Raw genomic sequence first — 59,700 nt, 5'->3', positions numbered from 1 at the left:
TTTTTTTTTCATCACAATGGATGACTTAGTGCGGGCATTGATACAGCTACGGCGACCCAGCAGGAGGCTACCTGTGTCCAACAGGAGACAGTGTGGCTGCAGCAAGAGACTAATCGCCTGCTGATGGACCAGGCTTCTCAAGACCGAGCTATGTTGCGGGAACTGGTAAACCAGGTAAAGACCCTTACAGAGCTGAACCACGGCCATGATGAGACACAGATCATATGGGCCAGCCATTGGCTGCACAAAATGACGCGGGAGGATGATGTAGAGGCATACCTTCTGACCTTTGAGAGGACAGCCCTACGGGAGGCCTGGCCTCAAGATCAGTGGTCTGGCATCCTTGCCCCATTCCTGTGTGGGGAGGCCCAGAAGGCCTACTATGATCTGCCTGAAGAGGCTGCAGACGGGTAGTGAGATTTTTCTTGGCAAGGTGTGGCTTGTGTGTCTGGAAGGTGCCATCTGGAGTTCCCATGAAAAGCCACCCAAATATGGCCAAGTTGTGAACATCAGCAAGATCTGAGTCACATGCTCAGCAGAAATTGGTTAGAGTTTGGGAGCTGAAGTCTCTGAAGGTTCCATCTGCACTGAGCGTGCTCCAGCCCCTCATAGCTCCTACATATGACCAGGCTGCGCAGGTGCTATCCCCACAGAGCGACTGAGTACGCTCTAGCCCAGGCTTGCATGGGCTGAGCAGGACTTTCTCTGCAATTGCTGCTGTGAGCCGCGGTGGTGCTAGGCACCAGAATTGAGAGCAGGGAGACTCTCTCCTGGGAGCAGTGCTCCCCCTTCTGCTGCCCAAGCAGCGAGGACGGGGAAGGTGCAGTCTCATGCAGAATGCAGCGGGATGAGGAATGAGGGGAATGACCTGGGGAGAGGGGGTTGCAGAAGCCAGAGGGGGCTGGGGGGCACTGGCTGGAAGCCTGGGGGAGAACAGCGGAAAGCTGGAGCTGGTGGGGTGGGAGAGGGGCAGGAGACAGGGGATTGGATAGGAGTCAAGAGAGGAGTCAGTGTCTGGGGACTACATAGGCAGATAGGGGGAGTACAGGAGCAGAGGGATGGAGAAGAACAACATTGAGGGAGGATAGCAGGGCAGAGGGCGAGGTCTGGGAAAGGATAGGGGCAGGGGAGTCTAACGGCTAGAGCACACTCCCCTCTAGAACCTGGGAACCCCAGGTCTCTACATTACTTTGCAAACATCTGAGAAACCCCTGGCAAAGTGTGTTTCATCCCCCTATACTGCCTGATGCCTAGAGAGGATAACAGTCTAACACTGCTGCTGATTACTACATTAGATCAAGTGGTAGAAATCTGTGCTATGGATCCAAAGGGCCGAACCCTTCTGATGACTTAAGCTGGGGGGTCAGTCTAGTTTGACATATTGGAATTTTCAGGCTTTTAAAATTAGGAGACTACATTAAAAACTATTAAGGGTTGCATAGCACAAGCACTCAAAAGTCAGGGAATGCTGGTATTAGGGTTGCTCGTGTGATCTTAATTTGACCTCTTGTACATATGCATATTGATACAGTCTGTAATTACAGGATCACATACTTTCTTTTTCCAGAGAACCCTGCCTTATTCAGTGCTCTGTGGATGAATCAGGGCTGTGTCGTGAAGGGGGCTATTGTCAGCAGCACTCCTGCCTCATTTGTTGCAGAATTTGGCAGGGGTGTCATGCACAAGGCAGGGGGTTGCAGGTTGTCTCATGGGTAAAGTACTCCAATTCTGCCCTGGAGAACTGGATTCTATCCCTGCCTCTGCCACAGAGTTCCTGTGTGATGCTGGCCAAATCACTTACCCCACTGTACAACATTTTGGTTTAATATCACCCCCACCCTTCACAGGGCTGTGGTGAGAATAGTTCCAGTGCTGTCTCTGCAGCACTCAGATGCTGTGGGGGGTAGCACCATGAAGGAAATGAATAATTCTGTGTCTGAGCAAGATTTGGATGGTATTTGGCAAATAAAGCCTGAGGAGAGAATAAAGAAATACTGAATAACTGCCCCTCCACTGACTGTGAGGAAGACAGTATGCAGTCATGTCATTAAAGTCTGTGTCATAATGTATGTGCACAAAGGGGCTGAATTAAGGTTGCACAAGTATCCATAGGTGTGGCATTTCCTAACTTTTGCATGCTTGGCTTTGCAAACATAATAATGTGGTTCTTCAGCTGTGATAGGTGTATGTGAATGCATTACAGACACCAACCCGAGGTAGGAAACATGCCGGTGGCAAAGCCGTGCCCTCAGAAGTTTGGAAAGGCCAGCGCTGAGGCTGCTTCTTGTAAACATCCACCCAGGGGACGGTGAGACAACGAAAGAAGACCTTTGGCCTGAACTCTGCTGTCAACAGAACCCCTGGCAGTAAAACAACCCCTCCCCTCCCAGAGCCGGTCAGCACTGCCATGGAGGTGTGCAGGCTTCCCTCACAGACTGGCCTGTGGGGCACCATTGCCCCATGCTGCGTGTGCCCCCAGCCCCCTCCTTACCAGCCGCCTAACCAGGGAGTGAAGTTGAGTGGCCAATGTCTCAGGAGCTCCCAAGCATAGAAGTAGCAGGAAGACAAGCTGCCGTGATGGGAAGGGTCATCACCTGGTCACAAGAGCTGAGAGAGCAGCTAGTGTGGCTATGGATTAATGCACGGTGTGAGCGAGAATTACAACCATGATGGGGGAGTGCAGCTACACCCTGGCTCTCACTGCAGTGAAGAGGGGAGCTTAGTCCTGTGCCCTGAGGCCCCAGCACCCATTAGGCAATGGAAAGGCTCGCCTGGACTTCAGTGGGCTCTAGATTAGGCCATACCTGGGCCAAAGTCTTGGAAATGCCCCAGGCAGAGATCTGGAAGGGTGCAGGGGAGGGAAGGGAGGAAGCATGTTAATCAGGATAATTGAAACAGGCTGAGATTCTAAAAGCAACTCCCCTCCCCTCATCCCAGCATAGACAGGGGTGGTTTAACAATATCACACCCAGCCTGACATAAGCTGCGGTCACTCCATGTTTACTGTGATTGCCAGTGCTCAGATAGGTCTCTTTGCTGGCCCATCTGTAGCCCTCTCCCTCCGGCTGATCTCTACAGGGCCAGCTGCCCCCACCTGCACATCACCCCAGCTACCACTTCACACTTAGCTCCTTGGGTTGTCCAGCCTCCCTGGCTGGCCACCCGCCCGAGGGGTCTAGGGGAAAACCCTGGAGCAAGCAACTCCTCATCTCTTACACCTCCTTGCCTCCCACCCATCTTAGTCAGTCCCAGGACAGGGAGTCCCTGAGCAACTGGAGGGCGTGAGGGTGCTGGAGTGGGAGGGCACAGAACACCAGCCTGGTATGGTGGACCAGGAGGCTCGTAACCAGCAATTCCAAAGAGGTAGGAATGATGCAGCCATCTTGGTGGCTGCACAAGTTACACTCCATGCAGGGCCCTGGATAGGACTGGTTCAGTCGGGTTGGGGACACAGGCCCAGATCCAGGTTCCTAACTCCCATTGGAATCAGTGGCAATTAGGATCCTGAATCCTTCTGTGGGTCTAGGCCATAGGTAGAGTGCCATGTACAGTATAAAGGGGAGCCAAGCTGCGACCGTGACTGAGCTGTCAGGGGGTCTGGAGACCTTAGGCTGTTTCCATGCTAAGACCCACAGTGTTTCAGACACAACCAATAGACACAGGTGCTGCCTCCTTGCGTCGCAGGCCCCTGCTTAGCTGCAGGCTGGGGAGACTCGACAAGCTAGTTCTCAGAGCCAGGATGGACAAATTGGACAGTTTTTTTCCTTCTGGAAAAGTGTCTAGCTTTGTCTTTCTCCAGTGACAATTCCCCAGCTGCTGCCCCTGGATCTCTCCACGTGCCAGAGAACACGCTGGGGAAAGAGCCCCTCTGACAAACTTCAGCTGGATGAGTTCGAGTTGGGCACCATGAAGCATGCAGCTTTCACTGGTGTGTCCCACCCCCTGAGGTACCTGACCCTCTGCCAGGTGCTGGGGGAGCTTTTTTTTGGGGGGTGGTGGAAGGGTAACAGCTGCAGACTGGAACCTTCAATGCCCCCCACCCCCGAACGTGGGGTGGGCAGGGGTGGTGAGGAGGGAGTTATGGCGAGGGCAGGCCCCATGGGGCCTGAGGCAAGCCCTGCAGGGAGATGCAGCACAAGGGACAGAGGTGAGTAGGGGAGCAGGGCCCTGCGGGAGGGAGTGGTGAGGGAGGCCCCAGGGGCTGTGGGGAAAGGGTGCTCCTGTTTTGTCGTGTTGGCCAGTGTGTCGTGACCTTTGGTTAAGCAATGAGTGAAGCACGCACAGTTCGCTCCCCTGATGAGTGTAGGGAGGGACTTTGCCTGTCCCTGCTGCGGGGAATCAATATAAGTGCTGGTGGGGCTGGGGAAGAGATCTCGCTGCTGCTACTTGCCCATCAGCCTGGAGAAAATGTTCCGCCTCTTCAGTCAAACCAGGTGCTGTTTGCAAGTGAAGCGAGCGCTGCAGAGACAGGAGTGGCTCCTTCGGCCAGCACACCTCACAGCTGCCACACAGCAGGCCAGGTGAGGGGCAGATTGGGAAGCTAGGCCTGAGGGTCGGGACATGGGGCACTCTCCTTCGCCTCTGCTGGGATCATGCTCTGGGAATCCTGGCAGATCAGTTGGGAATGTGTGTGAACAGCTTTCTTCTGGGGAGTGACCTGACCTGCTGTGCTCTGCACTCCAGTGTGAAGGAGGCTTTGGCACTGCCCGGGAATGGGGATCTGACACAACAGCTATTGGGAGCCACACTGAGGTGGCTTTGTGATCTGGGAGAAGGGGGTGCACTGCACAGCTGGTACTGCATTAGGAGGGGATGTGAACAGGGTGAGGACAGAGCAGTAATACAAAGGGCCCGGGGTTTGACAATAACGGAGTGGAGGAACATAATCCCAAAGGCAGGTATGCAGGGGGATGGAGAGCGCTGGGACCCAGTAAGGGTGGAAGACCTGGGCAGGAGGGTGGCAGATAACTAGACCCAAGTTTGCAATCTGATTAGGCTGCACATGCAAAGCCACCTGTCCCACATCAGAGAGGGGAGAGTGCCTCTCTCTGCAGCTGTGGTGCAGCTACATCTGGATGCCCCTCTGCACCGGAAAGAGAAGGATGACAATTTTTGGAAGTATTTCAGAGAAGGGCAGCAACAGGCTGGAGTTGAGGGAAAGCTGCCAAGAACAGATTGTGTACAGCTTGGCTCCAGGGTGATGTGATTTGAATAGTAACATGGAGCACTTGCTGTACAGAGCACTTTGGGCCTGATGCCAAGCCACTGAAGACAATGGGAGCTTCTCCATTGCCCATGGCCTATGAATTGATCCTTTTTATACATGAACTAATTACGGTGTAAACAACAGAGCAGGAGAGGACTAGAGAGCTAGGAGTAGTGGTAGGGAATGTAGCAAAGGCAATGTAATGGGATATCAGGAGAGCCGTTAGGCCGTGGAATAACACCCCAAGGAGTAGAAGCGAGTCCCCTGAGTTTGGCCATTTAACACACGATTGGCAAGGGAACTGAAGGGAACAATCCCTCAGCAGCTCAGGGAACGAACTACTCAGAGCTGCAGAAAGGCTCTTTCTTCTCCAAGTAGAGCAGGGGTGGCCAACCTGTGGCTCCGGAGCCACATGCAGCTCTTCAGAAGTTAATATGCGGCTCCTTGTACAGATACCAACTCCGGGGCTGGAGCTACAGGCGCCAACTTTCCAATGTGCCGGGGGTTGCTCACTGCTCACCCCCTGGCTCTGCCACAGGCTCTGCCCCCACTCTACCCCTCTCCGCCCCCTCCCCTGAGCCTGCCAGGCTATCACTCCTCCTCCACCCCCCCGAGCCTCCTGCATGCCACAAAACAACTGATTGGGAGGTGTGGGGAGGGAGGGGGAGATGCTGATTGGCAGCTGGTGGGTGGGAGGTGCTGGGAGCGGGGTGCAGGAGCTGATGGGGGGCTGCTGACATGTTACTGTGGCTCTTTGGCAATGTACATTGGTAAATTCTGGCTCCTTCTCAGGCTCAGGTTGGCCACCTCTGAAGTAGAGTAACAAACAGAGCTGTTAGTAATAGGGTTGCCAATTTTGGTGGGCTGTATTCCCAGAGATTTCATCACATGACATAATCTTTAATTCCTGGAAACTCCAGGCCAATCCGGGAGGGTTGGCAACCCTAGTTAGCTGTGACTGAAAACAAGGGGTGGTTTAGAATAAAACAAACACTGCCTTGGGGGCCGGGGGGACAGGTTCTATAGTATGCAGATTCCCTTCTGGAGCATGAATCAAAGCAGCTCTGTGCATGTGTGGAGAGGGGCCCCTGCTGCTGCTTTGCAGACATCTGCAAATGGGGACATCTCTGAGACGGGCTATGTAGTTAACAGAGTGCTGCCCATGAGGAGGCTGCTGTGCCCTGTCTTGGCTCTCCAGCCTATGTTGGGTGAGAATGTGCAGCCAGATATCCCCGCTCGCGAGGGTTCTGCTGTCTCCTTTGCGGTCTGTGTTGGGGTAGCGTGTGTTATATGCTATCACAGTCTCAGGTGTCTGATATGGCCTCTGCAGCCCACACTAGGTCTGTGCGTGCACTCATGCAGCTGACTGTGCCCCTGAGGGGTCTGTGATCTCATCCCACCACATGTCAGAGGACGCTCAGCATTCTCCTTGTCTTTCAGTTTCTCCACCGTCTCTGTGGAGCACTTGTCTCGGTCGGATTCATGGCCAAAGGACGTGGGCATTCTTGCGCTTGAAGTTTACTTCCCTTCGCAGTACGTAGAACAAGTGGAGCTGGAGAAGTATGATGGCGTGGAAGCTGGGAAGTACACCCTGGGCCTGGGCCAGAAGCAGATGGGCTTCTGCTCAGCCCACGAGGACATTAACTCCCTATGCCTGACCGTGGTGCAGCGTCTTGTGGAACGCAGCCGTCTCTCCTGGGACTCCATTGGCCGGCTGGAGGTTGGCACAGAGACCATCATTGACAAGTCCAAGGCCGTCAAGACAGTTCTAATGCAGCTCTTCCAGGACTCGGGGAACACGGACGTTGAAGGCATTGACACCACCAACGCATGCTATGGAGGCACAGCCTCCCTCTTCAACTCTGTTGACTGGGTGGAGTCCAGCTCCTGGGATGGTAAGTGACATTCAGCTAGCATGGGTGTAGGTGCCACTGCTCTACCACCCAGGGCCCAGCCAGGGCTGCCAGTGAGAGATGGCCAGTGGCAGTAGGCCGGGGTAATGGCTGTCCCGGCTTCACAGTGGTTGATACCCCAAACTGGTGGCCTTCTAGGCTCTGAACTGAGTCCTCAAGGGCAACAGTGTTAAGAAGATAATGGGGGTTTGGTTTAGGGTTGCCAGGCGTCTGATTTCCGACCGAATGTTGAAAGTCCGGTTGGCGGTGCAGCGGGGCTAAGGCAGGCTCCTTGTGGCTCCCGGAAGTGGTGGCATGTCTGGCCCTTAGGCACGGGGTGATGAGGGAGGCTCTGTGCGCTGCTCCCATCCCAAGCACCGGCTACACAGCTGCTGGACATGCTGCTGCTTCTGGGAGCTGCCTGAGGTAAGCGCTGCCCGGCTGTAGCCCATAGCCAACACCCCCTCCTGCACCCCAAACCCCTCATCCCTGGCCCCACTGCAAAACTCATATCCTGAGCCAAAGCATTCACCCCCCCACACCCCGACCCCCACCTCGGCCTGAAACCTCCTCCCGAACCCTGAACCCCTCATTTCTGGCTCCACTCCAAAGCCAGTCTCCCCAGCCAGATCCTCCCTCCCTCCCACACCCCAACCTTCTCCCCAGCCCTGAGCCCCCTCCTGAACCCCAAATCCCTTGTCCCTGGCCCCACCCAGAGCCCACACTCCCAGCCAGAGCCCTCACCCTCTCCCACACCCCAGTGCCCTGCCCCAGCCCAGTGAAAATGAGCACGTGAACAAGGGTGGAGGAGAGCGAGCAATGGAGGGAGGGGTGATGGAGTGAGTGGGGGCGGGGCCTTAGAGAAGGGGCGGAGCAGGCCCTCAGGGAAGGGGCGGGGCAAAGGTTTTCTGTTTTCTGCCATCAGAAAGTTGGCAACCCTAGTTTGGTTACAAATTGGCAGTGTGCTCTCTGGGCCGGGCCCTCTATGCTGGAACTGAAGTGTTTAAATCAGGCTTGATGCTGTGCCTGGCCTCCCTGTCTGCCTCCCCATGGCTTCCCCTACAGCAGCCTTGCTGGGAGCCCCCTGAGTGGCTGCAGGGCCTTATCTGGTGCAGCTGCCTCAACAGCTCCCCCGCTGGCTATGTGCAGCATCACAGGAAGGAGGAAAGCTGCTCTGACTACTCCATTGCTGCATTGGAGTCACAGGGAGAGCAGGCTGGGAGCTTGGCGGCACCAGGAGCTCTGAGGAGGGAGGCACAGGAGCTAGCTACACTCACTGGGGAATCCTCCTCATGGTCGGGGAATCCCCAGCAGGGTGCTTGCCAGGGGTTTCTGCTCCCTGGATGTGGAGCAGCTACTATTATGTAAGGACTTGGGGACTGTCTGCAGAGATCAAAGGTCCAACTCCATCTTGTAGAGGGGATGCTGGCCTGGGCTGCAGCCTCAGAGGGTGAACATAGCATAAAAACGTAAGAACGGCCGTACTGGGTCAGACCAAAGGTCCATCCAGCCCAGTAGCCTGTCTACCGATAGTGACCAATGCCAGGTGTTCCAGAGGGAGTGAACCTAACAGGTCATGATCAAGTGATCTCTCTCCTGCCATCCATCTCCATCCTCTGACAAATAGAGGCTAGGGACACCATTCCTTACCCATCCTGGCTAATAGCCATAAATGGACTTAACTTCCATGAATTTATCTAGTTCGCTTTTAAACCCTGTTATAGTCCTAGCCTTCACAATCTCCTCAGGCAAGGAGTTCCACGGGTTGACTGTGCAATGTGTGAAGAAGAACTTCCTTTTATTTATTTTAAACCTGATGCCCATTAATTTCATTTGGTGGCCCCTAGTTCTTTTATTTTGGGAACAAGTAAATAACTTCTCCTTATTCATTTTCTACACACCACTCATAATTTTATATATGTCTATCATATCCTCCCCTTAGTCTCCTCTTTTCCAAGCTGAAAAGTCCTAGCCTCTTTAATCTCGCCTCATATGGGACCTGTTCCAAACCCCTAATCATTTTAGTTGCCCTTTTCTGAACTTTTTCTAGTGCCAGTATATCTTTTCTGAGATGAGGAGACCACATCTATATGCAGTATTCAGGATCAGGGTTTACCATGGATTTATATAAGGGCAATAAGATATTCTCCGTCTTATTCTCTGTCCCCTTTTTAATGATTCCTAACATCCTGTTTGCTTTTTTGACTGCTGCTGCACACTCCGTGGATGTCTTAAGAAAACTATCCACCATAACTCCAAGATCTTTTTCCTGATTAGTTGTAGCTAAATTAGCCCCCATCATATTGTATGTATAGTTGGGGTTAATTTTTGCAATGTGCATTACTTTACATTTATCCACATTAAATTTCATTTGCCATTTGGTTGCCCAATCACTTTTGTGAGATCTTTTTGAAATTCGTCACAGTCTGCTTTGGTCTTAACTATCTTGATTTGTTTAATATCATCTGCAAACTTTGCCACCTCACCTTTTACCCCTTTCTCCAGATCATTTATAAGTTGAATGGGATTGTGCGGTAGGGAACAGCAGGCTCTGGCTTCTGTTGCCGTTAAATCGGGGTCAGATGGAAGCAGGGTTGTTCAGTACACGTTCTGGTTGCTTTAATGCAGAGCATGCATCACGTGCAGTGCAATAGCAGGAGATGGGTCGCTCTGTGCTGGTTGGGGCCACTTGATGTTTTTTAAGTATGTTCAGCCCCTCAGGCTGAAACAGTTGAGCCCTGTTGTCTCCCATAATGAGGAATGTGACCAAGCCCTAGGCAAGCGGCCCGGCCTCTGCAGTCCCAGAACTCCGCAGTCCTGTCTCCATGTCCTACCCACTGCTCCCTCTGTGTGAGGTCGATGCACATCTGTGAAAGTATGGCAGCAGGCGACATCTGAAACCGTGTCACCATGGCAGTTTGGCCATGCCCCTTTCTGCACCGGGGGCCCTGTAAACGTCTGCTTGGCAGATTGTCTGGGACTTTAAAGGTAACTTTCAAAGCTTTCTTCCCCGCCAAAATTGCACTTGTGCCCTTTTCTTGATTTTTAGGAAGTAAAGAGGGCTGGAAAGTGCCAGCTCTGGGCTTCCTGGTTTGGTAGTAGGACCTCTTGGCTATTTCAGAGGATGTCTATTGTTCTTTCTCACAGGGATGTTGCATATTTAGCAAAGGCTTCCTTCCCCCAACATGTGACTCACTGAAGTGAAGTAGATGCTAACAAAAGCAAACACGGACTAAACCCTTCATCTCACCTTGGGTGCCACTTTCTTGACTCTTGTAATGTCCTGACTGGAGGAGTTGTCTGCCAGCATCCCAGGCTTCCTGGCTAGACCACTCTGAATTTCTAAGAAGGAGGAAGAAACCTTTTAAAATTAAAAACGTAAAGGTGTCAGACCCCCTTTATCCATCAAAGCGTCTATCCATTGTTAAAGTTAGACTCAGGACTTATGGTTTGTCAGACCACTCTGTTTTATTAGCACAGCGCTCTGCTAATACACCCAGATAATGTGAGCCCCATACAAGACACAAACTATCTTATTTATACAGATAAAAGGGGGGGAGCATTTAGCAAGATAACAAAGGAAGCAGAATCTGATAAGTTTACCTGGGCTAGCCATGCATATTTTATTTCCTTACTAACTATTACCGATTTTCTGTTAATGTTTCGCCATTAGCACCCTTGTTTATGCCTAATGTTTCTTTTCCTGGCACCTGTATTTTAACATTTCTTATTTCTGCTTAAAGGTACATACAACATTTCTTTAATCCATTTTTATTTTTACAATATAATTTATTCTACTTTCACACCATCAAAGCAAGGCGGTGGTGGTGAAAAGGGCACGTGCTCAATTTTGTTTCCCTTGCGGGTCACAAGGGATTTGTCCACCTTTTGGCACAGGGATAAACAGAGATTTAGACTTGTATGTGATTTTTTTCATGTTTATGCCTAACCAATTCTATGTTCTCGTCTTGTCCTAGGGCGCTATGCAATGGTGGTCTGTGGTGACATTGCAGTCTATGCCACTGGCAATGCCCGTCCCACGGGAGGGGCAGGAGCTGTAGCGATGCTGGTTGGACCAGAGGCCCCTCTGGTGCTAGAGAGAGGTTGGTACCATTAATACAATAACTTTGTCTTTCCTAGGAGTATTTGGTGCTTGGCCAGAGCTGGCTAGGTTCTAGGAATAGGCCAGTGTCCGGGGGCAGCTTAGCCCTGGGTCCAGCTCAGGGCCCTGAACCCAGGCAGGCAGAATTAGTCCTCCACAATTCTCCTGCTATGCCCTGAGCTTCTTCCTATCTCCCTTGGGTCTGTCGGTTTCTGCAGCTTGTGGCTCTGGCCATTTTTTCTCTGGGTCATTGTCATTCTGGGGCAGCCTCTCACTAGCTTCCTGGCAGGACCTTCTGTCCCTGGCCTGCTTGCTCCTCTGGCAGCAACCAACCCCTCTGCTTCTCAGCTCTGTTACTCTCCCAGCTGTTGTGAGGCTGCCGATCAAGGATGATCAGCAGTTCCTCTAGTAACTCCTTGGCTGCCAAGTCCACATGGGGTTTACATGCTCCATGACATGATGCAACATCTAACCTGGTCTTAAAACTCATTGAGAAGAATTGCTGAATTTCCATAGCCACCATCAGCCTCATGGTTGGCTAAATAAAGAGAGAATGATTGATGGCCCTGCTTCAGTAATATGTGGTGGCACTCAGCCAAAGTATGTGTCAATATGAATCATCCTGGCTGCACTGAGGACAGTGTAGCTATGTTGTCTTTCACCAGCTGAGACTCTGGCCCTGTATCTGTGCATTTCCATCCAGCTAGCATAAGTGTGGTGAAACTTGTGATAAGCACAAGGACTTTCATGGAAACAGACCACATGGTTTAGGCAACAAAGGATTTTACTAAGAGGCACTAAATTTGCAAAAACAGATAAAAGGGTTTTTTTGGAAGATCTTGACAAATTACAGACTGTGGATACAACTGTCCCCGGCCCAGTACGCATGTGGCTTGACCTAATTAACAACAAAGGACTGGAAGTATACAAGAGATATAAAATAAATAAATAAAAAGATCCAGAGAAGCTGAAATCTTTCCATAATCTGGCCAACATGACTGATCCAGGAACAGGCTACTTTAGCTGTGCCCATTCCCAGGATTCAACTGTGTTATGGATCAAACACACCTTTTCTCTGACATTTAGCAAATGGAGCAGGCACTACAAAGCCCTCTGTCGTACCTGTTACTGTTCAAACCGGATGAATCGTACAAGAAAACAGAGCAATCTAAGAGTATGGGTATCAGACTCCTGCTGCCTGTGCACAGCTTAGGAAGGTTCCTAGCTGCAGGCCTGAAGCAGGCAGCGCAATGCTATATGAACCAGGTCCACCCAGAGGATTCAGAGGGCCTGGGGCATGGCCAGGTTTTTGGTGGCGGGTCCCTCTCGGAGGGAAGGACCCACCACCGAATTGCCGCCAAAGAATGAAGCGGCAACAGTAGAGCAGCCTAAGTGCCGCCGATCACGGCTTTTTTTTGCCCTGTCGCGTGCCATGCTTGCACTCACCAGGTGGCGCCCACCGCCGAAGTGCTGCCAAAAACCCGGAGCGGCTCGTGGGGCCCCTGTGGGGCCCACGGCCTGGGGCAAATTGCCCCACTTGCCCCCCCCCAGGCGGCCCTGATATGAACTCAGACTGATGTTGATCTGTGTGAGACCCACTGCCAGCAAACAATACATGTCCTTGTCAGCAATGTAGCCCCAGAGACCACCTGTGTCACAGATATCAGGCCGAGTGGGAGTGCTGGTGTCACAGACTCACAGGGCATGCCCACTCTTGGCCCTGTACGGTTCCTGGGGGGAACCCCCTTCAGTGTGACAGCCCTTCTCAGGGGTCCACTCTCTCTTGGGGGTTAAGCCCCTTCACCTCCTGGAACCGCACCTCTCTGAGCCTTAGCATGCCTGTCTCTAACTGTGGGCCCCTCAGGAAGTCCACTCGCTCCTGAGCACCCCCACCGCCAGGCCTCCACTCCCAGAGGGAATAATGTAACCCTGTTCTCTAGACCGGAGAGACTCTCAGCCAACGTAAAACAGGAGGGTTTATTGAGCATCTGAACACAACATAGGAAACTCTCAGGGCCTGCAGGCCTGGCCTCCCTCAGCACAATACATCTAAGTCTCCCTGCATCCAGGTGGGCTCTGCCTGCTCTCTCCCTCCAGTTCCAAGCTCCTGTGCTTTCCAGCTGGGCATCCAATATCACTGGTTCCCAAGCCCTGCCTCTGTCCTTTGTCTTCTGTCGTGGTAAACAGGGTCGCCTGGGCCTCCTCTCCTCTCAGCCATCCTTTGTCCCCACTGGCTGGAACTGTTTGGTCAGGTCACCAGGGTCTTCTCTCCACAGTCCATTGTCCTTCCACTGGCTAGAACTGGCTGTGATTCCCGAGCTGGGCCTCCTGGTCACCAGTCGCTGGGGTATCCATTCTCCAGGCCATTGGCTTGGGTCCCAAGTTCCGTCGCTTGTCCTCTGTAACAACAAACTCCCTCTCCCATTACCTCGTTAAACCAGTAACACCTAGGGAAACTGAGTCCCACCTCTTCTGCATGCAAACCATTGAAAACTCAAGAAAATCCCCCACTTCATCACAGCTGGCTCACTGTCTCTCCCAGCCCATCTCAGGGCCCGGAACCAGGCAGCACTTCATTTGTCTTCTTTGCAAAGGTCAAGAATGAGGTGCCTCTGATGAAAGGCTTCAGATGACCTTATCTTACCTGATGCTAGAACCAGGAGCCAACGCTAACCTAGAGCTCACGCTCACAGACAGACTACGGGTTCACTACGCTGACCCTTGTCGGCAATGATGGTGCATGCCCCAGACTTGGTGTCCTGGGGAACGTTAACATGCATGCTGAAAAGGCCTCCGATGTTAAAGCCTAAAGTCCTCACTTGCCCCCCTAGGATCTCACAGGCCGTCTCTAGTCCAACCCACACAGTGGGTCACACCCGGGTCTCTGGAGTCGATTCGCTGCTGATCACATCACAGCCCAGTTGCTGGCTGGGCTGGGCCTTCACCTCTGTCAGGCAGTGACCTGGGAGCTGTGAGAGCTCAGACAAGGAACGTGAGCCTGACCTGACCACACAGCCTCTTAGACGCTATCGAATTCCAGCACAGCTGCCTGCCTAGCACAGAATGAGGAGTCAACGAACCAGTTAATTGTCATCCTGGTACTTCTGCCTTGACTTCTGACACACTGTCCCCCATAGGCGCTGACTCTGGGGGTGCTCCTCGGCTGGAGCACCCACAGAGAAAAATTGATGGGTGCTCTGCACCCACCGGCAGCTCCCCACCTCTTAACCCAGCTCAACTCTGCCCCTCCCCTGAGCACGCTACGTGCCAGCTTTTTCCTTCTAGCTCCCAGCACCTGCACTGAGAAACAGCTGTTTCGCGTGGCTGAGAGGGAGGGGGGAGGAGGGGGAACGCAGTGCGCTCAGGGAAGAAGCGAGGCCGGGGCGGGGATTTGGGGAAGAGGTCCAACAGGGGCAAGGAGGGGGCAGAGTTGGAGCGAGGACTTTGGGGAAGAGGTTGGAATGGGGGCAGGGCAGCGGTGGGGAAAGGGTGGAGTCGGGGCAGAGGCAGGGGGCACGCAAGTTCCCACCAGCGCTGGGGAAAGTTGGCGTCTATGCTGTCCCCCCATCCCTGTGTCCTCTCATCTCTGTCACCCAGCTGTTCTCCACTCTGAGCTGGATGTGGGGTTGGAAACTCAAGTTTGGATGGCAGAGAATAAAGGCTGAAGCAGATTGACACACACAACTGCTCCAGGCCTAAACTGAGGCTGTTATTACATACTCTGAACTGTCCTATCTGCCCCCATAGTGGCTGCCCTAAGGAGCTGTCCACGGTGGTAAACGGCTTTCCCAATCCTGAGGACCTACAGCCCGCACCAGAGCCCAGCACCAAGGGCTGCAAGGAACCATCATCTTGCTGTGCTGAAAGGTTAATGCCTGTTCAGGAAGGCTTCAAAACAGGGCCTTCTCTGCCTGTATCCAGCCACCAGCAGCCCATTCCTGAAGTTCAGCACATTCACTCCTTAGGGAAGAGTGGAAACCCTACAGCAGCTTGAATCCACCCAGGCCCTTCCTGGCTAGTGCAGGAGAGTCCTGAGCAAACAGCCTCATTCAGGGAAGGAATCTTCCCTTCCCCACTTCAAACACACAACTGTCCAACCAGCACTGAAGAAACCTGCCCTGGACACATTGGTTCTAGCTGGGCACTGTTTAGTATCAATCTCCCACTCCTGAGCAAGCTCACAGTCGCTAGCCAAAGGACAACTAGATGCCCATCTAACTGAAGCTAATATTCCAGACCTGGCACAATCTGGATTTGGGGCAGGATATGGACCTGAAACTACTTCAGTGGCACTGCTGGATGAACTCCTGCTGTCAGTGGATACAGGGCAGACATCCAATCTCAGCCTTCTGGGTCTCGCTGCAGCATTCCCCACGGCCAGTCATGAGATGCAGCTGTCGTGCCTATGAGAGGTGATGGGTCCAGGGAACGCACTAAAATGGTTTCAATCCATCTGGTAGGGACACGTTCAAGGGGCAGTGATAGAAAACTGCACTGCTGCCTCTGAACTCATCGCTGGTGGAGTCCCTGGTCCTAGCCAGCATCTACATGCAGCCCCTAGGGGAACTGGTCAGAGGACATAGACTCAAGTGCAGCGATATGCAGATGACACACCTCTCTACCTCTCCTTCACCACGTACAATCACACCATTATCATCAGGATGGCCAGTGGCAGCCAGAAGAAACACTTTGAGGAGTTTGCAGCCATGGTCAGTTCAGTCCATAGCCTAGGAGCCTCCTGAATTCCTCGCTGACGCTGAGCTCTCATGTGGCAGTGTCCATGAGTAACACTTTCTGCTACCTCCAGCTGGCTGGAGGTCTCTGCCCCATCCTGGCAGACGATCTGGCCTCAACTGAACACAACTTCGTCACCTCTCGGCTGGGCTGCAGCAGTGTGGTATACCTGGCCGTGAAACTGGCAGCACTTAGCTCAAGTTTCCTAACATAGAATGGGGCAGCACATCTCCTCAGCAACATGGGATGCCATGAGCCCAACAAAACCATCCTCTGTCCCCTATGCCAGCTTCCCATAGAATATTGAGTTCACTGCCTCAGTCCTTACCTTCCAGGTGCTCAATCCCTGCCTCGGCCCACGTCATCTAAGAGGGACTAAAGTTCCAGGATGAGGACTTGACAACTTTGCACCTCAGGCACAATGGACCTCTCTACTATAAGGGAAAAGCTTGTGTGTGGGGAGGAGACTGAGCTTTCTTGAGGTCTGGGCTGGAATGAACTCCCCTAGGAATGCAGGACCATCCCAACCTTCACCACCTTCCCTCCCCAGTGCCCAGCACATTTCTTTATCTGCCTTCTCTGTTATAAGCACAGAGCAGCATGTACATATTTATATAAAAGCACTCCAAGTGCTCCGCCACACAGAATTTCCCCTCTAGAGGGAGGCTAAGAGAAAGTGGACCACACACGCCAGCTGTTAGTCATGTTGCGTTATGCATTACTGGAAGGTGCTCAGATACTACACAGACAGGGGTGGTACAGGAATCTACCTACCTTCCCAGTGTGTCCAGAGAAGGTTCTCTTCATAGAAAAGATCTCAAATATGAAGGCTGTAGAATGAGGTCAGAGCAGGAAGAGGAGTTGGAAAAGTGGCTCATGAAATGAATGAATTTTGTGAATTTTATGAGGTGAAATTTTTTTTGTAAAGAGCTGTGGTGGGTTTTGGTTAAGAGGTTCGTTGCAGGTGGGGGGCTGGTATGGAGAGGATTTGAGGTTCTGTTCCCCTGCTGTCTCCAATACACAATAGTGAGTCTGTTTTCTCTCCTCCAAGGTGTTCGGGGAACCCACATGGAACATGTATATGATTTCTACAAACCAGACCTGGCTTCAGAGTATCCCATGGTGGATGGGAAACTCTCTATCCAGTGCTATTTCCGGGCCCTGGATCAATGCTATTCTGTCTACCGCAAGAAAATCCAGAGCCAATGGCAGAAAGGTACAGAGCCTATGAGTGAAGTGGGAAATCTCATGTGTGCCATAGTTTAGACAAACACCTGTCAGGGGTGGTCTAGGTTTCCGTGGTCCTGTTTCAGTGCAGGGGGTTGGACTAGATGGTCACTTCCAGCTGGACATTTCTATTATTCTATGTCAGCGGGGGTACCTGCTCCTCTGCCTCTGTGGGACTTACAGTCTGTCTCTCTGCTCCCCTTTGTTGTGTCTGTCTACCCCACCGCAACCCAGGTTGTAGGGCCTGTGGATTTCTGGGTAAGAGGACAAAAGGGCCATAGACTGGAGGGGGCCAAGAGTGATGGGAATGCAGTGGTGGGGATAGGAGGTGGAGACACCAGAAGTCCATGAACCTGTAATTGGTTGGCCTCTGACCTGGCTGGTAGACAAAGTGGTGGGAGAGCTGTTGGAAAGAGGCTGGTTAATGTGGTGTCAGGGGCCAGGCGTGGCTGGGTGATAAGACAGGCAGCACATGTTGAAATGGTGGGTACTGTTTCCTCCATCTGAGGAGAGTTTAAATCCTTTTAAAACCCGTGTTTCCCTGCTGTCACCCATCTGGGGCTCTGTGCCTGGGGGGCTCGCAGGTGGCAGCATGCCAGAGCCATGAGGGTGTTCCCGATCGGAGGAAGGCGTGAGCGCCTGGCTGTGTGGACAGGTGCTGAATAGCCATTGTAACCAACCCGCTGCCCCAGACCTGCCAGGCTGAGCCCAGGCAGCGACAGCCGGGTCTGCAGCACCCGTGGTTTGCTGGATCGAGAGAGCCCTTCCAGCTCCAGGGGCCAGTCCCTTTTCAAGGTAGCTCCTGTGCAGGAAGGGTGAGACTCTGCGCCAGAGAGCTGTGAGGGACTCTCTTGCCCTAGTTTAGTATGAGGGTGAATATATCTCCCCACATTGTCCCCATTTCTGGCATCCGTGGGGTTGTTGGTGTCTCCTTATGCAGCATGGGAAGGCTGTGGGTCTCTTCCCCACCCACCCATCCATCCCATTGCCCTGTGTGGGGTAGGTCTATGGGTCTTTGCCTTCAGTGCCTGCTGCAAGTGCTGCAGCTTTCTGTGCACAGTGGGGTTGATGGGTCTCTAATGGGTGTCTTCCGTCTCCTGTTCTGCTGCAGTGGGGGTGGACAAACCTTTTACCCTGGAAGAATTCCAGTTCATGATCTTCCACACGCCCTTCTGCAAACTGGTGCAGAAGTCTGTGGGGCGAATGATGCTCAATGACTTTCTAGCAGCTCCCAACCCCGACACGCAGAGCGGCCTCTACAAAGGGCTGCAGGCCTTCAGGTGGGTGAGCGCTACGGAGCAGGAGTGGCCTCTGCCAGGGGTGTGAGAATCCCTGAGCTGCCAACATCCATGGAGAGACAATTCTGTTAGTGGGCTGCAGGAAATTGGAGCAGGGTCCACACATCTGTGGCACATCCCCCATAGGGACTCTGCAGAGACAGATGCTTTTTCAATGTCTGTTGATAACGATATCCAGCTTTTAGTTAGCACTTGTCATCTGCAGAGCAGTTCAGCAGTATTCTCCCAATTTTACAGATGGGAAAACTGAGCCTTCAAAAGGGAAAGTGACTTAACCAGCAGGCCAGTGGCAGGGCCAGGAATAGAACTCAGTCCTCTGAGTTCCAGTCTCATGCTCCAGCCACTAGGCCACATTAGGAACATCTTGGTGGGGACTGTTTTTTCCTTAGAGTGCTGTGGATGCTCAGGGGAGAGGTTATTGTGGGAGGATGTTTGGGGTGAGTGTGTGATTTCCTTAGCGAGGGTGCTAGGTGATGGGGAGGCGAAGGGTGTCCTGGCAGGGTGGTGGGTGTCAGGGTACGTGTTACCCCTCTGGCAGGGGCTGATGCATTATGGCAGACAGCATTTTGGTGTGAGGGTCTGTGGGCACTTGGCTCTGTAAGCTGTGGAGGCTGGTACATGGAAGGTGGGGCTGGGGCAAGGTCGCATGAGAGCTGCAGGCATTCAGGGGGGTGTGAGCCCTCTAGCACGGGATGCCTGTGGTCAGGCGGAACATGGCTCTCTGCTGTTTGCTGTGTCAAGGTTTTGGGGAGCGCTGAGTGCATTTTGGCCACTATGGGTGTGACCGCAGAGCCAGAGTCAGTGGACAGGAATGTAGCAGCAGCACTGAGACCACCGTTCATGGACCAGGACCCCACTGTGCTAGGTGCCGCACAGACACGGAACAAAGAGCTGTTCCAAAGAGTTTCCAGTCTAAGTACGAGACAAAGGACAAGAGGCAGACACAGTCAGGGGAGCGGAAGGAGACAGTGAGACAGCGATGGTCAGTGTGGCAGGCAGGGGTCTCAGCACTCCAACTGCCTAGCCACGCTGGGTGTTTTGCAGGCATCATGGCAAATTGGCTGGATCGCGAACAGGACTAATGATTCTTTGAGAGGTGCTTCTCTACTGAGAGATGGGGATTGTTATTGAAGAGTTAAGGATTGTTGTTTGCCGGGGAAGCAACGGTAGCAACTCAGTAATGAAGCCTGAGCAGAGCTGTGCACTGAAAGCATGGATTCAGCCTTTCCGTTATGTATAAAAATACAGCAGTTCCTCCCATCCCTGGAGCAACTGCTCTCTGAGAGCTGAATGAACTTTCAGAGAATTTACAAGGCACTCTATTAGTTTAGGAATCACATTTCTTAAAGGAGGTATTTTTAATTTTATACCAGACTTTTTTGCCCCTAATAATCTCAGTAACAGAAGAACATTGACTCTTCAAATTTCCCGTGGAGTTAAAATGCCCTGGAATCTTGTGCACAGGCTCCAGTGTATAGACTTTAAGGCCAGGGGGGACCATGGTGATCATTTAGTCTGATCTCCTGCACACTAAAGGCCACAGAACCTCGCCCACCCGCTCATGTAACAGACCTCTAACCTCTGGCTGAGTTACTGAAGTTCTCAAATCATGGTTTAAAGACTTCAGATTATAGGGAATCCACCATTTACACTAGTTTAAAGCTTCAAGAGACCCATGACCCACGCTGCAGAGGAAGGCAAATCATTGGATTCATGATCATTTCCCCCCATAATTCTTCATAACTGAAGGTTTCTCCTTCTGCAGAGGCTGAAGGTAGGGTGACCAGGTAGCAAGTGTGAAAAATCAGGATGAGGGGTGGGAAATAGGCAACTATATAAGACAAAGCCCCAAATATCGGAACTGTCCCTATAAAATTGGGATATCTGGTCACCCTAGTTGAAGGTTAGAGGTCTACTAGAGAAGTCCATGAACTGCCCTTTTTCAAAATGTCTGCTATCTCCTACTGTGCTCAGTAGGACTGAAGTGCCTCCAACGCCTCACATCCTGGGGGAGCACCATCTTCCCTGAGTGCTGCTATAGTTTCAGTCCTATTGAGAACAATGGGAGGTGGGAGTCATTTTGAAATGGAGCAAATTCTTTGTGACAATCTCTCAGTTTTGATAAATGGGGCAAAACATGGCCATCAATCTAAATAGCTTTTCAAAAACTGCCTATTGCACCAGCTCTGCTCAACAGAGAGGTCAGATTTTGGGGGTGGGAACTAGAATGTTTGTGTGTTTGTGCAGGGTATGTGTATGTGCAGCTGAGACACCCCAATCTCACATAAGGGATTCCAAAAATGGAAAAAAACAACAATAGGGCTTTTAAAGAGACAAGGTGGGGAATGTGATATCTTTTGGAAGCTGGTCCAATAAAAGATATGACTTCACCCACCTTGTCTCTCTAATATCCTGGGGCCAAGACAGCTACAAGGACACTACATGCTCTTTAAAACCAGTTTAATCTTAAATATCTGAATCAATAAACATGAAAAAGCCTCAGTCAGTCTTGTGTGATCTCACAGTTCAGGACAATTACACCTGTATTCCCCTTCCGTGCTCCAGCCAGGGCACCCACTCTCAGGCTTCTTGCTCCCCAGCTGTCACCTCTCCGGGGCGGAGATGTGTTTCTCTTCCTCCTGACCGGAGTCTTTTCTGACTGCACCATTCCCCCAGCAAGCCAGATGGCCTGAGCACACCTGCTTTGTTTGTCTTCTCAGAGGTTCTGAACAGTGTAATTGTTCGCAGCTGAGTTACTGCCTAGCTTTTTCTAAGCAAGCACATTTATTCTTAAGATAAAAGTGTTACAGAGAAAACATTGCAAACAATAAAGGAACCTACTCTCAAGCTAATAAGCTCACCAGAGATCACCTCCTGTCTCTGCCAAGGGCTCTAGCAGGCAAACAGTCATTCAAGCCCCTCCAAGTGCTTTTCTATGGTTATAAGACCATAACCACCTTGACTGAGAACAAGCCCACCAGTGAGTGCCTCTTTTATCCAACTGGGGCCTCTCATCTTGTCCTCCTATAACAGTGATCTGCAGACAGTGGGTTACTTCTGAGGGCACAGTTAAGAGAGCGGCCAGAGATGAGAAGTTGCCTCCCTCCACAAGTATTTCCTGGGACACCTACTCAACTAAAAGTTCAGCCTTGTCTGGCCCATTGTTTCAAAGAGTCCCTTGAAGATCAGAACACTGCCAGGGTTTGCATTAGTCCTGGCTCCCTCCTAGAGATGTTCCAGACAATCCCCCAGGAATACATGAACATTTGCATTTTTAATACAGTGAACTCCTAAAATGATTCAACGCAACTCAGTCAAGCTTGGCTAGGATATGTAAGTAATTGCCACGTGTCACCTATGGTTCTTGTATTGCCAGCACGGGGCAGAGTTAAGGTTTTTGCTGACACAGAAAGATTTAGTTCTGCTATTAAAAAAACACATCCAAGTGCAGCTTGTGTCCAAGAGATCACTGTCTGGGGAGAGGCCAAGACAGGGCAGAGTTCAGGCTGTTTAGGTGCCTAGCTGCATTTCCAGACCGTAATGTGTTTGGATTTGTTTGACTTTACCCTTCCCTCTGGATTTCCTGGGTTTGGGAGAACACCACCATCCCAACTGCATTTCACCCCAAGTGATGGGTCTGCACTCCCAGCCTTGATGGAATTGTTTGCTGTCTGGGAGCTGTACTAGTGCTAGGCAGGTGAGATTTCCCATGGGGGCCATGACCACGTGGGGCACAGAGGTTGTCCCTAGAGAGTCTGTGGGCGTTTGCAGCGGCTCAGATTTCCATGGGGCGATGGTAGCTGTTCGGTGAATGACAATTCTGTGTCGGGGTATTGAGGTGTCTCTAATGCCAGCTGCAGGCATCTCCCCAGATAACACCGAGCGCTCCTTGCTGCTCTGCATCCCTACTGAGTGACTGGCATGAGGCTGTCCAGGTCCTTGTCTGGCAAACGCACGATGAGCGTCATGTCACCCAGCTCGACTGTTAAAAATGAAAACACAAAGCGGGTGTGGGAGCAGCAGCTGTTTGAGGGGCTCAAGACTTTCTAGCAGGGCTCCGGGGAGTGTGAGATTTCCCTAGCTGGAGCCATGGTCCATCAGGCAAGTGAGATTCTCTTCCGGGGGCTGTGACTATCCAGGAAGGGGAGCAGTTCCCCAGTAGGGACTGTGCAAATTCAAACAGGGTGCAATATGAGTAGCCAGGGCTGCAGGACTTCAGGCCAGCGGCACTTCCCTAGCAGATCTTTGCAGAGCTGTCAGCCGTTGACCCTTGCTGCTATGCATATGGCTCGCTGTGGGGAGATGGATTGCCAGAGGGGATTCGTGCTGGGCAGCTGGTGCATTTTCCCAGCACAGTTGGTCCTCCTGGCTGGTTAACCCACCAGTGAACCTCCCCCTCCTTCTTCCCAGGGGGGTGAAGCTGGAAGACACCTACTCCGACAAGGATGTGGAGAAGGCCTTTCAGAAAGCTAGCCTGGAAATGTTCAGCCAGAAAACCAAGCCCTCGCTGCTCCTCTCCTCTCGCAACGGCAACATGTACACCCCGTCGATGTATGGCTGCCTCGCCTCCCTCCTCGCACAGTGAGTGCCAGCTCCAAGCACCCCTTTCCGCCAAGCCCTGCCCCACCCCTGTTTGCCCAGGCCTTGGGACTCCCACAGCCCAGCAGAGAACAAGCAGCACACCCCAAGTCAAGGGGTTGGGCACAAAGCTGACTTCCAGAGGGGATCTGAGCCTGCAGCCTTTGTGCTGAGCAGCAGTTACTCCTCGTCTAAAGGGCCTTTCTCAGTTACTAAGCCACGGTGGGGGGAATCTGACAGAAGAGCTGTGATTTTTCCAGGACTAGTCTCTGCCTACGGTTCCATTTTTTTAAAAAACTGGATCAAAAATGACTCAGCCACTTGGTATCAAAGCTTTGTGCATCTGTGTGCATGTGAGTGGTTGGGCTTGTGTGTGCATGTGGGTGTATTTGTGTGCGTGAGTGGGCATTTGTGTGATGTGTGTGTGCACGAGCATGTGTGCATGTGCACCTAAGCAGGTGGCTGCATGTGTGTGCATGCATGCAAGCAGGCAAGTGAGTGCGAGCACGTGTGCATGTTTGAGAGCAGCGCGGGGGTGTATGCTCAGTCGTGCATGTGTGTGCATGGGCACATGTTTATGTGTGTGTGAATGGGTATGTGTGTGTATGACGGGGATGTAGCCTTTGCCATTATAAAATATTTGTTCTTACAACCTTCTCCTGATCCGCAGTTACTCCCCAGCAGGAGGGCTTGGCATGAGAAGGGGACACATTCCAGATTACACAGTGACCTTTTCTCTGCCATGATCTGTCTGTGGGTTTTTCCCTTTCAGTGCTTCACTTTGCAACATTAAAAGTCTTTTTATTTCGTTCCATGCATAGAGTTGCCGTTTCACCAAACCCAGTGTGTGTTAGAGGCAGAGGGGAAAGAAAAGACTCAGCCGCTCTCGGGGTGGGGTAGACCCTGCTCCTGCAGGTGGACCCTCGTGCACTCCAAGGATGATGGTGCTAACTGTGCTTTGCAGAGCCTGGCTGTTCCTGTCCCTTAGTGCACAGTCTTCCCCACAACTCCTAGTTCTGCCCTAGACACAGCAGCGTCCCCTGGTCTCCCTGCTCTCAGCAGGGACTGCCATGCACATTAATGCTCCCTGTGTTCTGCTCATCTAGCCGTTGGTTTTCCTATCACACCCATCACCAGGGTATCTTGGCTCCTGGTGTATGCTCTCCCAGCTGCTGTCTCGAGGCATGTCTGAACTTGATCCTTCTAGGCCCCACTTCAGGGAGCCTGCTGGCATGGAAAGCCTGGAGACAGTTTCTCCCCGCAGTAGCTGGAGATCTGATGTCCTGGCTGCTCAGATGCAGGTGATGCTCTCTTACCTCACTAGTCATCACCAAATCAGCCCGCAGTGGTGCCCACTCGCAACTTCAAACCCTGCTTCTGTTCCTCGCCTGGACCCCACAGCCTTAACACCAGTGACAGGAGCAGGAGGCAAAATCTCCTGCCCGCTTCCTGGGGTTGCCTGCTGTCACGCAGAGGGATTGTTTCTATTTTAGGGAGGTACAGCCTAGGTTCAGCCCAGGGGCCATTTCTGGTTGCCCCCCACTGATTTAAAATAAAATCTCTGATTTCCAGCATGTCCCAGGTCAGAGTAGCTCACCTACAGCCCACACATTGCCCCTGGGCCATCAGCTTGCCAGGCCGTGTGGGTAGCTCCCAGGATTTGGGGCGTCTGGCCTTTAACACAGACGTTCTCCACTGACAGCTTGGTTTGAATTGCCACAGATACTCTGCTCAGCAGCTGGCTGGCTCCAGGATTGGGGCCTTCTCCTATGGCTCGGGATTGGCTGCAAGCTTGTTTTCCATGCGCGTCTCACAGGATGCTGCCCCGGGTAAGTCCCTTCCTATTCGCTCCCTTCGCTCATCAGCCATCAGACACCTTAGGTGGCAGTGATGGCTGTGGAGGCTCATCTTGCCTGCTCTGGCCTGGGGACGAGGCTTCAGTTCCCACCCCAGCCCTCATCCTGGGGAGCTCCTGAGCCCCCAACCCGGGCATGGTTGTAAATATCCTGAGTACAGGAGCAGAGAGTGCAGAGTGCGGGTGGAGAGTGGGCCTGGACAACCCCCCACGGAGCTGTGTACTGGCTGCAAAGACCAGACTCTGCTGCTGCTGGGGTTAGCAGAGGGAGTCTGAGGGTCGTTGCATGGAGGTTCCATGTTGAACAGGTTTTGGGGGGTTGCCTTCCAGTGAGTGATAGTAAAGGGGGACCCTGGAACTGCCACAGCAACCCTGACCAAGGATGCAGCCAGTCTTGACTGTGACAGTGGCCAGCACCCGCTGCTCCAGAGGCAGGTGCACGAACCCAGGCCGAGGGGGGGCAGTTAGGGGGTTGCTTGCCCATGGGGTGTGTGTCTGTGAGTTTATTCTGAGCCCCTCAGCGGCTGGCTGAGATTAGAATGTAACCTGAATCACAGTGTGACTGCAGAAAGCCCTAGGGACAGTGTCCCTGCTGGACTCCCACCCTCATCCTGAGCTGGGTGCTGAGATTGGAGCTCAGGCCACCATACAATGGGGTGAGTTGAGATTCATTCGGGATTCTTTGTTGGCTTCTGAATGGCTTTGCCCACCTGGGGAAGGAGGCAGATGGTGTACGGGGCCTGTGGGGACAGCCGTGGCCCGCAGGGGGAATTACCTGGACACCAGTCCCCTGCAGGGGAGCTGCGACCTGATGAGGCAGTGTTCATTGGTTAAGATCCCTTGGGCACCCTCAGCTTCCCTGGCCCTGACTGGCCCTCTCTCTCACCAGGCTTTCTCTTTGCCAGGTTCCCCCCTGGATAAGCTGGTCTCCAGCCTCTCCGACCTGCAGACTCGCCTGGATGTCCGGAAGCGTGTCCCCCCGGAGGAGTTTGCAGAGATCATGAAGCAGAGAGAGAAAAGCCATCACCTGGGTGAGGGAGCACAGTCAGAGGGCCCAGCGGCCAGCTGCAGCCAGCACTCTGGTGCTGACACCTCAGTGGGGCTGGACTTCCTAATGTTGGGTCCCTAAATCCATGTGTAGGCACCTCAGAAAGAGGCCTGATTTTCAGTCATGCTGAGCACCTCCAGTTCCTCTCAAAGGCGGGGGTGGGAGTGGAGGAGGGTGTGGATCAGGCCCATGACCACTGTCCATGGCAACTATTACTGGGAAGCCCTTGCTGCTGCTTTGGGTGGGTGAATCCAAGTGGAGTCTGCATGGTGGCCAGCCAGGAAACAACACTGCACATCAGTGAACTGGGGCAGCTGGAAGTCACTGGCAGACAATACACATGGAACCACACATGGTCCCCTCTAGGGACATGCCTGAAAACCCTTGGAGTACCAGGAAACAGGGCCGACTCTAGGTTTTTTGCTGCCCCAAGCAGAAAAAACTTTTGGCTGCTCCCCACGCCAGCCCTGGGCTCTCCCCCTCACACCAGTGCCCTCTCCCACCCACACTCCCTGCCACCCCAGCCCTGGGCTCTCTCTCCCCCCCCCCACCCGCAATCCCTGCTGCCCAGCCCTGGGATCTCCCCCAGCACCACACCCCCTGCCACCTCAGCCCTGGGCTCCCCCAACCAGTGCTGACTCTGCCCGCTGCCTCCTTGCCTCCAGTCGGTCCGGTGTTGGCAGGGTCAGGTAAGCAGCGGGACTCCCGGGCTGCATCTCACCCCAGGGTCCTTTCAGCCAGGGCTCCCCGCTCCAGAATCTGCCGGGACCCGGGAGGGCAGAGCTGGGGGACCGTGCTGGCAGGGGCTGAGGAGCTGGGGCAGGGTAGCCCCAGAGGGAGCTGAGCCCCAGAGAGTGGGACGCAGGCCCCACATGCCAGCGCCCCTCCTTCTATGGTCCTGCTGCTGCTGCTGCTCCTGGCCACCCTGCTGCAGTCCCTGGGCAACTCGGGCTGCTTTGCCCAGCCCCAGCTGCGGTGCTAGGGGGCAGCCGCCCTGCGGTACCTGCAGGCGGCTCCGTGTGCCCCATGTGGTGGTCCCCAGCCTGAGTGTCCTCCGCTTGGAGTCTGCCCAGCCCAGCCACAAAGTGCGGCACTGCTCCCTCACAGCGTGAACCGCAGTGGCCCCAGGGAGCCCCCGTGCACTGCCAGGGCCAGCTCTAGGCTTTTGCCACCTGAATTGGGGCTGGGGGAAAAATGTCCGGAATGCTGCCTCTGAAAATGTGCTGTGCCAAGCATGTGCTTGGTTTGCTTGTGCCTAGAGCCGGCTCTGCCAGGAAAAGGGCAGGTGTCTCTTTGCCCAGCCTGGCCTCCGATTCAGTGTCCTCAGCACGCTGGAGAAATTCCTACTGACATCCTAATTCTGCAGTAGACATTGGCCCCCTTGTTAAACCACCGTGAACAGCTGGACACACACACATCCCTTCATTAATTACCTGGCAATGCTCCCTTACCTCCTCCTCCTTTTGATTCTGTACAAACTAAGTCCAGGGAAACAAGGTCTCTTCTGCCCTGGTACCCTTCTTCCCTGCTGGGGGAGCATGGGACTCCCACCTCTCCCACAGCCACCGAGTGGAGGTGCTGGCCAAGGCTCTGGAGGATCATTTGGGGCCCTCACCTGCTGGGAGCCCCACTGAGTTCAGATGTGCTGCGTCCATCACCTAGTGTCTGTGCTGGAGAGCTGGCTGGCTGGAGCTTTCTGGAGCCAGTCTGGCCAGGCAAGAGCACCTTCCAGCTCCCTAGTAGTGTATTTTCAGGCAACGGGGGCCAGCAGCTGGAGCCCAGGCCTGGAAGTCAGGAGACCTGGCGGCTGTTCCCAATTGTAGCTTTCAGATCACCTTATCCCAGCCAGGGCTGCGCTGGGAGCCTGCAGGGAGATCCAGACCTCAGGGTGACACTTCCAGCAGCTGTCCCTCTCCCTGTGGCAAGGCTGCCAGGTTGCTTACAGCCCCAGCACAAGGGGATCCTGCCTCACAGCTGCAGCACCCATGCTTCAATCCCGTTCCTCTCTGCAGTGAACCACACTCCCCAGGGCTCTAAGGACGACCTGTTCCCTGGCACCTGGTACCTGGAGCGAGTTGATGACAAACATCGCCGGCAGTATGCCAGGAGGCCACTCTAGGGGGGACAGGCTGCCAGGTGAGTCTAAATCCTCCTTGGGGGCCTGGTGATCACAAGGCAAGCAAAGGCAGATGGGGAGATGGGTGAGTGGAGTGGAGGAACAAGGGATCAAGGCAGTACTTGGAGGGACTTCCTTTCTGAGTCCATTTCTCCTGGGATATGGGAAGAACAGGAACTCTGGAGATTTCCACAAGGCAAGGATGGTTGCAGTGGGAACTGGGAAGGTCTGGGACCACCCAGCAGCTGGGTGCTCATCAGAACATTAGTGGCCAGAGCCAGTTGCTTCAGAGGAAGGTGTAAGAACCTCACAACAGGCAGAGGTGATGTAATCTCCCCACCATACTGGGTCTCATTGGAGGGTGAGGAGCCCCGGTGGGCCAGCCTGTACTCCACCCTGGTCCCGAGGCCCGCCAGGGATATCAATTGGCGGCTCCTGCATGGGGCTGTGAGCACGGGCGTGTATCTGGCGCGGTTTACTCCTATCCCGGACACCTGCCCCTTCTGCGGCATGAGGGAGACCCTGGCGCACGTTTACTTAGAGTGCGCCAGGTTGCAGCCCCTATACCGGCTCCTCACTAATCTCCTGTTGCGTTTTTGGCTGCACTTTTCCCCTCACCTCCTTCTCTACGCACTCCCTATCATGGCCCACGAAGGTCCAGGACCTCCTGGTCAACCTCCTCGTCCTGGCTAAACAAGGCCATCTACCACGCAGGAGAGGAGGTGGCTGATGGAGACTCCAGTGACTTTGGGGCTTGTTTCAGTCCATGGTCCGTTCACGTATCCGGGCGGAGTTCCTCTGTGCGCGTCCACTGGCTCCTGACGCCATTCGAGGAGCAGTGGGCGCATGGTCCGGCGGTTCTTGTCTGGTGCTGTACCCGTACGGTTACTTCTTATGACCCTCTGACCACACTCCTGTCCCTGTTCTTTTATTAGTTGTCCCCCGTAATCAGTGGGCTTCTGTGGTCCTGTGAGTCCTCCCCTTAGGCTAGGGGGGGATCCTTTAGCAGTGGGCGGGCTTCACCCGCCCACTTCCCGGAAGCCCAATAGATACTGGGTCTCATCTTGGTCTCCAGCAGCTGGAGACTGACTTATGCCCTGAGACAGGAGGTTTGGTCTCCTTCCCAAATGTTTGTCATTGATGGTGATACATCTGGATACCCCTGATAACCAGATAAAGGTCTAGTCCCTCTTAGAGTCCTGTGAAATCCTTGCAAGATGCAGAAAGGGACTGGCCCTTGGTCAGTCTGGGCTCTTCTAGTTCTTCTTGCTCATTTCACATGTTCCTTGCATGTGCGTTAACACCTCTCTGTCTTCACTTGCTCTTTGAGGGCAGCTCCACCTGCTGCCTTACTCAGTGCTAGGGACCCAGCAGCTGCTGCCAGCACAGAACCTGAGTTTCTCACTCCTCACTCAGCAACGTGCAACTGTCCTAAATCTAGGGAGGACTTAGTAGGGGGAAAATGCCCTTGGAGAGAGGGGCTCACAGAGGGGAGCTGAGCGAATCTGGGAATTTCCATCTTGACATCTCTACCTTTGGTTTGGTCCTGAAATGGGACAAAAGGTTGGAATTTCCCATGGAACAGCAAGATATAAACATTGTGTTTTAGTGTAATTGAACAAAGCAAAACTTTTCAATGTTCCTCACAGCAAAATGCTTCATTCTGAGTCATTTCAACATTAAACTATATTTCCTTACAGTGGTGCATTGCCTTGTGGGGGGTCACCTGTCCTCACAGGGGGCTAGGCTCCCTAGTCTGATTACATCTCCCACAATGCACCCAGTCATGTGACTCCCATGAGCCACCACGCAGCTTGGTGAGTGTGAATTTCATGCCTTATGGAAGATGTAGTGCTCTGGCAGCCGAGCCCATGGGAGAGAAAGGGGCCAGAACTACCACTCCCATAAGGCAATGTGCCACAATATGTAAATACAGTTTTATGTTTTATTGAACTGCTGCAGAACTAAACATTTTGGGTCAGTTCAAAACTGAAATATTCTGATTTGATTCAAACTGACCTGAAATGAAATATTTCACTTAGATTTTCACAAGGGAAAACCTGAAAAGTTTCAAGAACTGTATTTTCTATCGGAAAGTCATGCATACAGATTCCCAACCAGTGCTAGGAGGATGGTAGGACCCAGTGCCAGGACTCAACAGAACTGCTCAGAGGGAGGGGCTTAGCAGTTAAGTGGGGCTGGTGGAGGACCCTGGGGGAGGGTCTTAGCAGCTAGGTGGGGCTGGCGGACCCTGGGAGAGGGCTTTGCTGGCACTTTGGGGCACCAGGACTCTGGTCCCTCTACCTGCACATGCTGCATGCCTATCTGCACTTGGAGCTGGGGGGCGATTCCCAGCTTGAGGAGACATACCTGCGCTAGCTCTCCTGGAGCAAGTGTGCTACAAACAGACTGTAGCCGTGCACTGTGAGTCATGGGAGGGGCTAGCTCCTTCACCAGAGGGGGGAGCAAACTGGCAAGTTTCCAGAATGAGGGCTGGCTCCCATCTGTTGAAGTGGCTGTGGTTGGGTGGGTTCTGGAGGAGGAAAGCATGCCTCCCTCCACCCCAGACTGCAGTTATTGGGCTGGTGCCCCAGGTGAGGAGCTGGGGTCTGTACCAAGACTACGAGCTACTATCAAGGGTGGGAGAGAGACTGAAAATTAATCCACTCTTATTGTTCTGTCCCTGTAGACCTGCCCAGCCTTGTCAGAGCAGACCCCCAGGCAATGGCCGAACCACCAACGCAGAGCCTGCAGGCTCCCACTGCACCAGCTGCAAACATCCTGGCTCCATTATCGCAAACAGAAAGACTTGTTCTTCTTCCCAGGGACTGCACGCTCGACTGAAGGGCCCCATAGAGATAATGCAGCCCCACGTGCCTGGTTAGAGCCTCACACCATTTGCTGTGTCGGTGCCCAGATTAGGACATTCTCTGATGCCAGGCGCTCAGTCCGTCCCTCCCCTTTGGCATCCCTTTGCTGGAGGAGTACATTTCTGTAGTGGCAGGGTGATCACTTCGGTGTGTGAGGATCACCTCTCTCCCCTTTGGCCAGCTCCAACAGAACTTAATGGAGCTCAAACCACAGGGTGCTATTGAAAAGAAATAAATTCCATAAGCCTTCAGAGCAATGCTGATATAGGTTGAACAGAGCCAGAGCCTGTCAGTAGGTTGTTTGAAATTCTCCTCTAGGATGGTTTAAAATTCAATAGATTTTTTTTTTGTTCTCTTTCTTTCTTCAGCGCTTTCCCCCACGGGCCCTTAGCTCCTCCCTTCATAGGTGGTGCTAGCTGTCCTTTGGCTGAACTGACCTATGAAGAATGGCTCAGACGATGTCACTCTGCAGAGTGCTGTACTACCTTCTATTCCATATGCTTTTATACATAAAGCCATTATGAAAAGCGGGGGCAAACACAGCCACATCACACTATGAAGGGAAACCTATAGGCTGCAGTTAAATGAGAGGCCCTTGTCTGTGTGGAGGGTGTGACAGTGTTCCTGCCACCAGAGGCAACGATCCTCTGGTAAGTCTGTTCTTCAGACAGCGCTGTGGAGTCTCAGGTTGTGTGTGTGAGCCCCTAAAAGGGAGGAAACATGCTGGACCAGTGGGCTGCACAGCTCTGTGCTAGACAGTAGAATGCTGAGAAGCGAAACTCCTGACTTCTATTCCTGGCCCGGGGACAGGAGGGTGGCCTAATGGTTAAAGCGTCTAAGTGCTGTGTTTAACTATTCTTTGCATTTATATGGTGTCCATTCTTTATTGCATCCTCCAGCATTTTGTGATGTTGGCTATGCAGGAATCAGTCCCATTGGAGACCTCACAGTCCAACACATAGATTTGGCACATTCATTCTGAGAGGCAATATGGTTACGTGAAGGATTCTGGGATCTGCCATATTTGAGATCTGGATCTCCCAGGCTTGCAAAATGGGTATGGAGGAGAATGTTCCTGCCCTGTCACTTCAGCTAGCACTAGGAGATCTTGCTCTGTAATCAGGGCTGGGCTGTGCAGTGCACACAACTAATTCCAGTGCCTGGAAGAGCTGCGATTAGAACTCAGTCTTCTCCAGGCTCACAACCCTGCGCCGCTTTCCCTCAACCAAAGGATATGGTGGAAAAATAATGCTGCACTTATCTGTGCAGCTGCTTGGTAATGATGCAGGAGGCTCAGTGGGATTGGGAGCCAGCTCAGTGCACTTAGAATGCCCGGGAAACTAAGAGCAAGTGTCTAGCAAGTTCTACTGGGCCTGTGCAAATGGTAAATTTCTGCAGCCTCTAACTTGATCACAGCTGTTCATGAGAATTTGAAGCAGCACCTCTGAGTGCATGATTAGCCCCTGGCCCAACTGTCATGCTCCTCCACCAAGGGATGGTGATGCTCAAGGGAGTTTAAAACGTCTACATATATTAAGAGGAAGTGGGAAGATTTTTAAACCTAATTGTGAAAGGATGACAATTTTTTTTTTTTTTCCAAAAAATTAACCAATGGCAGTGACCAGTTGGGGAAACTTCAGTCTGAGGGGTTAGTTTGATGATGTTATAAACAAATGAAAACAAGAGGTATAATGGAAAATGTTCTCTAGGGCTGGTGCAGGCTTGCTCCTCCTTGCAGTCTAATACACAAAAAAGTGCACTTCTGCAGAATGCCCCCCTCCCCCTTTTTAGGGATGGGAGAGGCAGAAACACTGTCAGGCCTTCTCTACAGAGCGAGAAAAAGAGGGCTCAGCCCCTCTTGCAGATCACCTTATGCATGTGTTCTGCAGTAGATGCACTCGCCAGGTTTCCTAATGGGCCAAACTCTAATTTTACAGTAGAATATGCTGAAGTCCAGCAAAGCGTGAGCTTGACATGAAAGAGCTGTGTGACAAATTTGCTATGGAAAGGGCCAGTTGTTTCTGCGTAATCTCTCTTGGGGGGAGAGAGAGGAGGTGCCATGGCCCTCTCACCATGTTAAAAATGGGCAAAACTTTTTTCCCTACTCCCGGGGGCGAAAGTAACAAAGGACGTACTGGTACACTGGAGTCCTGAGCAGGGGATGTGGCCTCAACCGGAAGCGGCATGGCCTTTAAATACCCGGGCCCTTTAAATCACCTCCAGAGCTACCAGCTGCAGAGGCAGCTGGGGGCTCAGGGGCAATTTAGACAAGGCTCCTCGCCTATACAGCAGCCAGCCAGCAGCAGAGAGCAGAAGGCTGCAGGAATGTGTGTGACATCAGACCCCAGCCATGAAGGGGTTTGCCAAATGCAAGGAAGAACTAGGGTGCAGCTGGAAGCTTGGGAAGCCCCAGCACTGAGTAGTGGTGTGAATTCTATATAAACCTATTCGACCCAGAGGGGAATGCAGCTGAGGCCTGGGGTTTATTTAAGGAACCCTGCAGAGGGTAAACTGAGGCAGGGCTGTTCTATAGGGACCCCAGGCCAGAAGGGGTAACTTGGGAGGCAGCTGTCCCTTTTATAGTCCCCCATCCCGGGGCTGGGGCCAAGGCTGGAGGTGTCCTTGGTCCCTCTCCTTTGGGTGCATCTGAGCAGCTGGAGAGGGGTTGGAGTCTGTGCTGCCAAGGCAGGGCTGTAAAGTGCTGGCCTGTGCCATGGGCAACAGTGATCTTGCTAGGGGAACCGGACCGAGCAAAGATCTTCTCCCCCTGTGGGCAAACTCTTGCTTCATCCCAAACATACCCTGTGCCCTCTTCTCCCCTCCCCGCACCGCCGCAGGACACCGAACACAAGACACATGCACACGCTCTCCTCCCAAATGCTGTATTGACTGTGCTTGGATTTCCTAACAACCACCAACGGTGTGACCAGCCCCCGCTGAGCCTGCTGGCTGGTAGTGCTGCCAGGGGAGAGGTTGCATGCTGGTCTTGAACCTGGCCTGGCTTTGCTGAGAGAACAGCTCCCCTGGGAAGCAGCTGCGAGCTCGCTGTAAAGGACTAGAGCGTGAGCTGGAAGACCTCTGTCACATGCTGCTTCACGTCACCGAGGGTCCCGACCGCCGAAGAGATTCCCAAGATGCTCCACTGTTCTCCTGCCACAGCACAGGAGCTGTGGTAGGACTGGAGCTGTACCTGAGCCTTCCCCAGCAGCCCTGCAGATGGGAACAGCAGAGAGCGCTCATGCTGTGCGCCTGCTGGGCGAGGGCACCCAGCTGCAACACAGCCCTTGGCTCTGCCCTGCCGCGACTTAGCACTCCACTGAACATCCCTGTGGGGACAGGACGAGGGTGAGAGCAGCAATCCCTTGTGGCTCTGAGGCTGACAGCCCTTGGCCTTCCCTCACAATCAATGGAAAACTCAGCCCGCCCTGTAGCCAGCATGGCCAAGCAGCCCAGGCTGGTACAAACAGGTCCTCTGGGCCACCAGGCCCATCATCTGTCAAACTCGTTTCAGGGGCAGGGGATATTTAATGGCAAAGCAACATCCAGCCTCTGCCGTCGCTCCCCAACCCCTTGCTGCAACCATTGCCTGCCAGAGGCACGTGGCCTCATTACATCTGTAGGAAGTCTTCTCACAACCCCTGACCCTCCCCCTGCCATTCCCAAACAACTGCCAGGAACTCCCCTTTAATCCCCCCACTGCACCCTCTCCTCTGTATCTTGCCAACCGAGTGCCCTGGATGAGGAGGGCACCATGGGGTCCAAGAGACTGGGAGCCCATCACTGGTGCAGGCAGATCACGGACCTGCAGCCCCTACCTTCCTGCTTGTCAGGACTGAGGCTTTGTCTGAGCCAGGACTCCCTACTAGAGCATCCCGCTCCCCTCGGTAACTCCAACTGCTGCCTGGAGCCCTGCAGCCTCTTAACTCAACCTGCACAACTCTGGCCCCAGAGAAGCAGCAGCAGCCAGGGTGGGACCTCAGCCCTCCCCTTGGTGAGGTGGGACATTCAGGGCCTAGCTGTAACTCATGGACCAGGGGTGGCACGGGCAGTGTGGGGGACTCTTTCCTCACCAATCACTGTGGCCAGGGTGCTGGCGTTGGCAGCTTTGGCTCTGTAGAGCAGCAGGTGGCCGGTGAGAGGAACTGGCTGCTTGAAGTTGGCTCCATTGAGCTCCTGCAGGATGGGGGTGCTGCCTTGGACTGAGCCCACTAGCCTGGAGGGGGTCCCCTGCAAGGTGACCTGCAGGAGGCTGTCACTGCTGTACAGCTCTGGCACCACGTTGCTATGAGTGGCCGTGACCTGAAGGGGAGAGAGGAGATGACAGTTTAGCAGCCCCATGCCATTGCAATGGTACTTCTACCTCCCTGGGAGGTACAGCTATCCCCAGGGTACAGCTGGGAATCAACACATAGGGAGGCAATGTGACTTGCCCATGGTCTCCCAGGGAGCCTGTGGCAGTGCAGGGAATTGAACCTGGATCTCTGGAGCCCTAACTACTGGGCCATCCTTCCCCTCTCACCTTCTGTGGGGGCTGCAGGCCAGAGAACACTCAGCTGGTGCTAGCCATGGGCTGGGGCTTGTCAGGGCCCCCTCTAGGTGACCCACAGGAGGAGACCATCCAGCAGATGCCAGGTGTCCCTGCCTACATGTAAGGGGTGGGGGAGTGTCCTGCTAGTGCAGGGACAGGGAGTGTCTGCTGGGGGATGTGATGAAACAGAGGTGGGCTCTGGTGCTGGCAGACAGGCCAGTGGAGAGTTTGCCTCATGCCAGGTGGGCCCAGTGAAGTGACCCAGGGAGGGGACTCCATGTGCACTGACTCCTGGGTGTGTGACTGGGGTCCCAAGCGAGCCGCGTACCTTCAGCCCAGCCTCCTGGGCCAGCAGCAGGCCGTTCACCAGGTTCACATCCTTCTGTGCTGCTCCTTCTAGCAGGCCGGTAGCCACGGCAGGGCTCAGGTAACTCCCGGCCTTCTCCAAAGGTGCTCCTGGGAGCACAGGAAGCCACGAGGGTTACACAGAGACACGCTAGCAGAGCCCCAGCCGCTGTAGGTCCCCACCCCGTGTCAGTCTCCTCCCACTGCTTCCTGCCAAACGTCAGTTCCCCTCCCACTCGCATAGCCTAACCCTGCCTGTCGCCATCACCTTACATTATAGGCACCTACTCTGGGGGTGCTCCGGGGCTGGAGCGCCCATGGGGAAAAATTGGTGGGTGCTCTGCACCCACCAGTAGCTCCCCGCTCAGTTCACCTCTGCCTCCTCCCCTGAGCACGCTGCGTGCTCGCTTTTCTCCCTAGCTCCCAGGGCTTGCACTGCGGAACTGCTGTTTTGTGCAGCTGGGAGGGAGGGGGGGAAATGCAGGGGGACGCAGCGCGCTCAGGGAAGAGGCAGAGCCCGGATGGGGATTTGGGGAAGGGGTCCAATGGGGCAGGGAGGGGGCAGAGTTGGGGCAGGGACTTTGGGGAAGGGGTTGGAATGGGGGCAGGGCAGGGAGGGGGCATGAGCACCCACCGGTGCTGGGGAAAGTTGGTGCCTATGCCTCTCATCCCATCAGCTCCAGCAGCTGCTCCCCTGGAGAAGTGACAGGAGCAGAGTAACGAATGAAAATGAGCAGCCAGCACCCTGGGTCCACCCGCTCCCACTGCCTCCCAGCTTGGGAGCCTCTGTTTCAGAGCTTCGGCTAACCTGGTTTTATAACCCCAGAGCAAGAGGGTGTCTGCCATTTCTCCTGGAGACTTTTCCCCAATCCGGCTTCCCTTTTCCTGCTGCAGTTCCCTCACCACACTGTGTGAAGCCAGGGCAGGTCCAGCCACCTCCCCACCAAGCCCCACTCTGCTCCTCCCTAGAGCTGGTGGACACTCGCAATTTCCATTTTGTGGGAAGTTCTGACATTTCTAAATTTATTTTTGTTCCAAATCTGACTGAAAACAAACAAATGTTTTCAACATTTCCCGTGAAATGTGAATTTCCAACAGCTTTGGGAAGAGTGTTTGGGGAATGTGAAGTGTTCTGTTTGTGCATTGGTTCACGACACGACTTCCGAACCTCTTCCAGTTTTACTGGATGGGGTTTTTGATTGGTACGTTTGTACATCATTTCACAATGAGGCCATAGCAGCAGTGCATGAGGTACAAATATAACAATCAAAACCCCCCTCTGATAACATTCAAAGGTTTGAAGTTAGCAAAAAAAAACTTGGAAATGTTACAAAACAAAAAATTTTCCCCTTGTGAGAACTCTTGAAAGTGATTTTTTTTAGTGTTTAATTTAGACAAAAATGGCATTTTCCCCATCAAAACGAGTTGATGAAAGTTTCCAGCCAGCTCTCCTCTTCCCCCTCAAAGGGGAGACAGGGGGGTGAGCAGCCAGAATATTGCTGGTTTGTCCCTGGCCTGGGCCCTTAGGGGATGTACACACTGCATTGTAAAACCGACATTTTGCAGTGCGGACACAGGTCAATCCAGGAGGTCTGCGTAATGCAGTATGGCCAGGTGAGACCTGGCTCCAGGAATTGTTAATGCAGGTTTACAGTGCAGGGTGGACGCTCAAGCATGGGCTTGGAAACGCCAAGCCCGGGACCACAATGCAGTGTAGATGTACTTTCAGTTACCACATGCCTTGTCCTGCCTCCCTCAGGGCAGCCCTGGCACTGCTCAGCACCCTCACTCTGCAGCACTGCTGTGTCAGCACAGGGGCAGAGACACAGGACCAGCATTCTGCCTGCCCAGCTCCTGGAGTGCACCAGCTGAGCCCCACCCCGTGCGAGGAGCTGGGTTCTCAGCCGCCCAGCCTTGCGAGCTCACCCAGTGTGGAAACCTGCACGCTTCCCTTCACTGGGCTGGCCAATGTCTGCAGTAGCACACCCAGGGCTTTAGCCAGGGTGATCCAGGGCTTGGTCTGAGGTTCCAAGGCGCTGCTGAGAGCCTGGCCGTTTACCTGGGGACAGAGGGAGGAAGAGGAAAAGGGGCTGAATACACAGTGGGCTGATGGGAGGAGAGAACACCACTCGCTAGCTCCCGTAAAGTGCTTTTTATCCAGAGATCTGCCAGCACTTTACAGAGGATGGTAATAGCATTACCCCTATTGTACGGATGGGGAAAGTGAGGCACACAGCAGGGCTGTGACTTGCCCAAGGTCAGCCAGCTGGCAGAGCCAGAAATTGAACCCAGGTCTCCTGAGTCCCAGTCCAGTGCTCTAGCAACTAGGCCACACACATTCTGAGTCCTGGAGCAGAGGCAGAACCTGAGGTAGCATGAGATGTTTAGCTGGCTGGGCTGTCTGCTCGCTGGCAGCTCGGCTAGGGCAGCGCCCATCCTCACCCACAGTCTGCGTCCCTCCCCATGCCCCCTCACTCACCACGCCAGCCAGTGCCTTCCCCTGGGCCAGGTCCACAAACTGAAGGGCGATTTCTTTGCCACAGCGACTCTGTGCTTCCCGGGTGCTGGCGCCCAGGTGGGGGCAGCTGATCACATTGGGATGGTTCACCAGAGTTCGGTCCCGGGGTGGCTCCTGCAGACACAGCCTGTCCCGTTAGACCAAGCTGCCATCCGGGTGAGTGGCCCTGCCCAAAGGAGTATTGCAGCCAAGTATGGTGGAGACTTGGGCACAGCTCCTGGTCTGTGGGTTGGCTGAGCAGCCGGGATGGTGTTTCGGTCCCAACAGCTGATGCAGGTGGGGATGGTGCAGCTGGCGCACAGCAGGGACATAGCACCTGGCACTGGGGGGGGTGTCCCATGCGTATGGTCTGCATGGGGTGGGGGAGTCTTCACTCCCATGCAGAGGGCAGAATTAAGGCTGGTTTGGGAATGTTACAGAGTTTCCAATGGGTCATTTCTGAGGGCCTGGCAAGGCTGGGTCCCAGCTCCTCCACAGAGCTGGGTGCAGATGAGTGGGGGGGGCTGGCTCTGCATGGTGGGGGATGACTGCCACGGGGCAGGGAAGTGAGCATCACAGCTGGGTAGGGGGAAGCAGAGTCAGACCAGGCCGACAGGCCTCGGGCTCAGGGTGACAGCGAGGGTGGCTGCTCACTCTGGGGTGGGACATAATGTTCTCCAAGCAGCTAAACCCTGATATCAAACCCAGCAGCTGGCCCAGGGCTCCAAGCCCTGGTGGAGTGGAGCCCACAGTCAGTGAACGAACCAGGGCCCTGCACCCACTACCCCCAAGGAGCTACAAGAGCATTACATGGACCAGGAGTGACCCACCTTGGGCAGCAACGTGGTGAAAACAAGGAGCAGGCTCCTCTGCGCCTCCCAGGCAAGGCCCGAGGTCCTGCTGCTGGGATGGGCCCTCTGTTTCTGTGCCCACCCCCGTCCCAGGGCAGCAGGCCTTGGCTTGGGGCCAGGGCGCCCATCTGCTGTGGCAGTTCCATGGGGGAACGTGCTCTGGGTCCCGCCTTTGCCCAGGGCCCCATTTACCTACCTCAGTGAAGACGTCAAGGCCGACCCCCCCACACTGGCCAGACTGCAGTGCCCGGAGCAGCGCCCCCTCATCCACAATGCCCCCTCGGGCACAGTTCACCACCTGCACACCCTGCCGGCACTTGGCAAAGGTGCTGTCGTTCAGTAACCCTGGGGAGAGATAACGGGGGGATTAAGGGGGAGTAGAGCCTGCCAACGAGCTAGCCAGCCTGGCTCTCCTCCCAACGATCTGCGATCCCATCCCCCTGCCTCTGTCTCACCTCACTGCTGGGGCATTCTCTTTGGAGAGCCTAGCTGCAAGCCCGCAGTCAGCATGACACGACCCCCCTTCACTCTGGCTGGGCTCTGCTATTGGCAGGAGGAGGATGGGAGCTTGTGCACTGGGCTGGCATGGCTCTGCCAACATGCCACCCTCCTGACTGCTGCCCCTGCCATTCTAGCTCTGCCTCCCCAGCATGACTCTGCCAATGCACCATCCCCCTGACTGCTGCCCGCTGGCACAGCTCTGCCGGCATGCCACCCCCTGACCACAGTTATCCAGATCTCCTGCTATGGGCCCCCCAGCTTGTTCTGCATGGGGCTGTATCTGACTCTCCCCCAAGGCCTGTTTTCACCTCCGGCCCCCACCCCTGTTAATCCCACGGCCTCCAGAGGGGAGAGGCAGGGGCTGGCGTGGCTGCTCTGGGCCCCGCTCCCCTACCTGTGGTGGAGGGCAGGAGCGGCGTGTGCACCGTGATGAAGTCACACAGGGGCCAGATCTGCTCCAAGGGCAGCTGCTGCACACCGAAGGCAGCCGAGTCCTCAGGTGTGATGATGGGATCGTACCCTATGGTCTAAGCACAGCCATAGTCACTCGCAGCCCGAGCTGGCCTCCTCAGCTTTGGGTGACAGGCCCCTCAAGCCCTGGGGAAGGGGACCTTGGGCAGTAGGACAGCCCTCATAATGGGGCCCCTTGTCCTTCCCAAGGTGCATCAGGGAAAAAGCCCAGTGGGCAAAAGGGCTGGGGGAGGGGCCACCGTAGGGCCCCTCTGGGGGTGGAAGGGGGAAGAGCTACCGATGCACAGGGGGCAAGGGGCAGCCATGACTCGGCACTCCTTACTAAGCAGACCCAGAGCCCTGTCCCGGCTGGTTGGGCTCTAGTCCTGCTTGAGCCATGGCTGCATCCTCGCTGGAGGCTGCCTTTGCTGCCTGAAGCGGTGCCCTCTCCGCACAGTAACGAACACCCCTTCACTCTTGCCAGGGAATTCACATGGCACCCAGGCACAGGGAGCTTCCCCCGCAGTCTCAGCACTGTGCTCCCGGCCTTCCCATCATACACTGCTGGCTAACAGGGTAAGTCTCTATCTTCCCAGCTGCTCATGCCTTCCTGGCTGTGCTGTGGCGTAGGAGTATGAGGGGCAGAGTTAAGGAGAGCTTCCCCCATTGCCTTTCCTGGCTGGGCATGGCTCCATAGTCACAGCAGTTTGAGGCACAAGAGACGCCCATGTCCCCAGAGAGGATCCAGGTAGGTACAGACAGGGCAGGCCCCTCTTTAGCACCCCCAAGGGCTGCAGCTGCATGGAGAAGCAGATTAACCCTTTCTCCTCCATTCCCCTGCTGGAGGGAGAATTAATCCCCTCCTCCCCACTCCCTGTGCGTACTGGAGGAGCAGCATGGGGCATGTTAACCCTTGCTCACCCCCCTCCGGGCATGACCTGCCTGCACCTCACCAACCCAACCAAGCCCCTGGGCAGTTTAACCCTTTCCCTTCCCTGCTCCCTCCCTTACCTTCATCCCGAACGCCTGCATCCTGAGGGCCACTTCTCTCCCGATGCGGCCCAGGCCCAGGATGCCCAGGGTTTTCCCGTGAAGCTCCATTCCCATGAACTAAAGCAGAACGTAGACAGGGCTGTGACCATTGGCTCCAGGGCAGCCCATCCCCCCCTTCTCCCCAGCACTGCCATGGAGATGGCACTGGACTCTTACCTTCTTGCGGTCCCACTTCCCCTCCTTCATCGAGGCAGCTGCTTGGGGGATTTGCCTGAAACACCAACAGCCTAGTGGTCAGCAAAGCCTGCAGCCCCTGGCTGAGCCACCCAGGACCATCCCCAACCCATGTGGGCTTCCAGCATCCCAGGGGGCTGCAGGGCCTGGTAGGGGGGCTCCTTGTGTCAGTGGCCCCGGCACGGGGCATGCCCATGGCAGGGTCAGTGCTCTGCAAAGTGTCTGAGCCCCAGGGGTGGTCGGCGGGGCAAGAGTGCTTTGTGGGCATCGACATGGCCCAGTGTCCATGCTCCGCAGGGTTACAGGGCTGTGGCTTTGTTCCTTCTCATCCAGCCCCAGCTGGTGTGTGGGAGTCGCGGGCCATGGAAGGAACTGGGCACATGGTTGGGCAGCTTGGAGTCAGGGGCCAGTGGCAGTGATGGTGAGCAGGGGACAGCCAGGTGCCAGGGCTCTAGGTAGGGGCTGGATCAATGGCAGAGTCTCGTGGCTCTTTGCTGGGTGAGGAGCTCAGAGCCACATGGCAGGGGATGGGGAGCCAGTGGTTGCTGGATGTTTGGTGCTCTGTGCAGGGTGGTTGGCAGTGCTAGGGAGTGGGTGGGAGTCAGGTACCCGAGGCCCTGTGCTGGAGGCAGTGGGTTCGGAAGCTCTGTGCTGGCAGGGGTGATGGAGAGACAGGGTTTATGTATCAGTGGAGGAGATGGAGAGCTGGTGCCCTGGGCTTTGTGCCTAGAGCAGGTCAGAGCTGGATGTCCAAGGCTCTGAGGCAGTGGTGGGGTGCAACCTGGATGCTGAGGGCAGGGGGGGTGGGGCCATTGGGAGAAGGCACATGCTTGGCAGGTGGGGCAGAGTGCAGATGAGCCGGAGCAGCATGTGGCAGAGCACAGTGCACAGTATGGGGCACTTGGGCTGTGGGCTATTCCTGAGATTCCCAAGCAGTGACAGGGGCTTGGGCGTACCAGCTGCCCAAACGCCCTCCCCAGGGGGGCAGATGTGCTCACCTGGCCAGGCTCAGGATCATCCCGCAGGTGAGCTCCGCTGCGCTCAGGCTGTTCCCGGTGGGCGTGCTGAGGGCAGAGCAGAGCACACTGGGGTTAGCACAGACACTGGGGACAGGGAAGCCCTGATGGCCCCAGGGGGCAAGCCTGGGAGTGCTCCTTGCAGTCACTTTCCCAGGGCTTGGGAAAGCCAGGCTCCCCTCCCTGTGAGAGCATGGCCTCTGGCCACCAGTGCTGCTTGCGGACACTCAGCCTGCATGCAACTTGCTAACATTCCTAGCCATGATGGTTTTGAACTGGCTGCACTGACTATACTGTCACTCCCATGCCAGGGGCCTCCGGGCACAGAATTCAATGCTTAGCTGGCTCCGTCTGCTGCTGTCACGTCAGCCTGCAACATCTAGCTGCTGCACCAGTCTCTTCCACCTGTGTGGCCCCCCACGTTCTCCCTCCTGCAGAACAGCAGGGTTGGGTCGATTCTAACCCTCGGCATCCCCATGGTAGCTGTGTTTCCCCAACAGCATCTCATTCTGTTCCCGTGTCCCATTGCATACACTCTGCAGCTGGGATCGGTTACTGGGGGCCTGCACAATCTGTTCACTGCCTGTGCCCCCAAGTGGCCCATCAGAGCAGTGCGGGGGCTGGAGCATGAGCTGAGTGAATAACCAATCTGTCGCTTTGATGGCCAACATGAAAAACCCAGAAAAACAAAACATTTTGTTTGACTCAAAAACGAATTCGTCATTTAATTTTCAAGGGTTTTTTAACTTTTGCTTTTTAACCAAGTTCAGCTGGATTTCAGAAGTTGTTTCAAAACAGAAAGTCAAAAGGCTTCACTGCAAAAGTCAAAGCAAAATGTTTTCAAAGTTTCACTCAATTTCTGCCTGAATTGATTTGCTGAATTTGACCCAAAAACTGCATTTTTCAGCAGAAAACTAAGAATAAAAAAATGTTACGTGGCTCTAGGAAGAACATCCAGGAGCGCCATCAGCTCCAGATGCGCTGCTAAACCTCTGGGACCCGACCCAGACCCCTGTGCCCCCCACAAGCCCCCCCACTGTAAGAATCCCACAAGACCAGCTCAGAGAGAATGGGAACAGAACCGTGCCCATTTCAGCTCCTGTCTATTCCCTGGAGCCTTTTCTAAGTAACGGAGTGGCAGGAGGGGTACCACATGCCCACATATCTGCCCACATATCATGCCCACAATCCTGGATCTGCTCAGATGCTCCCCCTGCCCCCATGCATACAAGTGCTGATCTCAGACACGCATGTGCCCTGACCCTGCAGAAACTGGACACATGCTGCCAGGGCCAGCACAGCCATTGTGTGGAAGAGGCAGCTCTGTCCTGGAGTCAGACTGCTCTTACTTCATCACCAGGATGCCCTTTCTTGTAGCTGCCTCCACGTCCACATTGTCGACACCGGTGCCCGCCCGCCCGATCACCTGCAGCTTCTTGGCAGCCTGGATGACGTCTGCGGTCACTTTGGTCGCTGAGCGGACGATGAGCCCATCACAGTCCTGAAAGGGTGAGTGCCGGAGCGGATGGGATAAGGAGGCCAGAGCCCTTCCCCAGCTTCCATAAACAACTGGTCCCCTCGCCCTCTGCTGTGGGTCGTAAGGCCAGAAGGGCCCCTAGCCATCCTGACCCCAGTATAGCTGGTGTGGGAGCCACCCCAGGTGTTCTAGCCCAGAACCGGGGGTTCAGACAGAGACGCCCCAAGCCAGGTGCAAAGTGACAGAGACTCTACCCTGTCCCTGGGCGAGGTTTCAGCAATGGCTCCAGTCTGACTTTGACCCCCCTCACCCCAAGGCTTTGCTGCCCCAGAGGCAGAGACCCACTCATCCCAACAGTGGGGAGCCTTGGCTGTCCTGACTGTAGGAGCCCCTGTTCCTCCTGCCCCTGGTCACACCAAAACCTCTGCTCTGCCCCAAGCTGGGGCCCTACCTCTCTCCTGGAGCCTCTCTCCCCACCCGTGCCAGCTGAGCATGCCTAGCCCCAACCCTGGGCACGGGAGCTGAGGGGCCCACTGGTTCTGGGGGACTCTGGCTGGGGCAGTGTGGGGCCGGGCAGGGCTCCTCAGCAGAGGCTGGACCCGACCCCATCTCTGCAGCCCTTGGCTGGACGATCGCCCCAGCTCCTGCTCGCGGCACCCGCGGCCCAGCCCTCGAGTCCCCGCGCAAACACACGCGACTGTTGCATCAGGCGCGGGGCGGGGAGCGCTGCACGGAGCTCGAGCCAGCCAGGACTCGGGGGGCCCTGTGCCGGGCATGGGCCGGCTGGCACCCGGGAGCAGCCCGCGCCCTCTGCGTAGCCTGCACCGCACCGAGCAAGGCAGCTCCCCAGCAGCCCCCATCCTGCTCCCCGCACCTGGATCTCCGCCAGCAGCTGCTCCCGGCTCAGGTTGGGCTTGTCCAGCACCTGGATGCCGCCGGCCTGCAGCAGCTGCTTGCAGCAGGGGTCCAGGTTGTCGCTGAGCAGCACCTTGCTCAGCGTGGCGAAGGCCATGGCGAGCGCAGCAGCTGCGGAGAGCTGCGGCCAGTCAGACACTAGCGGCTGCACGTTTAGCAATTCGGGGGCTGAGTGTTGAGCTCAGCAGATCTCCCTAATCCCGCCCCGCCCCGGGCTGTCACTCTCCCCGCTCCGCAGTACCCCCGCCCCTGCCTCCCCCAGCTCAGCAGGCGGGGCTGCGCTGCCCTGCAAGCGGCGGTCGCATCATCCCGGCGCGGGCCGGGGAGCGGGCGGTAGGGGATCTGTAAGAGCGCTCAGGAGCCCGCCGCTTGCCCTGCACCTGGGCTGGAAAGCCCTCCTGACCTTTTCATCGGGCCCCTGCCCTGTAGACCCGATCGGCCCCCCTGCCCCTTCTCCACAAGCCGGCTGCACGATCTGCAGCCAGTCCATTTTCAAACTGTGCCAAGGAAACAACTCTACACGCTAGTGCTCCATACCGTTCATTTCCTCACCCTCGTGTCCCGCCCAGACACAAAGTGGCGGGTCCTCCTGCCACCTCTAGAGGGTGAGGAGCCCCGGTGGGCCAGCCTCTACTCTACCGTGGTCCCAAGGCCCGCTGGGGATATCAGTTGGCGGCTCCTCCATGGCGCCGTGAGCACGGGCGTGTATTTGGCGCATTTTACCCCTGTCCCAGACACCTGCCCCTTCTGCTGCGTAAAGGAGACCCTGGCACACGTCTGCTTAGAGTGCGCCAGGTTGCAGCCCCTATACCGGCTCCTCACCAATCTCCTGTTGCATTTCTGGCTGTACTTTCCCCCTCACCTCCTTCTCTACACACTTCCTATCCATGGCCCCACGAAGTCACGGGATCTCCTGGTCAACCTCCTCCTCGCCTGGCTAAACTGCCCATCTACACCAGGGAGAGGAGGTTGGCTGATGGAGACTCCGGTGACTGTGGGGCTTGTTTCCGATCCATGGTCCGTTCACGTAGCCATGCAGAGTTCCTTTGGGCAGTGTCCACTGGCTCCCTTGACGCCTTCAAGGAGCAGTGGGCGCTGTCTGGGGCTCTCTGCTCAGTGTCCCCATCAGGTTACCTTCTTATGACCCTTTGACCGCACTCCTGTCCCTGTTCTTTTATTAGTTGTCCCCTGTAATCAGTGGAGTTCTGTGGTCCTGTGGCTTCTCCCCTTAGGTTGGGGGGCGGGATCCTTTAGCAGTGCAAAGGCCGCCCATTTCCCAGAAACCCAATAGTACCTGGGCTGGGGCTTCCCTGCACAGCAGGACCCACATGCTGTCTCCTTAAATGGAGGGAGGCATGGCACAGGAGGGGCCCTTCCCCTGGAGATGGGCTGCCCTGTGGGGACAGCCTGCCTCAGGCTAAGGGAGGAAGGGGGACCTGGCCAGCAGCTCAGCTCACCCAGGCCTCAGCTGGTCTGTCTGCAAATTGGGTTTAATAAGGTCTCCCTCCCAGGCAGGGGCCTACACATCCTGTGTCTGTAGAGAGAGCCTCCCATGGAAGGGTTGTGAGACTAGAACTATGGTAGGAATGTTATTACTCTCAGTCTCACTGAAGACTTCTGGGACTTGGTTCCTCTGGCTGAAAACCAGCCCCTGGAGGCTGCCGGGGTTCAGGTCCTGGCAGGATTTGGGCTTATGCAAAGCTCTTTGGGGTGGGTGTGTAGCTTCACACTAGCCAACTCCTCCCCCTTCCAAGTGCCATACACCCATTGCTTGCCCGTTCTTGCAAAGTGAGTTGGAAAACTGCTCAAGGGATGGGAAAGCATCTGACAGTTGGCAACCAGGGCCAGATTCTGTCCTTGGTAAATCTGGAGTCACTCTACTGAGGTCACCAGTGTCCTTCCAGCAGTACACGGGTGTAACTGAGATCAGGGTCCCTCTGGATTAGGAACCAATGTTCCTCCCAATCACTTTTGCCATGATACGAGGCAAAGCACGCTGTTAAGAATTTCTGTTTTGTGGCTAGACAGCCTTCTCTACCTCTTGCCTTAAAAATGGAAGGGCCAGAGCTCCAGGGCCAGTTTGGGGCCAGATTCTCCAAAGCTCCATTTTCTCCTCCATGCCATGGAAGAGTCATCGTTCTTGACTCCTGGTGCTTGTGACAAGGTCAAATGCTGTGAGCAGTAGGAATGGCAAGAAGGAATCCCCAGTAAAGGCGATTTGTCCATCTCTGCCATTGCAAAGGAAACTCTTGTCTGAGATGGGTGAGTTGCACACAAAAAAACATGCTGCCTTCCAGATAAGAATCCACATGATTTGTCCCTAGGGTGACCAGACAGCAAATGTGAAAAATCGGGACGGGGGTGGGGGGTAATAGGAGCCTATATAAGAAAAAGACCCCAAAATCGAGACTGTCCCTGTATAATTGGGACATCTGGTCGCTCTATTTGTCCCTCCCACCATTGACCACCACTGACCCATTTGTAAAATCAAGGCCAGTTCTGATATCTCCCATCATCAGCTTCCAATTGGGAAGGGCATGCTTGGTCCAGCTTCCCCAGTTAGAAGTCGATGTGACCTACCAGTCACACCCAGCAACCCCTCTGGAACAAACAAAGCCCCTTTTGATATCTACTGGTCGTGAGCTTCCCCATGGCCCATGCGGGGCTGGCCAGGAGGAAAGAGGGTTTTCAACAGGCTGTTACACAGGAGCTCAGATTAGTTGATCACAATGGTTCCTTCTGGCCTTGGAATCTATGAACAGACAGACAAAAACATAATTCATTAGGATTCAAATTTCTGTTTCTTTAACTGGACTGCAGCCAGTTACATGTTATATTTACATGTCGGGTCCAATTCTACTCCAGTGGTCAAACACCCAGGCTCAGATCCTCAAAAGCATTGAAGTGTGTAATTCCCAGGAGGGTCTGGGCCCCACTGACCTCAGTGGGAGCAGATCCGGATTCCCCAGGTCCTGATCCTGCAAGCAGTGAGTGGGTCCCATTTGAAGCCAGTGGGCCCAGTCCTGTTCCAGTGGGATTGCAACAATGTATAAAGTTACTCACATGCATAAGGCATTTGCAGGATCAGAGTCTGTGGCTTGTTCACTGGGAATGGACGCTTTGGGAGTGGGGTCAGGGGAGCATCTGTAGGTTATTGATGGCTTTTAAAGTGAGCTCAAATCTGTCCACTGAATGGCTGCAATGTGTCTTTTTTACCCCATATAACTTCTAACAATCAGATCTGTACCCAAATTGTAAAACCCTCACTGTATGTCTTTTTTTTAAATGTATATTAATTGAAATGTATTTAGATGGGATGCCCATCACCGACTTGTGAATCTGACTGCAAGTTTTACACAATAATTGGTGTTTGTCTTAAAGCCTACAGCCACACGAGTGAATCTTGGCTTTTGTATTTCAAAAAAGTTGCTGGCCCTGCTGGTTGCAGAGAGAAGCTTCAAAATGTGATGCCAGAGGCTCAAACATCAGAGGGCCAATATAGAAAGAACTCTAAATAGCTTTACTTTCAAATCTCATGATTTTCTAAGCCAATCTCATGATTCTTTTGAGCCTCGCTCACGATTTATTGACTGTTTGAGGTTGGCAACTCTGCTGCCCCATTTCCTGGTTGTAAGGTGAGGGGGGGTGAGGGGTTCCTATGCTGCTGTTGTCACCATTTGTTTAGAGCAAACTGTGGCCCAGCTACAATCCTATTCCCATCCTCTGTTTTCTTGCCATCAGCAGCTTGTGCATCTGAGCAAAGAATTTGCAATCTAAGTTTGCATGCTGCTGCCAGGTACACAGGGGCAACCCCTTGCCTCCAGTGGGGGTGTAGCTGTGTAACTGGGGGAAGGATTTGATGACAATGGGGTCACGTAAGTGGCCTGAGTTAACAATTCTGTTGCTGATACAGGCCCTGTGAGGGGTCCTGTTTGTTCTCCCTGAGCTGTATAGGGCTGCAGCGCTGACAGGAGTGCAAAACAAAGCCAGCATTGCCAGATGCAGGCACCTAAAGCTCAGCTCATGGGTATTTGGGCAAGTGGATGGGATTCCAGAAATGCTGAGTGCCGCACTTTCTGCTTCTGTCACTGGCAGCCCCATGGGAGTTAGGCCACTAAGCCAGGTGTCTGCACATGGCCTGACGAGCTGGACTTTGGACCATTGAGTTTAGAAATGCTGGCCTGTCTCGGACACTGATGTAACAGCACTGCCCTGGAATGCTGCGAGGAGCAGAGCTGCCGAGCAAAGGGCATGGTAGAATGGGCCAGCCACCCTCCACTGATCCCCGGGAACTAACCTGCCCACTGAGCAGGGGTGCTGCGCCCTGGAGGAGACGGCTTCCCAGGGCAAGCCCAGTAAATGTCTTGCTACCCTTTCAGCTCCACGTTCCCTTCCCAGAAAATGTGTCTTTACAACTACAATTGCAGAATCGGCCTGGTCCGTGTGTTGTTGACCAAAGACCCCGTGGGATCCTACTGCAGTACTTGCCCTGTGCCCCTCTCTCTTCCCATGCTGTGTAACTACCTGCAAGCCTGGTGTGAGCTAGCCTTTAGTACCTGCTAGAAAGTATGTAAAGGCAGGACCACGGCAGGGCTAGTCCTAAAGGGGTAATCCCTGGGTGCAGGCTGACCTGCTTCCATGCTGGCGGGTAATTGCTGAGTCTCCGCAGCTGTTAGGTCAGCTTTGAATAAAGACTCTTGCAGTGGCATTCTTCACCCGACTATGGAGTGGGGCTGGTGAGCTAGATGTGTTGTTGAGCAATGCCTGGTAGTTATACACTTGGGCCATGATGGCAGAGGCCAAGCAGGTCCCCCTGTCAGATTGTCAATGTAGCAGCCACTCCCAGTGTCTAAATACATGAGGCCTGCCCCTGCTCCCTGAGAACTCACTGCAGGTTTCTCTTGTGACACCAACAGAAGCAGGATTGGACCTGGGATTATCTGGCTGTATCTTAGAATCATAGAAATGTAGGGCTGGAAGGGACCTCGAGAGATCATCAAGTCCAGCTCTCTGCGCTGAGGCAGGGCTGAGTAAACCTAGTCATAGACCATCTCTGGCAGCTGTTTGTTCTTAACCCTACCCCCCACCCCCCATGATGGGGATTCCACAATCTCCTTTGGGAGCCTAGTCCAGAGTTTAACCATCCTGTGATGGGGTGAGATCCCCACACTGGCCCTCCAGGAATAGAATTGGGCCAGATGGGCTCAGCAGCTAATTAGGCTGTAAACAGGGGAGCTTTTGGCTGGAGGCAGCTACTTAGAGAACAGGCTCAGGTGTGCAGGGACAGGCAGGGCGTATAAAGCCAGGTAGTGGGCTGCAGAGAAAGGGCAGTCACTCCCTGGGAGGAGGGTTCTTGGAGCTGGTACACCCAAAGAGAAGGGGAACCAGTGTGGTAGGAAGCAGTCCAGGGAAGGAGCAGAAAGGACAGAGCCCAGAACTGCTGAGCTGAGGGTCCCAGGACCAGAACCTGGAAGGGGCAGGCCAGCCACGGAGGGAGTGGCACTGGGGCAGTGAATGGGCTGACTGCTTAGGACTGCTGATGGACTGAAACCTGGAAGGGGGAACCCTGACTGACCTAGCGAGAGGGCTAAATCATGAAGAGGATGCTGAGGGTTCTAGAGTGAGAGGAGTCACAGACCCAAGTCGGAGTGACAATGTGCAAACCACAGACAGGGGCGTCAGCCTCGAGAGCTAATCCCCAGAGCAACCAGGAAGAGGCGCCAGACCAGCGGTTAGTGGAGCACCCTATGACACATCCTTTCAGTCAGGAGTTTTTTCCTGATATCTAGCCTGAATCTCCCTGGCTGCAGATTAAGCCCATCACTTCTCGTCCGTCCTTCAGTGGGCATGGAGAGCAGCTGATCACTGTCTTTTTAACATGTCTGCAGACTGTTATCAGGTCCCTCCACAGCCTTCTCTTGGATATGGTGCAGTGGTACAATTTGGGGCTGGACTGTCTCCCAGCTGGGAGGGAGAACAGGCTGAATGCAGAATGAATGGGATGAAGAATAATACTGAGACTAGAACAATGCCATTATATAAACCAATGGGACGCGCTCTCCTGGACACAAGTACAGTACAGTACTCCACTCCTGTTGTCCCAAAGAAGAGAGCAGAAATAGAGGGCTTCATAGGCAACTGCAAAATGGTCAGAGGCCTGGAATGACTTCCTTGTGGAGAGCCGGAAAAGGCTAGCCCTGTGCGGTTTCCAGAGGAGATGGATGAGGGGGCCATGCTAGAGGTGTGCTGAGCAACTCAGAGAAGGTAAATGACATGCTCCTGATCACCCACTCTCACAATCCAGGAACTAGAGGAAAGTCAAAGAAATTGAAAGGCAACTGATACAAGGAAATACATTTTACATTGTCTGCGGAACTCATTGCCACTAGATCTCACTGAGCCCAAGCTCTTAGGAGTATTCAAAATAGGTTTAGACTTTTATAGGGCTAATGAGAACATCCACCGCTACACTGACTAGGGGACAAAACCATCAGGGCCATAGACCCTCCCATGCAGGCTATAAACCAACCACTAGGTGATGGGGGTCAGGAGGAAACTAACCCTTTGGGCAGGTTATTCCCTCCCTGACCTCGGAAGCAGCTGGGGCTGGCCACCCTCAGCTAGAGGAGGCTGGACCCCTGGGCTGATCCTACGTGAGGGAGGAAACTGCTCCTGAGGGAGGAGGAAACCAAACTAAACTACTTGTGTCCGGCAATGATCAGAGATGGGGGAAGGGTGTTGAGGCCCAAGCCTCACTTGATCTATGTGGAAAGCAGGGCCTCTAACCCCAAAACCTGCCATGCCAGGGCAACGGGCACCAGGCATTAGATCTTTTGCGCTAGGTGGTGCAGGTTGATCCTATTACCTCCCAATGGCCCTGCCATGGGTCTGGCTAACTCTGAGTTCCAGTTCCTAGATCACTAGTCTCCTGGATGGGAGGCTCCACGTTTGTAAGACCTGCTAAAAGATGGTTTCCCCAAGGGATGGGCAAACTGCAGGGTCCCTTCCCCAGAGACATGCAGGCAGAGTGATCTGCTAAGGAAATCTTTGCCATTGTCAGGGCTAGCTGTGCTGACGTCAGAGAAGGGAGAAAGTCCAGGACAGCTGGAACCGAACGAGAAACCAGGTCAAGGACTCTATCTTGAGCAACCCTTTTCAATGGGTTCCATCTGGCAGCACATCTCCCCCTAGGGGAGGGCTCTCTGGACTCTAGATCCCCTCAGCCATACACCCAGTGGCCTGGCCCCACAACTGTGCTGTCAGATGAAGGGACCAGAGGCCCTGACTACCCACTGTGCTGCTCCACTGGGGCAGGAGGTCCATGTGGGCCAGCTCAGAAACTCTGGGAAGCAGCTGGGCTGGGACTTGCATGACTGGAATTGCCCCAGCTCTGTCTTGTTGAATTCCCCCTGCCTTCCAGCTACGGGAGGGGAGGGTGCAAAGGGGCGAAGGAGCCTTTCCCTTGGTGCAATGGGCATGGTGTAGATGCACACCCTGTCCTGCAGAACTCCAGACATGTTCCTTACACAGGTCCAAGCCTGAGTGACCCCACAGCTAGCACACAGCAGGTGACCCCTGAGGCCAGAAACTCAGACCCCTGGTGAGTTTGTACCTGGCATGTGCAGAGGGGACTCTCAGACTCTGCCAGCAGGGCCGGCTTTAGGAAGTGTGGGGCCCAATTCAAACAGTTTTGACAGGGCCCTAGCAGGGATGACAAAAAAAAAAAATGTGAAAAAAACACATGGGGCTTGTGCTCACCAGGTGGTGCTCCGAGTCTTCGGTGGCACTTCGGGGGTGGGTCCTTCACTCGCTCCGGGTCTTCGGTGGCACTGAAGGACCCGCCGCCGAAGTGCCACTGGAGACCCAGAGCAAGCGAAGGACCCAACCCCCCCCCAGTGCTGCCAAAGACCCGGAGTGCTGCCAAGTGAGTAAAAATTAAAAAGGTGTCTCTAGCCAGGGAAGAGATTCTCACTGGGTGCGGGGCCCTCTTAGGCTCAGGGCCCGATTCGGGGGAATTGTGGAATTGGTCTAAAGCCGGCCCTGTCTGCCGGGGTCCTTGGTGTTATTGCTGCAAGTTGGCTGATGCTGGGCTCTAACTAGGGGGCTGAATGGGGACTGAGGGAGGAATGGTGAGCTGCGGGGGCGAGTGCAGTGCTTGGGGAAGGGGCTTGTCACCTGGGCAAGTCAGGAGCGCAGCTCCCTTTCTGCTGGCCTGGCTGGATGGTTGTTTCTTGGTGTGGCAAAACTCCCGGAGTGGCTCACTCGGCAGTGCCAGCTACTTGGTCATTGACATGTTAGTTGTGAAAGTGGATGGTCCCTTGTCCTACCCACATCCTGCTCATCTGCTTCAGCTACCTGTAGGGCCCTGTCGGATAAGCACGTGGTGAGCTCCGGTGGGCAGGGAGAGTCTGTGTGGTGCCTAGCCTAGGGGAGCTCTGAACCTTGGCTGGACTTCCGGGGCCCTACAGTGTACAGATTCCAAATGAAGTCATCAGACCTTAGGTCCTGCTTTATGTATAGGATCCAATTATAGATTGTTTATAAAGGATTAATAAATGATGCCTAGTAGAGGTGCTAAGCCTGCCCCAGACATGAGCAGTGTATGTTACAGCTGGTGCTGTGCACATCAGTGGAAGGGGTTAGATGGGATAATCTGCCCCCACAGTAGTTAGAGATCTGCCTAAGCCCTGACACAGGAGGTCTGAAGCAGCCTAGTGATCTCCTGGGCTCCTTAATGGTCGATAAGCAGGAATTCAATCATTTATTAAAACCATCCACCAATGCTTTATGTGAAAGCCCCATTGAGACATTGGTTATCAAGTGTGACAAATATGTTATTTTTCCTTATCACCCTGCAGGTGCATTTTAACTCCTAACATTGCTACTTTTAAATGTCTTGTGTCCTAGCCCATTCCCTGGGAATGCTGAAGCCACAACAAGGATGTACTCCTTTATCCAGGGAAGGTTTCACTTTAAAGCCCAAATGCAGATATCTTGCTGAGGAGACTCATCCCAGATTTACTTGAAATCACCACAGTTCCTGCTCCAGTCTATGGGCTGAGGGGTGGCTGAGTGCGGGGGAAAGTGGGGGGGAAGATCTGCAAATTGTGCTCTCCTGATGATAGAAATCAGAGGAGTAACTGAAAGGAGGGTTTGGCCCTTGTCTGTTGACTCCAAAGTTCAGTCACTCAGTGAAGAAAGGCTCCAGGAGTTTTAATCAACCACTGGAAGTGACTAGGTATGAAAAGACCATGCCAGTCACAGTCAGACCTGCAGAGCAGTTCCAGTGATAAATGCCTATTTCCCCACATTTGTGCTTTCCAAGAAATTCACTGTTTGAGGTGCAATTTCCCATGCTAGGACTCTGCCCCTAGAGGCTGGTTTTTAGAGTTTGACCAACTTTTGACTTAAGGGAGAGTGTGGGGGGTGGCAGGGGAAGGGAATCTACTTTTATAATGGTAAAAACAATTCTAACCAGCCCCTTTTCAACAGGACTCCTGCAAAAAGTGAAACTGTGTCTGGAATCCTTGCCTGGGCACAGTCCTCACTAAGGACTATAGACCTGTTCCAACTCCTGTTAAAGGCTGTGGATGTCTTAAGGGCTGAAGCAGGATGCCGGAGGTGCGCATGCCTAATGTAGTGTTGCCTTTCTGTATGGGGTGAATTTTGCTCCAGTGCAGGTCATGGCACAAGTCGTTCCTTTCTCTGTCAATGTTTTTTAAGCAAAAGCAAGCAAAGTATGTTTAAAAAAGACTCTGTTAGGAGCATCCAGGTTGGGGGGTGGGGTGGGGGAAGCCTGCCAAGCCAGAAAATGCTGCAGTTAAGGTGGCACTTGCAGCTTTCACTCTGCCCCTTTCTTACGGGCATTAGGATCCAGTGCCCAGTTGGAGGGTCTCATGCCGTTGCTTCCACAGGTGCCTGCCTCATCCAGGGTTCAGGCAGGACAGTGCTCAGTCAGTGGCCCAAGCGTCTGTAGTGAAAAAGCAGGGGCTGCAGTTCTATGCTTCCTGCTGCATTTGATGCTGTTTGCAGTGCTCCAGGCTTGTGAATTCAGAGCAAAACTGCAGCAGGAGACAGCCTTGCACTGAATTCACACTGGTGCACCAGTGAGGCAAGCCAGCCTAGCTGTGCAAAGGGTGGGCAGTGCATAGAGGGTGTGACTTTTGCCTCCTTCAGGGGAAGGGGCCTTCCACATGGGATCCTCCCCCCCTACTTGTCACCTACCTCCATGGCACCACTCTCCCCATCCCACAGGTAATAGCCCTGCGGGCTATGCATCTCCCTACCATCTCCCCTTCTGCAGAGGGCACCCTGTAGGGCTGTGAGCTGAGGGTGGGGTGGGGGGGCCAGTATGCATGTTACCCTGCTCTGCCACCAGCCCCAGGATGGGGAAATGAATGCCCTTTTAACAGGGCCATCCCTGGGGGCAGCAGCGGCGAAGGGGGACTCCAGGGATCCTCTGTGCAAATGGCCCTGGCGATCCACACAGGGTTTGGGGGCTGCCCTCTGGCCTGATTGATGGAGCAAGGGGGGCTCTGCTCCCCTCCCTTGCTGGAATGCCAGCAGCTGTGGGTCTCCAAACAGAAGCTGCTGTTGCTGCAGGACGTTCAGTCTGGTAGCACTGAGGCTGTAGTGACCTCACTGCTTTATGTTGTCTAGCCACTAGAGGGGGGCACAGACCAGGTTAACATGGGTTACAGCTCCCCAGGCTAGGGCATCTCAACCTGAGCACCAGGATGTGCCTTCACATAGCGGCCCAGGGACAGGGGAGTCTATCTGCAGGATTGAACCTGAGACCACTGCTCTGTCTTAGGTATTTATCTGGCTGAATAGTATCTGTATTTATCCTCAACACAACCACTCTGTAAGGTAGGGCAGTGATATTAGCCCCATTCTACAGAGGGGAAACTGAAGCACAGACAGGCTAATTGACTTGCCCAAGGTCACCTGGAGAGTCTATGCCAGAGTAGAGACTTGAACCCAGCACTCCAGTGTCCCAGGCTCATGTCCCAACCACTGGGCCGTGCTTCTCAAGCTAGCAGCTCCCTCTTGCCCGACCTTTGAACGAATACCCCAGCCTAACTACACAGCTCCTTGGACGCTCCAGCAGGAGCTGGCTGCAGTGGTTAATATTAACCTGCTCTTGTTGATCCTGCTGTTCAGCCCACAGGGGAATGTATTTAGTGTAGGACTTTGAGACCGTCAGTCCCATGAATGGGAGTTAGCAGGGTGAATAATTGGTTTAACGTTACAGCTGTAAAACCACATTATTGTTACAGGTACCTCCTGGATAGTTCCTGCTTTGGCCCAGAATGGCTGCCCAGGCCCCTGGCTGCATTCACAGTCTAGTGCTTGTGGATTAAATGTCTGTCTATCCCTCTGTCTGTCTGCCACGACACCCCCTCCCCCTCCCCAGGGCCGGCTCCAGGGGTTTTGCCGCTTCAAGCAGCCAAAAAAAAAAAAGCCGTGATCGCGATCTGCGACAATTCAGCGGGAGGTACTTTGCTCTGAGCGGGAGTGAGGGACCCTCTGCCGAATTGCCGCTGAATCCCTGAAAGTGCCGCCCCACTCCCGAGTTGCCGCCTCAAGCATCTGCTTGGTAAGCTGGTGCCTGGAGCCGGCCCTGCGCGCCCCCCATAGGACTGGACACTGCTCAAGCCTTGTAAACCAGAAATAACAATAGCAATCTCTTTCTCTGCCTTCTCCACCTCTAGCAGAAATAGCTAGACTCGTTTCATGGGCTTGTGTGTGTGTGGATTTGTGGTGCAGTGTGTGGAGAGCTAAGTCTCAGAGCTGACTGTTGCATTTAGTTCTGTATGCACTGAGGCCTGTGGTCTCTTTTCTCTTGTGGCCGTGAGTTCCACAGTCCATGGCCAGCTCCTGTGACTGCTCTGTGTCCCACATGCACCAGACTCTCTCACTGGCCATTAGTGGCATCGTTCTGGTGGAAGGTTGTATTTGGGGGAGGTCATGCTCATGCAGGGAGAGTAGGGTGACCAGATGTCCTGATTTTATAGGGTCAGTCCTGTTATTTGGGGCTTTTTTTATATATAGGCTCCTATCACCTCCTACTTCCTGTCCCGATTTTTAACTCTTGCTATCTGGTTACCCTAAGGGAGAGCAGTGCAGCACTGTGTAGCTAGGCAGATTTGCTGGGGGCATGTGGCTTCATTCCTAGGGCAGCTGAGTTGCCATAATGAGTGCCCAGAGCTCAGGTACGCATTCATGGGTCACTGAGGCCGGGTCTATGTCTGCTAACTGGGCACCACCTTCTGGCAGGTAGCAGAGGGACATGGAGCCCTTGTTGCCATAGCTACGTGGGCAGTGGCACTGAAGAACTCAGAAGGGATATGGAGGGGCTGAGCTGAGGGCAGATCCCCTCAATAGTGGGGCACATTATAGAGCAGGCACCTTCTTCCTCACTCTTCATTCCCTGTGCAGGGAGCCCTGGTGGGAGCACTTCTCTCACTCTGGGGGACATGCGCGCTACTCAGTCCTGTTCCCTCCCCAGCTGCATCTGCGTTGGGTGCAAGGGAAAAGGCAGAAGAGGGGGGATGCAGCTGGAAGTGGGTGGAGCTGGGTTTTCCTGGCCCCTGGGTTATCTAGAGAACCCTCTCTGGCCAGGGATGTCAGACATGCTGCAATCTAGCCTTAGGTGTTACTGACCAGGGACTTAGCAACCTGAGTGCTAGTCCCTGCTCTGTCACTGGCCTGCTGCATGGCCCTGGGCCAGCCGCTATCTGTAAAATGGAGTTAATGGTACTCCCCTGCTCTGGGAAGTGCTTGGAGATCTACGGCTGAAACGAGTGAGGGGATGTTATTATTACAAGGGTCTCCCTCAGACTCTGTGGGAGTTAGCTGAAGTTTTACTGTCAAAATGTAACTGCAATGTACATTGGTGTTTCTCTGAAAATGTATCTTTTTTTGCAATAAAATTTCATTTTTATTATATTCCGTTTTTACTGAATTTTTTCAAATTGTAAGAAAATCATTTTCAACCCCCCCAATTTTTCCTTTTTCATGGGAAATGCAGATGAACATGAATTTCCCATGGAAAAGGTTTGGCATTTCTTGACCAGGGCTAGATTCTAACCAGCCTTGGATGCTAGGGTCATGCTCCTAGAGCAAAAGATCAGCTCACTTTCACAACAGTTAATGTCAATGTGGCTACAGCACCATAACCCTGCAGTCTGCTTTGCAGCCCATTACAGGCATGGGGCTCAGACCCCAGCTGCGTCTGTCGCTGCACAATCATCTGCCTGTCGCTACCAGGGGAGATGGCGCATCCCCACTTACCTCCTGCTGAAAGGACAGATGGGCCTTTGAGGGTAGCAGAGAGTACTGGATTGATGGATGTGTGTTCTGAGTGGGGATTGTTATGTCACCATGGGGCAGACTTTGTGCTAGGGAGCCACAGGCTGAAATTGTGGCTGTATGGCACTGAGTAGGTACTAGCAAGTGGTCAGAGATTTATAGCTCGCTATGCTGTGTCTCTGTTTTTAAATGCTGGGTTGGTCTGAAATGTCTTTGGCCCCTATAACAATGTACAATTCCCTTGGCATTTGGCCATGTTCATGTCATGTTAGGCTGCTGCACTTAACCCAGCGTTAACAAAACACAATCGCATCCCTTGTGCTTCAGCAAGCCTTCCCTCTCATTGCGAAAAGAAGGGTGCTCTCTCTATGTGGCGACGCTCTCCCCCAGGGCAGCCCTTGGCTGGACGGCAGGGAGCACGGCCAGACCCTCAGTCACCTCTGTGCAATTCAGCTGGAAGGCCAATGCTCGCAGCAGAGGCCTCTAGGTGTGTGTGATTCTGTGCGGGAGAGAAGAGGGGCAGTCAGCACTGCTGGAAAGCGGCCCTCAGGGATCTTGCACTAGGCACTCCAAAACCAGAGAACACATCTGAAAATGGTGTTTAATTGTCTGCTTTGCCAGGCTTTGGAGGCTGGGGGCTTGGATTTCAGTCCAGTAGAGGGTAGAGCCCAGAGGCCCCGGAAATATCAGAGAGAGAGAGAGAGAGTGATCACTAACATGCAGGGTGGGAATGCCATCACTGCTGCTTGTCCTGCTGCTGGGGGTGGAAATCTCTGCTGGGATGGCCTGCGAGCAAAGGCCCTGACTCCACACCACCCTCTGCGGGCTGAGGGAATAGCAGGCCACTCTGGATGTCATCCCGATTTACACTGCTGCAGAGCCTCTCCCCTTTCTGGCCTGGGGTGGAAAAGCATGAAGATCACAGAATTTGGCTTCCCTAGGTTTCACAAGAGAGGATGGGGATGGTGAGTCCACAAAGCTCTGCCCTTCCTGTTGCACAGCCTTCTGGGAGCATCTTGTCCAGGAGAAAGTGATGTGAGAGGATGAGGCCTCCCCATCCAGAGCATCCTCAGCATCCCTGAGCAAGGATCCGCGCTCTATAGCCAGGAGCTGGCAGGGATGGCTGGGTTACTAGCAGCACTGTGGCTCCTGCAGGATCAGCACTGCCCTTGGCTGGGCTGCCTGGGACTCATCACGGTGCAGATACCGCAGGACCCTGGGCAACTTCCCACGCCCTTAGGGCATCTGGTGCCAGAAAGCCGGGTGTTCCCCTGAGCTGTCCCTTGTCATCCCTTCCAAGCCATAAGACCAGGGGAGTGGTGTCCTCTGTATGCCACAGCGCAGGGGCCTATAATGGTCTGGCCTGGGCCCGCATGGTCTAGTGTGCCTGGGAAGTGACAGCCCAATGGGATGGGCGCAGAGGATGGTAGGGGGAGGTATACTGGGCAAGGGATGGAAGACATATTAGGAAGGGGGATGCTGTGGGGGCAGGATGTTCTGGGGGACTGGTTGAGTGGGATGCTGGATGGGGATGGTAAGAGAAATGAGGATGCAGTGGGGGATGGTAGGGGAAGCCAGTAGGGACAGGATGATGGGGGGGGGGGGAGGGAAAGGGGGGTCCTGGGTGGAGGGATCAAAGCAAAAAGGACACCG

The 59,700-nt window shown here is 54.2% G+C and overlaps 2 protein-coding genes across 2 annotated transcripts; one reads left to right on the top strand and one right to left on the bottom strand.

Annotated features, from left to right (window-relative positions):
* Positions 1-4,407: 4,407 nt before the first annotated feature.
* On the top strand, positions 4,408-28,070 carry HMGCS2 (3-hydroxy-3-methylglutaryl-CoA synthase 2). Its single transcript, XM_032778323.2, has 9 exons — positions 4,408-4,520; positions 6,647-7,101; positions 11,076-11,201; positions 16,986-17,150; positions 18,273-18,441; positions 22,870-23,040; positions 24,760-24,866; positions 25,798-25,923; positions 27,953-28,070. Exons 1-9 carry the CDS (start codon positions 4,408-4,410, stop codon positions 28,057-28,059), a joined length of 1,539 nt encoding a protein of 512 aa, XP_032634214.1. The 3' UTR covers positions 28,060-28,070.
* A 5,724-nt stretch (positions 28,071-33,794) lies between these two features.
* On the bottom strand, positions 33,795-44,939 carry PHGDH (phosphoglycerate dehydrogenase). The gene is made up of 12 exons (XM_032778321.2): positions 44,693-44,939; positions 43,691-43,842; positions 42,324-42,389; positions 41,308-41,362; positions 41,110-41,208; positions 40,043-40,175; positions 39,344-39,492; positions 38,279-38,431; positions 37,726-37,858; positions 35,783-35,910; positions 34,997-35,225; positions 33,795-34,136 (listed from the first exon to the last, which is right to left on the bottom strand). The coding sequence occupies exons 1-12, from the start codon at positions 44,828-44,830 to the stop codon at positions 33,982-33,984; spliced, it is 1,590 nt and encodes a 529-aa protein (XP_032634212.1). The 5' UTR covers positions 44,831-44,939; the 3' UTR covers positions 33,795-33,981.
* Between the last annotated feature and the right edge of the window lie 14,761 nt (positions 44,940-59,700).

The sequence above is a fragment of the Chelonoidis abingdonii genome, chromosome 7, assembly GCF_003597395.2.
Source record: "Chelonoidis abingdonii isolate Lonesome George chromosome 7, CheloAbing_2.0, whole genome shotgun sequence".
Classification (NCBI taxonomy): domain Eukaryota; kingdom Metazoa; phylum Chordata; order Testudines; family Testudinidae; genus Chelonoidis; species Chelonoidis abingdonii.
This window is presented reverse-complemented; position numbering and strand designations above follow the sequence as displayed.

Bases quoted from the DNA above. Each gene is read 5' to 3' on its own strand.
- HMGCS2 (XM_032778323.2), top strand. From the start codon at position 4,408: ATGTTCCGCCTCTTCAGTCAAACCAGGTGCTGTTTGCAAGTGAAGCGA. The intron at 4,521-6,646 runs GTGAGGGGCAGA...CTTGTCTTTCAG, and splicing joins GCTGCCACACAGCAGGCCAG to TTTCTCCACCGTCTCTGTGG. The intron at 11,202-16,985 runs GTTGGTACCATT...CTCTCCTCCAAG, and splicing joins CCCTCTGGTGCTAGAGAGAG to GTGTTCGGGGAACCCACATG.
- PHGDH (XM_032778321.2), bottom strand. From the start codon at position 44,830: ATGGCCTTCGCCACGCTGAGCAAGGTGCTGCTCAGCGACAACCTGGAC. The intron at 41,363-42,323 runs GTGAGCACATCT...TTGGTGTTTCAG, and splicing joins ATGATCCTGAGCCTGGCCAG to GCAAATCCCCCAAGCAGCTG. The intron at 41,209-41,307 runs GTAAGAGTCCAG...GTTCTGCTTTAG, and splicing joins GGAAGTGGGACCGCAAGAAG to TTCATGGGAATGGAGCTTCA.